Here is a 72,089-nt window from a genome sequence, read left to right as displayed (position 1 = left end):
TGGGTAAATAGATAATTCGTCCAACGCAGGAGGAAAATGTATCAGGCCGAATCTGGAACTCTGGGACTATACTGCGCACTGAGCACAATATAGCAGAATGTGCACCGGGCTGAACTGGATCTGGGCAATGGGGCAGCTCACCATGGGCTATTGACCCAGTCGGTGGAGGAGGTAGCAGGCCAGTGCTACTTCTTGAGCTTGCGTTGATTTTCCCTTGAAGAGGAAAGGGTGATGCAGCAAGTTAGAGACAAGTATTTCCCTCAGTTAAGAACCAAGGTATCAATCCAGTAGGAGGAACACACAAGTCTCCAATGATAGCACCTACACAAACAAACAAATACTTGCACCCAATGCGATAAAGGGGTTGTCAATCCCTTTGATTACTTGCAAGGATAAGATCTTATAGTGATAGGTATAAAAGATAAATAGAAGTGCAAAAGAAGGTAAAGGTAAATAAATGGCAACAAGGTATGTTTGGGTTTTTGGTTTTATAGATCTGAAAATAATATGATGATAATAGACCCGGGGGCCATTGTTTTCACTAAAGGCTTCTAGTGAAAGAACGCATACGGTGAGTAGACAAATTACTGTTGAGCAATTGATAGAAAAGTGAATAATTATGACGACATCTAAGGCCATGATCATGAATATAGGCATCACGTTCGTGACAAGTAAACCGACTCCTGCCTGCATCTACTACTATTACTCCACACATGGACCTCTAACCAGCATGCATCTAGTGTATTAAGTTAATAACAACAGAGTAATGCCTTAAGAAAGATGACATGATGTAGAGGGATAGATCCAATTAATATGAATAAACCCCACCTTTTTAACCTTAGTGGCAACAATACAAATATGTGTCATGTCCCTTTCTGTCACTAGGATTGAGCACCGCAAGATTGAACCCATTAGAAAGCACCTCTCCCACTGCAAGAAAATCAATCTAGTTGGCCAAACCAAATCAATAGATCGTAGAGAAATACAAAGCTATCTTAATCATGCATAAAAGAGTTCAGAGAAGACTCAAATAATATTCATAGATAATCTGATCATAAACCCACAATTCATCGGATCTCAACAAACGCACCGCAAAAGAAGATTACATTGAATAGATCTCCAAGAACACAAGGAGAACATTGTATTGAAGATCAAAGAGAGAGAAGAAGCCATCTAGCTACTAGCTATGAACCTGTAGGTCTATGGTAAACTACTCACACATCATTGGAATGACAGCAAGGTTCAATAGGTCCTCCGTAATTGAATCGTCCTCCAGCAGAGTACCGGAACGGGTCTCCGAATGGGATCTCACAAGGACAGAAACTTGTAGCGCTGAAAACGTATTTTGTCATGTGCCCTCTTTTCTACGGGATGAAAGAACATGTGGTGCCCCATGTTTCTTTTTGTTAATTTATGATATTTTCTAGGGACTAATTATTGCCTTGATTTATATTTTTAGGATTTTTCCATAGGCATTTCTTTAAGTACATTTGTTGGTTTCAAGGAGTTTATGTGATGACCAATGTGGTATTAAATGAATTATCCAAAGATCATCATGTATAAGACACGATACAAGGTTGATCAAGACTAAATTAAAGAGTGAATCAAGTTGATCAAAACACAACGCATAGAAGATGTACCAAAAGGGATCAAGTGATCCCATGGCCTGGTAAGCATTGTCCATTACGCTTTGCTTACTAGCCCATGGTCTACGTGCGAGTTCTTTGTGGGGTTAGGTATGTTTCCATGGGCTTGCGTCGATAGAAATATCTCATACAGCCCATGGAGGATGACATCAAGTAGTGATAGTCATCAAGATTGCGGTGTGCAACTTCAAGTGGAGCATCACGAAGAGGTCATGCTTGAAGCTTGTCGTCCATTGTGGTGACAATGGACTTTTGAAGATGGGTCAAAGAATGGCTCACCCATAGTGGAGTATGGGGGGCAATCTACTTGTCTTCATCAAGCCAACGCAATCAAGAAAGGTGGTCCAACTTGAGGAAGTCAAGATCATCATCATCTACCTCAAGTGTACTTTGTCCAAGGCAAAGGTTTACCCTTGATAGTTTTCCTATTTTTCTAGTCTCATGGTGGTAGTTGGGAGACCGGGTTATAGGATCGATTACCGTACTATCAAGTGTGGCTCTCAAGTCAGTAGTTCGATCGTATTGTTTATGGAGAGCTGAAACCATTTCATCCTTTCATCATATTTCTTGGTTCTTCTTTAGTGTTTCTCTTTGGGATTTTTAGAGCTGATGGCCATCTTCATGACAAGCTTGAGTTCATTGAAAACAGAGATCATATGCACCTTCTATGATGTTTTCAATGTTGGAGTTTATGTCGGTCCTTCACTCATGGAGGTTTCACATCTCTATATCATAGGCATAATCTTTGTTTCCACTTCTGAGGTTTTCTGGTCGTGATTTGGCAACTCTTGTCGTTAGCTTTCTATCAAGCTTGAGTTCGTAGAAATCGGAGTTCGTTTGCAAAAGTTATGGCAGTTTTGATCTTGTTGCACCCTTCTATTTTGCTTGAGCAGTTTTTCAACTTGAGCGGTAGTAGAGTAGTAGTACCTCTCCCCCGAGCAGTACTATCACTTAGGCGATACTTCCGCTGACTAGTACTGCTTCCACTTCCGCTTAATTTTATGCTTCTGTTATCCAATCTGTTTGAGCGGTAGTAGAACGGTAGTAGAGAGCGGCAGTACTGCTCCCCCGAGCGGTACTACCTCTCAAGCGGTACTACCAGTCCCCCGAGCATTACAACCTCTCTGGCAGATCTACTATTCATGTTTTTCTGTCTCGTTAGGCTGTTTTGGTCATGCTAAGTGGTAGTACCACTCCCCCAAGCGGTACGCGGCCAGTGGGCATAACGGTTGGATTTGGGGTGCCTATTTAAGGGGGCCTTCTTCCCCAATGGTCTATATCTCTTGAGCTCGTGTTTTACCCTCATTGTTGACCTTCTTCGAGCTTGCTATCTCACAATCCCTCCAATGATTCTTGCTAGTTCTTGAGGGAAAATAGATAGGAGATCTAGATCTACGTTTCCACCAATCACTTCATCCTCTATGTGAGGGGAACCCTTTGGATCTAGATCTCGGAGTTCTTTGTGTTCTCCTTCTTGTTCTTCCTCGCATGTTCCTCCATAGCTTTCATTGCTTTGGTGGGATTTGAGAGTGAAGGACTTGGGCACTCCATGTGTGCTTGCAATTGCATTTGTTGCATTAGTTTGAGGTCTCCAAAGTGATACATGGAATTGAAAATTTGAGAAGCTTATTACTCTTGGGTGCTTGGTGCCCTAGAGATTGTTCCTCTTGGGTGCTTGGGCGCCCTAGACGGTTGGTGGTGTCTCGGAGCTTAATCATTGTGGTGTAATACTCCGGGCTTGCATCAGGGTCTCCAATTAGGTTATGGAGATTGCCCCAAGAAATTGTACGGGTTTCGATGACCGCCTCTAAGCGTTTTCAAAGTGTACGGGTTCAGTGACCACCCCCAAGGGTTGCCATTTGTATGGGTTCGATGACCGCCCAAATAGGCATTACTACTACCATTGATGCACTCACCTTTACTTCTTTGGGAGAGAAGAACAATGGCAGAAGCCCATTGGGGTTTTCTTGAAGAAATGAGGAACAAGATGAGTGATACATCTCCAACGTATCTATAATTTTTTATTGTTCCATGCTGTTATATTATCATTCTTGGAGGTTTTACAATCATTTTACAGTCATTTTATATCATTTTTTGGTACTAACCTATTGACATAGTGCCCAGTGCCAGTTGCTATTTTCTGCATGTTTTTTACATCGCATGAAATCAATATCAAGCGGAGTCCGAATGCAGCGAAACTTTTTCGAAGATTTTTTTGGGCCAAAAGACATCCAGTGGGCCAAGGAAGCACCTGGGGATTGCCCCGAGAGGGAAGCACCCACCAGGGCGTGCCTGGGGCCCCAGGCGCGCCCAGGTTGGTTGTGCCCACCTCAGGTGCCCCATGAACCACCTCTTTTCTCTATAAATACCCCGATATTCCAAGAACTCTAGGGGAGTCGACGAAAATCAATTCCAGCCACCGCAGAGTCCAGAACCACCAGATCCAATCAAATCAGTAGCTAAGGAACGAGTCTCGTGTCTCTTGGTTGAAGAAGGGTAGAAAGGCTAGCATGACGGCAGGACGGAGGTCACCATGGAGCCCAAGACGACATCATCACCAGCACCTTTGGCAGGCGAAGACCACCTTTAGTCAGGATAGCTCATACTAGTTATCCCCTTTCGAAATGGCCATTGTTGGATCCCTTCCCGCTCAATATTTGGGAAGAGGACCAGGGCCACGATAGATAGGGCTAGCCACCACAGTAGAAAGACAAGCTAAGTTCATCTGCACACCACACTACCACGAGAACACCTCTCCTCGCGAGGCTGTTCTTCCCTTGTGTAGTTCATCATCAGCCGAGGCAATCCACCACACCACACACTAGATTAGGGTGTTACACCACAACGGTGGCCAGAACCAGTATAAATCTCGTGTCTCTTGTGTTGTTCATCGATCCGCCTTAGGGATCGTGGCGAGGCTGAGAGCGAGATTCGGTAGGAGGATATCTTCGTGCGCACCCCAGTGTTCGAACCTTAAGGGTTTTGCCGGAACCCGATATCCGACACGCACACCCCCTTTGCTTCACTGATGAAGTAATGGAACATGAATTCCTGAAAGGGTTCAAACCCGTGAACAACGAATCATATGATGGAACAACAGAACCCGCTATATGGATTGAGGATTTTCTTCTCCATATTCATATGGCCCGCGGTGATGATGTTCACGCCATGAAATACCTCCAGCTAAAACTCAAGGGACCTGCTCGGCACTGGTTGAACAGTTTGCCCGAAAACTTAATCGACAGCTGGGAAGACTTGGAAGACGCCTTCCTCAACAACTTCCAGGGTACATATGTCCAACCTCAAGATGCCGACGACTGAAGTCACATAGTTCAATAGCCCAGAGAGTTAGCTAGGAAATTTTGGACTAGGTTCTTAACTAAAAAGAACCAGATCGTCGCCTGCCCGGATGCTGAAGCCCTAGCGGCCTTTAAACATAGCATCCGTGACAAATGGTTCGCCCAACACCTCAGCCAAGAAAAGCCGTAGTCCATGGCAGCCCTCATGACGCTTATGGCCCGCTTCTGCGCGGGCGAGGATAGCTGGCAAGCCTGTAGCAATAACAATACAAATGAATCTGGCACTTCTGAAGCCAGAAATAGCAGCGGCAAGCCCTGATGCAATAGCCACAAGCGTCGAAGCAACGATGACAACACCGAGGACACGACGGTCAACGCCGGATTTAGTGGATCTAAGTCCGCTCAGCGAAAGAAGCCATATAAAAGGAACAATCGGGCTCGTCCAGCTTGGACCGCATACTCGATCGTCCATGTCAAATCCATGGCACTCCTGATAAACCAGCCAATCATACGAATAGAGACTGTTCGGTTTTTAAACAGGCCAGCAAGTTAAATGCCGAGAACAAGGAGAAGGGGGCGCAAAGCAAGGACGATGACAAGGAGCCCCGGCCACCGAACACAGGGGGACAGAAGAAGTTTCCCCCAAAGTCAAAATGGTGAACATGATATACGCTACCCATATCCCCAAGAGGGAGCGCAAGCGCATGATCAGGGACGTCTACACGATGGAGCCAGTCGCCCCAAAGTTCAACCCATGGTCGCCCTTCCCGATCACCTTCGATCGCAGGGACCATCCGACCAGTATTTGTCATAGCGGTTCAGCCGCACTGGTCCTCGACCCAATCATTGAGGGATTCCACCTTACGCGAGTCCTCATGGACGGTGGCAGCAACCTGAACCTGCTCTATCAGGATACAGTGTGCAAAATGGGTATTGATCCCTCAAGGATCAAGCCCACAAAAACAACCTTTAAAGGAGTCATACCAGGTGTAGAGGCCCGCTGTACGGGCTCAATCACACTGGAGGTGGTCTTCGGATCCCCGGATAACTTCCGAAGCGAAGAGTTGATGTTCGATATCGTCCCCTTCCGCAGTGGCTATCATACACTGCTCGGATGAACCGCATTCGCTCGATTCAATGCGGTGCCACACTATGCTTATCTCAAGATCAAGATGCTCGGACCACGCGGTGTCATAATAGTCAATGGAAACACAGAGCGCTCCCTCCGTACCGAGGAGCACACCGCTGCCCTCGCAGCAGAAGCACAAAGCGGACTTTTAAGGAAGAACCTTAATTCAGCAGCCAAGCTCCCGGATACTATCAAAGGAGTCCGAACTACTCTACAGCAGGACAGTCCAGCTCATCAAGAGCTTGACTAGCAATTTGGCCTCCGTCCCAGTCCCGACCAAACGGCGGCATTCGTACCACGCGTACATAACTATGCACTCAAAATACCATGGGCATAGACGTAGGCACAGCTAGATCGTGGTCCATAATACGGCTCAACCTCCCTGGACCCACATACTTTCACTTTTCCTTTTTTCTTTTCAGGTTTCTTTTTTTCCCCAGGAATTCCTGGTAGCCTGATTGTCGGACCTATAAAGGGACGGATACACCAAGACGGCAAGAAGCATTGGCGTATAAGGGAATTTCCAGGTGGTCTCTTTAAACGATCGTTATGCATGTTTTAATAAGGACCCGCACGCAACTCTCCCTTGGTCGTGGCATGTGAAACAACCTTGTTGCTTATTGCACTACTTGTACAAATACGCTTCGACGTATTAATCAAACTATAATGGAAATAGTTTGCGGCCCAATTTCTGGGCATTAGCCTATTACTTCATTTTTCTTGATATTCTTATCAATTGCACGTGTACACTTTGGTACGCTTTAAATTCGCCAGGGGCTTCATTATGCTCCATACTACGGAAACAAAGTCCAAACACTTTTTACAGTACAGTTCGGCACCCCAAATTATAGCATTATATGCATTGGCTCCGAATCATGTCTTTGGTCAATAGTTGGGTTGCCCGGCTCCTGTGCTTACTACCTTACGTTCCTCTCTATCGGCTAGGGTAGTAAAGGGAGAACTACTACAATTATGTCTTGGTTTATCCGGATGAGCACCTCAGTAGAGAAAGCCAAAAACTGAATGTCATGATGCTGTGTGAGCCGGACAGCTGTTCAAGAGGTTACACATCTTTTGCAATTTTTCCCGCATTATGCAATGAATCGGTTTTTATCCGATCAGGTGTCTACAGCACCCCAAGTTCGGACTTACGAATACTAGGGGTTGCGCCTACATTTCTATTTGTGAAATTCCTATGGCTAAGTGAGGGTGATAAAGCCACATAGTCCGATTGCCTGGTTCGTTGCGCTAAACACCTCCTTTAAGGACCAAACTCTGGGATAAAGAGTATTTAGATTCATCCCGAACACCCCCGTACTACCTACGTGGGGGCTGAAGCCGACGACTGGCCAACTCTCAGATTTAACAAAAGAGACGCACATGAGGTAAAATTTTAAATAACAGGCATTATATTACATAACGGCTCTGTTTCATAATACAGGAAGGGAAAATATGAATGATTTCATTCAAAGATAATGTCTTTTGAACACTGCCCCTCTATAATGCGGGATCCCTCAAGGACATCATCAAAATACCACTCGGGCGTGTGGTGCTCCTTGCCTGCAGGCGGTCCCTCGGTCACAAGCTTCACAACGTCCATCTTCATCCACTGCATCTTGACTCGGGCAAAGGCCATTCGTGCGCCTTCGTTACAGACTGACCGCTTGATGGCATCAAGCCGAGGGCAGGCATTGACCAACCGCTTCATGAGCCTGAAGTAGCTACTGGGTATGGCTTCGGCAGGCCATAGCCGGATTATTAAATCCTTCATGGCTAGTTCGGCCGCCCTATGCAGTTCGACCAGCTGTTTTAGCTGATTGCTAAAGGGCAACGGATGTTCTGGTGCAAGGTATTACGACCAAAACAGCTTCTCCGTGGAGCTCCCCTCTTTGGCTCGGAAGAACTCCGCAGCGTCTGAAATGTTGCATGGCAGCTCAGCAAACTCCCCTTGAGAACTCCAAATCCGGGTCAGTAAGAGGAACCTTTTCTTCACATATTTGCTCTGCATAATAAAGGCCTTACCCGCTGCGATTTTTCTGGCCTCCTGGACTTCCTGGAGGGCGCCCTGGGCTTCAACCCGGGCATCGTGTGCGCTCTGGTGAGCCTTGGCAAGTTCAGACTCTTGACCTACAATGTTGCGCTCTAAGGACTCACATTTCTTCACGGTGTCCTGGAGATCCTACTGGACCTCACCAACCCTGGCCTCATGCTTTTCACGGGCGGCTTGTTCCTTGGCCGCTCTCTCCTCGGCCTCGGCCAGCGCCTTCTTGAGGGTCTCCACCTCGGTCGCCGCTCCTAACAAATATCATGGAACGTTAGTCAGCACAAATCATTCACCCTTCCTGAATATAGACAAGGTTATCACATACCTTGATTGTATTCAAGCTGTTTTTTCACACGGCCGAGCTCTTCCTCGGCCCGCTCCAGACTCTGCTTCAGACCGAAAACCTTAGCAATATGAGAGGTTGCAACCAATAACAACACCTACTTGTTCACATTGACTCATCTGGTTAGTCTCCTGCGAAACTTGTTTGATTCTCTGTCCGGCTTTCCTTTCTGAACACCGGGCAGTGTCTCAGGGGCTACTTTCTCTACTGTGACATTCTTTTTACATAATGGCGTTGCTTACATCAAAGCCTGTTAGAAGGCTTGTGCAGGCTTTGGTCAGTCTGCTCTTCGTGGACTAAATCCTCTCAACCACCGTACCCATAAGGATACGATGTTCCTCAACAATGGAAGCGCCTCGCAACGCTTCCGAAAATTATTTGGTTCCTCTGGATGGACATAGGTCACCAGTGGAATAGGCGCACCTCCTTCTTTCGAAAGAGGTTGCTTGCCTGATTTCGGAGCCGTATAGGTCTCCGGAATTGTATTCGGCTGGGGGCCGAATTGGATATGGCCCCCATCGTCAGTATCCATGGGGATTTGCTCCCCCATGTGTCTGGCGGCCGAGGTTTCACCTTCTGGCGCCGCACTGACGGCCTCCTGCATCTCTCCCAGGCCTGGGGTCCTTCGGGACAACACCTCGGTGTCATCCCTATCCTTCGGAGAGGAGGCCGCCGAAAGGGTCCCGCTGTCCATCACCTTCGGATCCAGCGAATTCCCCGTTGATGAGGATCGCTGGAGGACGGAGTGGGCCGGGCTGCAGCACATGATTTGACATGTTAGAACCATTGAGTAAAAGGGCCGGATATACGAGTGCATCGTCAAGTACTTACAATGCGGCCAGGGGCTTATCCCTGGGGTGCCATTCTGAGCTACTGTCGATGTCCAATGTGGAGTTGTCCAGGAGGGAAGCCTTCCCCTTCTTGGACACTTCGGCCTCCAGACGCGTGGAGGCCGTCCTTTTCTTTCTCCCCCCTCAAGGGGGAAATGGCTTTCTTCTTCTTCCTGCTCTTCCTCGTTGTCCTCGGCGGCGGAGGAATAAGTCTCGGCGTCTCCGGATGTCATGTCCGAAGTGCCCTTATGACGGAAGCCACCTCTAGTCCCCTTGGCCTTCTACTCCGGTGCTTGATAAGGCGTAGGAACCAGCATCTTCGTCAGAAGTGGAATTGTTGGGTCTTTGGGCAGCGGAGCCGGACAGTGAATCCGCTCTGGCTTCTTTGTACAGCCCTAAGAGAATCAGTAGGGAGGCTTAGGCGTCTTCCTCGAGTATGTCAGTAAAGGATACACCGTGAAAACATGAAAAAACTTACCGGACTAGCGGGATGGGCCAAGTCATGCCCACGGTCCTCGGTCATTTCCGACCACGTCTCGCTGGACTTGAAAAGCACCTTCCAGATGTCTTCATGCGTAGTGCCGAAGAACTACAGCAAGGTCTGGTGCTTGGCCGGATTGTACTCCCACGAATGGCACGTCCGGCTTTGGCACGGAAGGATCCGGTGAACAAGCATCACCTGGATCACATTGAAAAGCTTGATATTCTTCTCTATCATGCTCCTGATGCGCGTCTGAAGCGTTGTCAGCTCATCCGGCGAACACTAGTCCAGGCCCTTCTCTGGCCAGGAGGTGAGCCACATCAGGGCTTTGGACCGGAATTCGGGAGCCGCGGCTCATGTGGTGCCACGTGGCTCTGTGATATAGAACCACGATTACTACCACCCTCTGACGGTCTCCATGAAGGATCCTTCGGGCCATGTGACATTGGGCATCTTTGTTGGGGAACATAGAAATAATTCAAAATTTTCTATGCATCACCAAGATCAATCTATGGAGATTTTAGCAACAAGAGAGGGAGAGGATGAGCATCTTCATACCTTTGAAGATCGCTAAGAGGAAGCCTCACTAGAACGCGGATGAGGGAGTCGTACTCGGAGCGATTCAAATCGCGGAATATCCGATCTAACGCCCAACGAACGGCGCCTCCGCGTTCAACACACGTATATCCCGGGGACGTCTCCTCCTTCTTGAACCAATAAGGGGAGAGGAGAAGTTGAGGCAGAGCTTCGGCAGCACGACGGCATGGTGGTGGAGCTTGTAGTTCTCCAGTAGGGCTTCGCCAAGCACTACTGAGGAAGAGGTGGAGTTGGAGAGGGGGAGGGCTGTGCCAGGGGCAAGGGGTGAAGCTCCCATGCGCCTCCCCAGTATATATAGGGGTGGAGGGGGCTGGTTTCTTGCCCTCCAAGTACATTGGGGCATTGGCAAAGGTGGGAGGAAAGAAATCCCATCATTTCCCTTCCCCGCCAGTTGTTATCCCCCCCTTTTTAGGGATCTTGATCTTATCCCTTCAGGATATGATCTTATTGGGATCTTGGTGCGCCTTAACCAGGGGTGTCGGGCCTTGCCCCCACTATCGACGTTCATGTGGGTCCCCCCATGCAGGTGGGCCCCACTCGGGAACCTTCTAGAACCTTCCCGGTACAATACCGAAAAATCCTGAATATTTTCTGGTGGCCAAAATAGGACTTCCCATATATAAATCTTCACCTCCGGACCATTTCGGAACTCCTCTTGACGTCCGTAATATCATCCGGGACTCTGAATAACATTTGGTAACTACACACTAATTCCCATAACAACTCTAACATCACCGAACCTTAAGTGTGTAGACCCTACGGGTTCGGGAATCATGCAGATATGACCGAGACAGCTCTCTGGCCAATAACCAACACCGGGATCTGGATAACCATGTTGGCTCCCACATGTTCCATGATGATCTCATTGGATGAGCCACGATGTCGGGGATTCAATCAATCCTGTATACAATTCCCTTTGTCCATCGGTATGTTACTTGCCCGAAATTCGATCGTCGATATACATATACCTTGTTCATCGTTACCGACAAGTTTCTTTACTCGCTCCGTGACGCATGATCTCGTGACTAAGTCATTAGCCACATTTAGCTCATTATGATGATGCATTACCGAGTGGGCCCAGAGATACCTTTCCGTCATACGGAGTGACAAATCCCAGTCTCAATTCATGCCAACCCAACAGACACTTTCAGAGATACCTGTAGTGCACCTTTATAGCCACCCAGTTACGTTGTGACGTTTGATACACCCACAGCATTCCTACGGTATCCGGGTGTTGCACAATCTCATGGTCTAAGGAAATGATACTTGACATTAGAAAAGCTCTTAGCAAACGAACTACACGATCTTGTGCCATGCTTAGGATTGGGTCTTGTCCATCACATCATTCTCCTAATGATGTGATCCAGTTATCAATGACATCCAATGTCCATGGTTAGGAAACCATAACCATCTATTGATCAACGAGCTAGTCAACTAGAGGCTCACTAGGGACATGTTGTGGTCTATGTATTCACACATGTATTACAGTTTCCAATTAATACAATTATAGCATGAACAATAGACAGTTATCATGAACAAGGAAATATAATAATAATCATTTTATTATTGCCTCTAGGGCATATTTCCAATAGTCTCCCACTTGCACTAGAGTCAACAATCTTGTTCACATCACTATGTGATTGTAATGAATCCAACACCCATGGGTTTTGATCATATCTTGCTTGTGAGAGAGGTTATTAGTCAACGGGTCTGAACCTTTCAGATCCGTGTGTGCTTTACAAATCTCTGTGTTATCTTGTAGATGCAACTACCACGCGCTATTTGGAGCTATTCCAAATAACTGCTCTACTACATGAATCCGGTTTACTACTTAGAGTCATCCAGATTAGTGTTAAAGTTTGCATTGGCGTAACCCTTTACGACGAACTCTTTTACCATCTCCATAATCCAGAAAAATTCCTTAGTCCACTAAGGATAACTTTGACCGTTGTCCGATGATCCCTTCATGGATCACTCTTGTACCCCTTGATTGACTCATGGCAAAGCACACTTCTGGTGTGGTACGCAGCATAGCTAAGAACTCCTTCTTTGCCGGTCTATTTTGAACTCTTTCAACATCTTGTCATGGTACGTATTCATTTGAAATACTATCAAGCGATTTTGATCTATCCTTACAGATCTTGATGCTCAATGTTCAAGTAGCTTAATCCATGTTTTCCATTGAAAAACACTTTTCAAACAATCCTATATGCTTTCCAGAAATTCTACATCATTTCTGATCAACAATATGTTAACAACATATACACATCAGAAATTCTATAGTGCTCCCACTCACTTCTTTGGAAATACAATTTTCTCATAAACTTTGTATAAACCCAAAATCTTTGATCATCTCATCAAAGCTTATATTCCAACTCCGAGATGCTTACTCCAGGCCTTAGAAGGATTTCTGGAGCTTTGCATACTTATTAGCATCTTTTAGGATTGACAAAACCTTCTGGTTGTATCACATACAACCTTTCCTCAAGCAACTCGTCGAGGAAACAATGTTTTGACATCCTATCTGCAAGATTTCAGAAATAATGCAGTAACTGCTAATACAATTCCAATAGACTCTTAGCATCGCCACGAGTGATAAAGTCTCATCGTAATCAACTCCTTGAACTTGTCGGAAAAAATCTTAGCGACAAGTCGAGCTTTCTTAATGGTGACAGTTACCATCATTGTCCATCTTACTTTTAAAATCCATCTATACCCAACAGCCTTACGACCATTAAGTAGTTCTTCCAAAGTCTTCACTTGTTTTCATACATGGATCCTCTCTCTGATTTTATGGCCTCGAGCCATTTGTCGGAATCTGGGCCCACCATCGCTTCTCCATAGCTCGTAGGTTCATTCTTGTCTAGCAACATGACCTCCAAGACAGGATTACCGCACCACTCTGAAGCAGTACGCGTCCTTGTCGACCTACGAGCTTTGGTCGTGACTTGATCCGAAGTTTCATGATCACTATCATCAGTTTCCACTTCAACTGGTGTAGGTGCTACAGGAACAACTTCCTGTGCCCTACTACACACTGGTTGAAGTGACGGTTCATTAACCTCATCAAGTCTCCACCATCCTCCCACTCAATTCTTTCGAGAGAAACTTTTCCTCTAGAAAGGACATGTTTCCAGAAACAATCACTTTTGCTTCCAGAACTGAATTAGGAGGTATACCCAACTGTTTTGGGTGTCCTATGAAGATGCATTTATCCACTTTGGGTTCGACCTTATCAGGCTAAAACTTTTTCACATAAGTGTCGCAGCCCCAAACTTTTAAGAAATGACAGCTTAGGTTTCTCTAAACCACAGTTCATATGTTATCATCTCAATGGAATTACGTGGTGCTTATTTAAAGTGAATGCGGCTGTCTCTAATGCCTAACCCATAAACGATAGTGCTAGTTCAATAAGAGACATCATGGTATGCACCACATCCGATAGGGTGCAGCTATGATTTTCGGACACACCATCACACTATGGTGTTCCAGGCGGCAATAGTTGTGAAACAATTTCCACAATGTCTTAATTGTGTACCAAACTCGTAACTCAGATATTCATCTTTATGGTTATATCATAGAAATTTTATCCTCTTGTCACGACGATCTTCAACTTCACACTGAAATTACTTGAACCTTTCAATAGTTCAGACTTGTGTTTCATCAAGTAAATATACTTAGCATCTACTCAAATCATCTATGAAGTAAGAACATAACGATATCCATTGCGTGCCTCAACACTCATTGGACTGCACACATCAAAATGTATTACTTCCAACAAGTTGCTTTCTTGTTCCATCTTACTGAAAACGAGGCTTTTCAGTCATCTTGCCCATGTGGTATGATTTGCATGTCTCAAGTGACTCAAAATCAAGTGAGTCCAAATGATCCATCTGCATGGAGTTTCTTCATGCGTACATACCAATAGACATGGTTCGCATGTCTCAAACTTTTCAAAAACGAGTGAGTCCAAAGAACCATCAACATGGAGCTTCATCATGCATTTTATACCAATATGACTAAAATGGAAGTGCCACAAGTAGGTTATACTATCCTTACTATCTTATATCTTTTGGCATCAACATGTGTATCACTACGATCAAGATTCAATAAACCATTCATTTTAGGTGCAAGACCATTGAAGGTATTATTCAAATAAATAGAGCAACCATTATTCTCCTTAAATGAATAACCATATTATGATGAACATAAGCCAATCATGTCTATGCTTAACGCAAACACCAAATAACAGTTATTTAGGTTTAACACCAATCCCGATGGTAGAGGGAGCGTGCGATGTTTGATAACATCAACCTTGGAAATACTTCCAACACATATCGTCACCTTGCCTTTAGCTAGTCTCCCTTTATTCTATAGCCTTTTATTTCGAGTTACTAACACTTAGCAACCGAACCGTTATCTATTACCCTGGTGCTACTAGGAGTACTAGTAAAGTACACATTAATATAATGTATATCCAATATACTTCTGTCGACCTTGCCAGCCTTCTCATCTACTAAGTACCTAGGGTAGTTCTGCTTCAGTGACCGTTCCCCTCATTACAGAAGCACTTAGTATCGGGTTTGGATTCAACCTTGGGTTCTTCACTAGAGTAGCAACTGATTTGCCGTTTCATGAAGTATCCCTTCTTTCCCTTGCCCTTCTTGAAACTAGTGGTTTTACTAACCATCAACAATTGATGCTCCTACTTGATTTCTACTTTCGCAGTGTCAAACATCGCGAATAGCTCAAGGATCATCATATCTATCCCTGATCTATTATAGTTCATCATGAAGCTCTAGTAGATTGGTGGTGGTGACTTTGGAGAACCATCACTATCTCATCTGGAAGATTAACTCCCACTCGATTCAAGTGATTGTAGTACTCAAACAATCTGAGCACATGCTCAACGATTGAGCTTTTCTCCCTTAGTTTGTAGGCTAAGAAACTTGTCGGAGGTCTCATACCTCTTGATGTGGGCACGAGCCTGAAATCCCAATTTCAGCCCTTGGAACATCTCATATGTTTCGCGACGTTTCAAAATCGTCTTCGGCGCCTCAGTTCTAAACCGTTTAACATTACTGAACTATCACGTAGTCATCAAAACGTGTATGTCAGATGTTCGCAACATCCACAGACGACGTTCGAGGTTCAGCACACCGAGCAGTGCATTAAGGACATAAGCCTTCTGCGCAGCAATGAGGACAATCCTCAGTTTACAGACCCGGTCCGCATAATTGCTACTATCAACTTTCAACTAAATTTTCTCTAGGAACATATCTAAAACAGTAGAACTAAAGCGCAAGCTATGACATAACTTGCAAAGACCTTTTGACTATGTTCATGATAATTAAGTTCATCTGATTATTTAATGAACTCCCACTTAGATAGACATCCCTCTAGTCATCTAAGTGATACATGATCCGAGTCAACTAGGCCGTGTCTGATCATCATGTGAGATGGACTAGTCATCATCGGTGAACATCTTCATGTTGATCGTATCTACTATACGACTCATGTTCGACCTTCGGTCTCTTATGTTCCGAGGCCATGTCTGTACATGCTAGGCTCATCAAGTCAAGCTAAGTGTTTCGCGTGTGTAAATCTGGCTTACACCCATTGTATGCGAATCTTAGAATCTATCACACCCGATCATCACGTGGTGCTTCGAAACAACGAACTTTCGCAACGGTGCACAGTTAGGGGGAACACTTTCTTGAAATTTTAGTGAGGGATCATCTTATTTATGCTACCGTCGTTCTAATCAAATAAGATGTAAACATGACAAACATCATATGCAAATCATAAAGTGACATGATATGGCCAATATCATCTTGCGCCTTTGATCTCCATCTTTGAGGCGTGGCATGACCACCTTCGTCACCGGCATGACACCATGATCTCCATCATCATGATCTCCATCATCGTGTCTTCAAGAAGTTGTCTCGCCAACTATTACTTCTACTACTATGGCGAACGGTTACTAATAAAGTAAAGTAATTACATGGTGTTTACATTGACATGCAGGTCATACAATAAATTAAGACAACTCCTATGGCCCCTGCCGATTGTCATACTCATGTACATGCAAGTCGTGATTCCTATTACAAGAACATGATCAATCTCATCCATCACATATATAATTCATCAGATCCTTTTGGCCATATCACATCACGTAGCATACCCTGCAAAAACAAATTAGACGTCCTCTAATTGTTGTTTCATGTTTTACGTGGCTGCTATGGGTTTCTAGCAAGAACATTCTTATCTACACAAAAGCCACAACGGTGATATGCCAATTGCCATTTACCCTTCATAAGGACCCTTTTCATCGAATCCGATCTGACTAAAGTGGGAGAGACTGGCACCCGCTAGCCACCTTTATGCAACAAGGGCATGTCAGTCGGTGGAACCTGTCTCATGTAAGCATACGTGTAAGGTCGGTCCGGGCCGCTTCATCCCACAATACCACAGAAACAAGATAGGACTAGTAACGGTAAGCAAATTGAACAAACCAATGCCCACAACTACTTGTGTTCTACTCGTGCATAGAATCTATGCAATAGACCTAGCTCATGATGCCACTGTTGGGGAACGTAGCAATAATTCAAAATTTTCTACGCATCACCAAGATCAATCTATGGAGATTTCAGCAACAAGAGAGGGGGAGGATGAGCATCTTCGTACCTTTGAAGATCGCTAAGCGGAAGCGTCACTGGAACACGGATGAGGGAGTTGTACTCGCGACGCTTCAAATCGCGGAAGATCCGATCTAACGCTGAACGGAAGGCGCCTCCACGTTCAACACACCTACAGCCCGGGGACATCTCCTCCTTCTTGATCCAGCAAGGGGAGAGGAGAAGTTGAGGGAGAGCTCCGGCAGCACGACGGCGTGGTTGTGGAGCTTGCAGTTCTCCGGCAGGGCTTCGCCAAGCACTACTGAGGAGGAGGTGGGGTTGGAGAGGGGAGGGTTGTGCCAGGGGCAAGGGGTGAAGCTCCCATGCGCCTCCCCACTATATATAGGGGTGGAGGGGGATGATTTCTTGCCCTCCAAGTCCATTGGGGCATTGGCAAAGGAGGGAGGAAAGCAATCCCATTATTTCCCTTCCCCACCGATTGTTATCCCCCCTTTTTAGGGATTTTGATCTTGTCCCTTCGGGATATGATCTTATTCCTTCTAAGGGGGGATCTTGGTGCGCCTTGACCAGGGATGTGGGGCTTTGCTCCCACTACCAACGTTCATGTGGGTCCCCCCCTGCAGGTGGGCCCCACTCCAGAACCTTCTACAACCTTCCTAGTACAATACCTAAAAATCCCGAACATTTTCCGGTGGCCAAAATAGGACTTCCCATATATAAATCTTTACCTCCGGACCATTCCGGAACTCCTCGTGATGTCCGGGATCTCATCCGGGACTCCGTACAACATTCGGTAACTGCACACTAATTCCCATAACAACTCTAGCGTCACCGAACCTTAAGTGTGTAGACCCTACGAGTTCGGGAATCATGCAGACATGAGCGACACAGCTCTCTGGCCAATAACCAACAGCGGGATCTGGATACACATGTTGGATCCCACTTGTTCCATGATGATCTCATCGCATGAACCATGATGTTGGGGATTCAATCAATCCCGTATACAATTTCCTTTGTCCATCGGTATGTTACTTGCCCAAGATTCGATCGTCGATATCCCTATACCTTGTTCAATCTTGTTACCGTCAAGTCTCTTTACTCGTTCTGTAATGCATGATCCCGTGACTAACTCATTAGCCACACTGAACTCATTATGATGATGCATTACTGAGTGGGCCCAGAGATACCTTTCTGTCATACGGAGTGACAAATCCCAGTCTCGATTCATGCCAACCCAACAGACACTTTTGGAGATACCTGTAGTGCACCTTTATAGCCACCGAGTTACATTGTGACGTTTGATACACCCAAAGCATTCCTACGATATCCGGGGGTTGCACAATCTCATGGTCTAAGGAAATGATACTTGACATTAGAAAAGCTCTTAGCAAACGAGCTACACGATCTTGTGCTATGCTTAGGATTGGGTCTTATCCATCACATCATTCTCCTAATGATGTGATGCCATTATCAATGACATCCAATGTCCATGGTCAGGAAACCATAACCATCTATTGATCAACGAGCTAGTCAACTAGAGGCTCACTAGGGACATGTTGTGGTCTATGTATTCACATATGTATTACGGTTTCAGTTATTACAATTATAGCATGAACAATAGATAGTTATCATGAACAAGGAAATATAATAATAATGATATTATTATTGCCTCCAGGGCATATTTCCAACAATATTGCTCACAATGGCGCCTCCGCACTCTGCGCGTTGGCCACTCATCACCTTCGGCTTCACATTGAAGATCTTTAGCCACAATCCGAAGTGGGGTGGGATGCGGAGGAAAGCCTCACACACGAAAATGAATGCCGAGATGTTGAGGAAAGAATTTTGGGCTAGATCATTGAAATCTAGCCTATAGTAGAACATGAGTCCGCGGACGAATGGGTGGAGAGGAAACCCCAGCCCGCGGACGAAGTGGGGGATGAACACCACCCTCTCATGGAGCTCTGGGGTAGGGATGATCTGTCCCTTGGCCGGGAGCCGGTGGGCGATTTCCTTGGCCAAATACCCGGCCTCCTGGAGCTTTGTAATGTCCTTCTCCTTGATGGAGGAGACCATCCACTTGACCTGCGCTCCGGACCTAGACATGGTTGGAGTGCTTTCTTGGGGCGGAAAAGATGAGAACTTGGGTGCTGGAGCTCGAGAATGGGGGAGGCAAAGAGAGAGAAGGCATGGGTGAAAGGGGTAAATCCTTATCTTTTTATAAAGGCTGTGAATATCAAGCGCCTCCCCACTCGCCTTAAAACTCACCTATTGCCCGAGGGCCGTGCAGATGGCACAGTTGGGTTACCCACGCCCGTATTGATGAGAATCCCGCAATAAGGGGACATGATCTCTGTTTTGACAAGACGTGACAATGAAACCACATCTCGAAATATGGAGCGGCAGGCTAAAAAGGTTCGAATAATGGTCGGGCGGTGATGTGATGTCACGCTACAAAAAGTTGGCAGCGGATTGGACTCGTCAAATACTATACTCTCTGCGGTTGTGTGTGGTACTTGTTTTGACGAGCCGGACACATTTTCTGTGTTCGAAGGAAGCTTTGGAGTATTCGGAGGACGAACCCACCTTGCAATGCCGAAGACAATCTACGCGCCGGACACCTCATCATTGAAGCCCGGTTCAGGGGTTACTGAGGGAGTCCTGGATTAAGGGGTCCTCGGACGGCCAGACTATGTAGTGTGGGCTGGAATGATGGGCTATGAAGATAGAAGACAGAAGACTTCTTCCCGTGTTCGGATGGGACTCTCCTTTGCATGGATGGCAAGCTTGGCGTTCGGATATGTAGATTCCTTTCTCTGTAACCGACTTTGTACAACCCTAGTCCCCTCTGGAGGACCGTGGGCACGACTTGGCCCATCCCGCTAGTTCGGTAAGTTGTTTCATGTTTTCAAGGTGTATCCTTTACTTGCATACTAGAGGAAGATGCCTAAGCCTCCCTACTGATTCTCTCAGGGCTGGACAAAGAAGGCAGAGCGGATTCACTATCCAACTCCGCTGCCCGAAGACCCATCAATTCCAATTCTGATGAAGATGCTGGTTTCGGCGCCCTATCAAGCGCCGGAGAAGAAGGCCTAGAAGAAGGCCAAGGGGACCAGAGGTGGCCTTCGTCATAAGGGTACTTCGGACGTGACGTCCGGAGATGCCGAGACTCACTCCTCCGCCACTAAGGACGACGAGGAAAAGGGGGAAGAAGAAGAAAGCCATTCCCCCCTTGGGGGGCGGAGAAAGAAAAGGACGACCTCCATACGTCTGGAGGCCGAAGCATCCAAGAAGGGGACGGCTTCCCTCCGGGATAACTCCACAGCGGACTCCGACATCAGCTCAGAATGGCGCCCCAGGAATAAGCCCCTGGCCGAATCATAAGTACTCGAAGATGCACTCATATATCTGGCCCTTTTCCTTCATGGTTCTAACACGTCAAATCATGTGCTGTAGCCCGGCCCGTTCCGTCCTCTAGCGATCCTCAGCAACGGGGAATTTGCTGGACCCAAAGGTGATGGATAGCGGGTCCCTTCCAGCGATCTCCTCTCCCAAGGCCATGGATGACACCCAGGTGTTGCCCTGAAGGAACCTAGGCCAGGGAGAGAAGCAGGAGGCCGTCAAGGCGGCGCCAGAGGGTGAAACCTCGGCCGCCGGACACATGGGGGAGCAAATCCCCATGGATATTGGCGATGGGGGCCATATCCAATTCGGCCCCTAGTCGAATACAATCTGGAGACCTATACGGCTTCGGAATCAAGCAAGCTGCCTCCTTCAAAGGGAGGAGGTGCGCCAATTCCGCCGGTGACCTCTGTCCAGCCACAGGCACCGGACACTCTAATGGAAGCACTGCGAAGTGCTTCCATTGTTGAGGAACACCGTACCCTTAAGGGTACGGTGGTTGAGAGGATTCAGTCCACGAAGAGCGGACTGACCAAAGCCTGCACAAGCCTTCTAACAGGCTTTGAGGTAAGCAAGGAAATTATGTAAAAAAAGAATGTCACAGTATAGACAGTAGCCCCTGAGACTCTATCCGGCGTTCAGAAAGAAAAGCTGAACAGAGGATCAAATAATTTTCACAGGAGACTAACCTGACATGTCTATGTGAATAAGCAGGCGTTGTTGCTGGCTGCAACCTCTCATGCTGCTGAGGTCTCTGGACTGAAACAGAGTCTGGAGCAGACCGAGGAAGAGCTTAGCCGTGTGAAGTAACTGCTAGAAGACAATCAAGGTATGCAATAACCTTGTCTATATTCAGGAAGGATGAATGATATGTGCTGACTAAAGTGCCATGATATTTATTAGGAGCGACGACCGAGGTGGAGACCCTCAAGAAGGCGCTGGCCGAGGCTGAGGAGAGAGCGGCCAAGGAACAAGCCGCCCGTGAAAAGCATGAGGCCAGGGTCGGCGAGGTCCAGCAGGATGTCCAGGACGCCGTGAAGAAATTCGAGTCCTTGGAGCGCACACTTGTGGATCAAGAGTCCGAACTTGCCAAGGCCTACCAAAGTGCACACGATGCCCGGGTTGAAGCCCAGGGCGCCCTCTAGGAAGTCCAGGAGGCCAGAAAATCATGGCGGGTAAGGCCTTTATTATGCAAAGCAAATATGCGAAGAAAAGGTTCCTCTTACTGACCCGGATTTGGAGTTCTCCAGGGGCGTTTGCGGATCTACCGCGCAGCATTTCAAACGCTTCAGAGTTCTTCCAAGCCGAAGAGGGGAGCTCTATGGAGAAGTTGTTTTGGTCACAATACCTTGCGCCAGAACATCTGGTGCCCTTTAGCGATCAGCTAAAACAGCTGATTGAACTACATAGGGTGGCCGAACTAGCGATGAAGGATTTAATAATACAGCTATGGCCTGTCGAAGCCATACCCAGTAGCTAATTTGGGCTCGTGAAGCGGCTGGTCAATGCCTGCCCTCGGCTTGATGCCATCAAGCGGTCGGTCTGCATCGAAGGCGCGCAAATGGCCTTCGCCCGAGTCAAGATGAAGTGGGTGAAGATGGACGCCGTGAAGCTTGCGACTGAGGGACCGCCTACAGGCAAGGAGCACCGCATGCCCAAGCGGTATTTTGACGATGTCCTCGAGGGATCCCACATTGTGGCGGAGCAATGTGCTAAGGATATTATCTTTGAATGAATACATTCATGTTATCCTGTCCTGTACTATGAAACAAGGTCGTTATGTAATATAATGCTTGTTATTCGAAATTTTACCTCCTGTGCGGCCATTTTGTTAAATCTGAGAGTTGGCTAGTCGTCGACTTCAACCCCCAGATAGGTAGTATGGGGGTGTTCGGGATAAATCTAAACACTCTTTGTCCTAGAGTTTGGTCCTTAAAGGAGGTGTTTAGCACAACGAACCAGGCAATCGGACTACGTGACTTTATCACCCTCACTTAGCCATATGAGTTTGACAAATAGAAATGTAGGTGCAGCCCCTAGTATTCATAAGTCCGAACTTGGGGTGCTATAAACACCTGATCGGATAAAAACTGATTCATCGCATAATGCGGAAACAATCACAAAAGATTTGTAACCTCTCGAACAGCTCACCGGCTCACGCCGCATCATGACAGTCAGTTTTTGGCTTTCTCTACTGAGGTGCTCATCCGGATAAACCGTGACACAATCGCAGTAGTTCTCCCTTTACTACCCTAGACGATATAGCGGAACGTAGGGTAGCAAGCATAGGAGCCGGGCAACCCAACTATTGACCAAAGACATGATTCGAAGCAGATGCATATAATGCTAAAGTTCGTGGTGCCGAACTATACTGTGAAAAAGTGTTCGGACTTTGTTGCCGTATAATGGGGCGTAATGAAGCCCCTAATGAATTAAGGCGTACCATAGTGTATGGGTGCAGTTGATAAGAATATGAAGAAAAATAAAAATGAAGTAATAGGCTAATGCCGCAGAAATTGGGCCGCAAGCTATTTTCCATTATAGTTTGATTAATACTTCAAAGCGTATTTGTACAAGTAGTGTGATAAGCAACAAGGCTATTTAACATGCGACGACCAAGGGAGAGCTGCGTGAGGGACCTTAAAACAAGCATAACGATCATTTAAAGAGACCACCTGGAAATTCCCTTATACGTCAATGCTTCTTCCAATCTTGGTGTATCCGTCCCTTGATAGGTCCGACAATCAGGCCACCAGGAATGGCTTGGGAAAAAAAAGAAACCTGAAAATAAAAAGAATAGTGAAAGTATGTGGGTCCTTTGGAGGTTGAGCCGTATTATGGACCACGATCTAGCTGTGCCTCCGTCTATGCCCATGATATTTTGAGTGCGTAGTTATGTACGCGCGGTACGAATGTCGCCGTTTGGTTGGGACTGGGCAGAGGCCGAATTGCTAGTCAAGCTCTTGACGAGCTGGGTTGTCTTGCTACAGAGTAGTTCGGACTCATTTGATGGTGTCTGGGAGCTTGGCCGCCGAATTAAGGTTCTGCCTAAAGAGGCCGCTCTGTGCTTCTGCTGCGAGGGCAGCGGTGTGCTCTTCGGTACGGAGGGAGCGTTCCATGTTTCCCTTGACTGTTACGACACCGCGTGGTCCGGGCATCCTAAGCTTGAGATAAGCGTAGTGTAGCACCGCATTGAATCGAGCAAATGCGGTTTGTCCAAGTAGTGCGTGATAGCCACTGCGGAAGGGGAAGATATCGAAGATCAAGTCTTCACTTCGAAAGTTCGGAAGTTGTCCGGGGATCCGAAGACCACCTCCAGTGTGATTGAGCCCATACAGTAGGCCTCTACACCTGGTATGACTCCTTTAAAGGTGGTTTTTGTGGGCTTGATCCTTGAAGGATCAATACCCATTTGGCACACTGTATCCTGATATGCAGGTTCAGGCTGCTGCCACCGTCCATGAGGACTTGTGTAAGATGGAATCCATCAATGATTGGGCCGAGGACCAGTGCGGCTGAGCCGCCATGACGGATACATGTCGGATGGTTCCTGCGAACGAAGGTGATCGGGCAGGACGACCATGGGTTGAACTTTTGGGCTACTGGCTCCATTGTATAGACGTCCCTGAGCGCGTGCTTGCGCTCCCTCTTGGGGATACGGGTAGCGTATATCATGTTCGCCATTTTAAGTTGGGGGGGACTTCTTTTGTCCCCTTGTGTTCGGCGGCCGGGGCTCTTCATCATCGTCCTTGCTTTGCGACCCTTTCTCCTTGTTCTTGGCATTTAATTTGCTGGCCTATTTAAAAACCCAACAGTCTTTGTTGGTATGATTCGCTCGTTTATGAGGAGTGCCATGGATTTGAATGGACGATCGCATATACGGTCCAAGCTGGATGAGCCCGGATTTTTTCTTTTATATGGCTTCTTCCACTGACCGGACTTAGAGCCACTGAATCCGGAGTTGATCGTCGTGTCCTCGGTGTTTTCACCGTTGTTTGACGCTTGTATCTGTTGCGTCGGGGCTTGCCGTTGCTATTTATGGGTTCAGAAGTACCAGGTTCGCTTGTATTGTTATTGTTATGGGCTAGCCAGCTATCCTCGCTCGCGCAGAAGCGGGTCATAAGCGTCATGAGGGCTGCCATGGACTTTGGCTTTTCTTAGGCGAGGTGTCAGGCGAGCCATTCGTCACGGATGCTATGTTTAAAGGCCACTACGGCTTCGGCATCCAGACAGTCGACGATCTGGGTCTTTTTAGTTAAGAACCTAGTCCAGAATTTCTTGGCTGACTCTCCAGGCTGTTTAACTATGTGACTTAAGTCGTCGGCATCCGGAGTCCGGACATATGTACCCTGGAAGTTCTTGAGAAAGGCGTCTTCCAAGTCTTCCCAGCTACCAATCAAGCTTTCAGTCAAACTGTTCAACCATTGCCGAGCAGGTCCCTTTAGTTTTAGCGGGAGGTATTTGATGGCGTGAAGATCATCACCGCGGGACATATGAATATGGAGGAGAAAATCCTCGATTCGTACTGTGGGGTCTGTTGTCCCATCATATGATTCGATCTTTACGGGTTTAAACCCTTCTGGGAATTCATGTCCCATTACTTCATCAGTGAAGCAAAGGGGGTGTGCGGCGCCTCTATATCGGGCCAAGTCGCGATGAAGCTCGGATGGAGTTCATCTGTGGTTTTCGGCCCGAGCATGGTTACGTATGCCACATCCGGCCGGATGACCATCTTCGTGCATTTGGGCACGCCCCCGCGATCCATAGATCGAGCTGGTCTGACCTGGTCTATTTTCTAGGTCATGCCCTAGGTCATATGTGTATCCCCGAGCTGTTGTGTCTCTGTTTTTACAGCGAGGTAGTGCAGGCTGGTGTTCGGCTTGAGTTGCTGCTTTGTCCTGGCCACGTGGTGGTCGGTCAGCCGCGTTACGCACTGATAAGACGGGCTCCAGCGCCTTGTCATCGAATTGTGGTAACAATTTGTGTTTTGGGTAACTTTTGGTTGGGCGCTCGAGGCCGTATTCCTCGGCTGCCCGGACATTAGTCCATATGTCATTGAGTAGATCTTGATCAGCTTGAAGCTGCTGCTGCTTCTTTTTCAGGCTCCTTGCAGTGGCTATTAGCCCGCGCTTAAAGCGCTCCTGATCGATGGGCTCCTCAGGCATGATAAAGTCTTCGTCGCCGAGGCTCGCCTCATCCTCGGAGGGTGGAAGATAATTATTGTCCTCCATTTCTTTGTTAATGGCCAGTTCAATAGGGCTGACTCGCCTATCCTCCCCTTCATCCTGTTCGGAAGTTGGTTCAATGGGGTATTCGTTGTCTTCGGCATCGTCCGGAGTATTATTTTCTCCTGTGCCGGTATTACTGTTGTTTCCATGGCGGGGTTTAGAGCGGCGCCGCTGATGTCAGTGGTTTGGCTGTATCTTAGGAGGCTTATCCTTGACTAGATCCTTTTCATTGTCGCCGTTGATCTACGAGGACCCCTCTCCGTATGACCGAGGGCTATGGGTTCACTTGTCCGGGAAGACGACATGACCTGGGTGCTTTCATTAGGAGTTCCGCTGTGATGTCTGAGACAGGATTGATGGCTCGCCTTGTTGTCAAGGACAGTATCACCTCCAGAGGAGCCCTTGCCCCAGGTCAAACCCTCCGGCTGGGCGGCTTTACCATGACCGCCCATTCGGCCGACAAGCCGATGATGACTTCTCGGGTCATCGAAAATCGCCTCCATGTTGACTCTGAACACTCCAAACGGATGGATCCGACGGAGTTGTCGTCTTTAAACGAACTCCTTAATCGCATCGCCGCCCTGGGGGTCGCTACAGACTACAATCGGATTGGGCTTAAACCTGATCAGTGAGAAATCAAATCTTCACCGATCACCCATCAGGTAGCGGTAATCGAGGAGCAAGACAACAACTCTCCCTCTGTACTGAGGACGAACTATGTTTGGATTTCCGGGCTTGAAGAGCCGGATACCCGTCTACGGAACAACACGCCCTGCCCTCGAACCTAGAATCGGATAACAGACCTAAAAAACCAGTTGATATCCTGGAGCCCGAACTATTAAGTTCGGAAGTTTCTCAAACTCCGGATCCCAAATTGGGTCAGGGTTCGGACTTAAAACCACCCACCCACCTAGATACATGCAATGTTATGTACATACGACAGCAGTCTCAAGAAATGGTCCATCAGTTTTGGGCTAGATTCCTCCTTGTCAAGGACAAGATCAAAGATTGCCGCGACAAAGACGCGATCTCACTATTCTACAACAATTGCACAGACGAGGGAATCCTCAAATCCATTAACCGCTTTCACGTATTACACTTCGCTGATTTGGCAACCATAGTGCAGAAGTACTGCGCAATGGAATGCGCCTGGAAAACTCAGGCAGCTCCCTAGAAGCCACCAGTTTCCACTCAACCCCTTGCCCAGGCAAAAAGGACGCACCCTCGTGGGTCGCCCGATCCAATAGTAAAGAAATCGAAGCCCATTACGGGGCGCGGAACCATTCTAGAGGGAAGGCTCGATAGGCCATGCAAAATACACACAACACCGGATACCATACCGACCCACAGACTTAGAGCATGTTGGATACTCCGGCAAGTGGCCAAGAGCGGTGAGGATCTCCTCACTAAAAATATCGCAGAGCAACATCCCACAGAAGACGACAACCTCGGAGTATTGATGGTCTTCGAGACATTCGCCTCAAACAATAGGTGCAAAAGGGCACTCCGTGGCCTCGCTGAAGTCTGCCAAGTCGCAACAATAAACCCCTGGGACGACATGGCCATAACTTACAATGCCGGTGATGAACCAAAATTCAAGATAGTCCGGGCACTAGCCGCCTTGGTCCTTAGTACAATCATGGACGGCTTTTGGCTTACCAAAGTGCTGATGGACGGTGGCAGCGGACTAAATCTCATTTACAAGGAAACTCTCAACAAAATGGAAATAGACAGGAGCCGCATTGAGCAAAGTAGCACGACCTTCCGAGGAATCATTCCTGGTCGGGATGTGCGATGCACGGGAAAAATCACACTCGACGTGGTATTCGGCACGCGGGAGAATTATCGGTCCGAAGAGATAACCTTCCAAGTGCCCCCCTTCAACAGTGGATATCACGCCTTATTAGGGCGAGATGCATTTACACGCTTCCTAGCTATACCTCATTACGGGTACAAGACGCTCAAGATGCCCGGGCCCAGTGGTATTATCACTCTTGCCAGTGATCCGGACATAGCACTCTGCCGAAAACAATACCGCAGCCCTGGCCCTCGAGCCATTGTCTGAAGCCCTCGCGGCCGAAAGAGTTAACCGCACTACACTCCACGGTGGATACGGATGACGTGATCTTGGACAAGCGACCCAAATCAACCTCCTTTGAACCAGCAGATGAAATAAATCAAATTTCAAGTCCACCCGGCGGACCCCAAGAAGACAACATCCATCGGGGCACAGCTGGACCCAATGGTTGATGCCGCGCTATGAGAGTTCCTGCACGAGAACTGGGACATATTTGCCTGGCACCCTTCTGATATGCCGAGAATCCCACACAGGTTGTCTGAACACAGCCTAAACATACTGAAGTGATATAAACTGGTCAAGCAAACACTGCGGCGCTTTTCCGAACCCAAACGACAAGCTATGGGGGAGGAGATAGCCAAGTTAATCAAGGCTGGATTCATCAGAGAAATAAAACACCCGGACTTGCTGGCAAACCTGGTGATGGTGCCAAAGAAGGATAAATCCTGGCGCTTATGCGTCGATTTCAAAGACCTCAACAAGGCCTGCCCTAAGGATCCATTTCCCATCCCTCGCATCGATCAGATTATTGATGCTACAACTGGACACGACTCACTGTGTTTCCTCGATGCATACTCGGGATACCATCAAATCAAAATGAAGGAGTCCGGCCAAGCCACAACATCATTCATTACCCCATATGGGCCGTTCTGCTTCAACACTATGTCCTTCGGACTTAAAAACGTTGGTGCCACCTACCAACGCATGATTCAAACATGCCTGGAGAAATAGATCAACAAGACAGTTGAAGCGTATGTAGATGACGTCGTCATCAAAACTAGGCACGTCGAGTCATTAATAGACAATCTGCATCTCACATTCGACAACCTCCGTACATATGACATCAAGCTCAATCCGGAAAAGTGTGTTTTCGGTGTTCTCGCTGGAAAACTGCTGGGTTTCATCATTTCCAATAGAGGAATTGAGGCGAACCCAACTAAAATCCGAGATTTGTCACAGTTGGCTACACCAACAGACCTTAAACAAGTCAAAAAACTAGCCGGATGTGTGGCAGCTTTAAGCCGCTTTATCTCCAGACTAGGAGAAAAAGCATTGCCACTTTATCGCCTTCTCTAACACACCGATCACTCTGAGTGGACGGACGCAACAACGCCCAGACTAGAAGAAATAAAGGCTCTTTTAGCGACCAACCCAATCCTGGCCGCACCGAACGTCGGCGAACCCATGTTATTATACATATCGGCAACACACCAGGTCGTTAATGCGGTGCTCGTCGTCGAACGAAAGGAGGACGGACACAAATTCCCGCTTCAGAAGCCGGTATACTACGTGTCCACTATCCTCACACCATGCAAATCGTGGTACCCTCATTACGAAAAAATAGCATATGCGGTCTTCATGGCATCCCGGAAGCTACGACACTACTTTCAAGAGTGCTCAATCACGGTGGCCTTCGAAGTACCACTCAATGACATCATAAATAACCGCGATGCCACGGGCCGGATTGCCAAGTGGGCCATTGAGCTCCTCCCATTTGACATAACATACAGACTGCGTCGGGCCATTAAATCCCAAGTACTGGCCGATTTCATCATCGAATGGACAGAGGCCGAACTCCCTAAAGAGTACGACACATATTCCCACTGGGTCATGCACTTCGATGGCTCCAAAATGCTGGCGGGCTTAGGAGCGGGCGTTGTCCTAACATCCCCCACTAGAGATATAGTTCAGTACGTACTCCAAATATTATACACAGACTCCAACAATGCAGCCGAATACGAGGCCTTATTGCATGGTCTTCGACTGGCTGTCTCCATGGGCATACAACTTGGAAGTGCACGGGGATTCAAACCTTGCAATATCTCAAATAAATTGATATTTTGATGCCAAAGATCCGAAAATGGCGGCTTACCGTAACGCCGTTCTCAAAATGTCAGCTCGGTTCGAGGGGCTCGAGTTTCATCATGTGGCTCGAGAAAGTAATCAAGCGGTGGATGTCCTCGGTCACATCAGCGCCAAGCGCGACCCCGTCCCACCTAACATCTTTCTGGAAAGGCTCTTCGAGCCATCCATGGTGTGTCAAGGGGATAGCAGCAACACTAGGCCGGATCTGACTATAACCCCAGATTCTGAACACACCGATATCATCAGGGGCTCAGCCACCGAAATAACACCATCGGCCCATCTTATCATGACAGTCATTGCCCCATGGACCGAACCCTTCTTGTCCTACCTTAATAGGTGACAACTCCCTATAAGGTTCACGATGGAGAACTTTACAAGAAAAGCGCTACCGGAGTACTTCAAAGATGTATCTCCAAGGAAGAGGGGCGGCAGGTCTTGGCTAAAATTCATGCCAGTCTTGGAGGTCACCACGCCATGGCCCAGGCCCTTGTAAGCAAGGCCTTCCGTACAGGTTTCTATTGTCCAACGGCCCGAGCAGACACACATGGCATTGTCCAACGTTGCGTCAGATGCCAGCTTTTCTCCAACCAAAGCCATATGCCTCCCACCGCTCTATAAACAATCCTCATCACTTGGCCTTTCATGGTTTGGGGGCTTGATATGGTCGGACCCCTTAAAGGAGGAAGCCATAAGAAAAAATATTTGTTGGTCATGGTGGATAAATTCACTAAGTGGATAGAGGCCAAACCAGTTAAAACGGACGAAGCCGGACTAGTGATAGACTTCATATCCAGTGTTGTGCACCGTTATGGTGTTCCACACAGCATCATCACCGATAACGACTCTAATTTCACAGCCGATGAGGTGAAAACCTAGTGTGTTAGTCTGGGCATTAAGCTCGATTACGCCTCTGTCTATCACCCGCAAACAAACGGTCAAGTAGAACGAGCCAATCGTCTTATTATGAGTGGCATTAAGCCCAGACTAGTGCAGCCTTTGAAAGAATCAGACAAGCACTGGATCGAGGAGCTCGACTCCGTACTCTGGGAGCTGCGGACCACGCCCAATCGCACTACTGGATGTACACCTTTCTTCATGGTGTACGGCGTAGAGGCTGCGTTACCCTGCGACATTATTCATGACTCACCTCGAGTGCGCATGTATGAAGAGAGAGAGGCCGAGCTTGATCGGCAGGACAGCTTAGATGCCCTGGAGGAGGAGCACGACAACGCAAAAGCCCGTTTTGCATTTTATCAACAACAGGCCCGCAGATATCAAAGTAGAGAAGTGCAGGCCAAGACTTATAATGTTGGCGAACTCGTTCTACGCTTGCCGGAGAAGAAAAAGGTGAAACTCAAGCCCAAGTGGGAGGGTCCCTTCATCATTGATGAAGTTCTCACTGGAGGAGCGTACCACCTGCGTGATGCATCAGACACTCGCCTAGAGCCGAACCCATGGAACGCGGCCAGACTCCGAAGGTTCTATGCCTAGCGTCGAACTCTTTGTTCGTCTCCTTCTCCCTTTCATTTCCATTATTTTTTCCCTCTCTTTTCCTTTTTCCTTTTTTAGCCTTAAAGCTTTCGTGCGGCTAAGCCATGCACCTACGACATACACATCCTCAAATATGTACGTCCATTATACCTGGGGGCTTCTTTTACAGAAGCTTATTATTATTTTCCGAGCATTAAGCTCACCACATATGTGTCTTTTCCTCGTGTGTACCTTTTCTTCGCCATTATATGCATCGATATGACTTATGTTTTGGCCAAGCTGGGTTGCCTGGCTCCTGTGCTTATGCCCTACATTCTCGTTAGTTCGACTAGGGCATAAAGGGAGCACCTCTATGATTGTTACTGTCGGGTCATCCGGATGTGTACCTCGGACTGGGTGAAGCCAAAAGCTAGCGTTCTTAAGGGAATATTCGGTCGGCGGACTAAAGATATTTTTTACTCATTACACTATGAACCCCAAATGTTACGTATACTACAATTTTTCAGTTACAGTTCGGGCATGCATGTTAACGCATGCTCACCCAGGGAAAGGAACCATTAATGGAACTATTCTCTCTAGAAGATGTTTCTTACAATTACAATCTAATATAACATAGCTAGCCAGATACAACTTGTGTGTTCAAGCAACGATGACCCCTACACCTGGTTTCCACGCGTACCCCAGTCTATATTACCGAGCGGGTATTCAAAAACACTTCGCACCTTCGGGTCCAGAGGTCGAAGTGAAAAGGTCCGCCATGACAATCGTTTTACAATCCGGCTAGGGACAAATTTGTCAATTGAAGTACATAGTCAGTTGGACTCAAAAACTTCTTCCTCTATGCCATCTAACAGGCTATCTAGCTTACAATCCTGTTGGGAATACTTGGCGGGTTTACTGTCATATAACAAACTAACTGGAATTTCTTTTCCATCTGACCCTTTAGGCCCGACATGGGCCATATGATTCGGATCAAGCTTGGTGTACCATGTTTTCACCATGGCCCGGGCCTCTCGCGCACCTTCATGGCAGGCGATATCTTCCACAATCAGAAACGCCGCCACGCTCCCTTGAATAGCTATACAAGCTCCTCCATCCTTCCTGGAGGGGAGGCGGATGGCCATAAGGCCTTGGCAACACTTTACATCGTCTGTCGAGCTCGCTTGTGCATTTGCGACAGCTCTTGTAGCAGATCGCCCGAAGATCCGGACATCTCCTCTTTGGGATGGCCAGTCAGCATACCTACAGACATAACTCTTTCAGTTCCTTTCCTCGCCGAATTACACGGAGGTAAGATCTAACACATACTAAATATGCCGCCTCACAGCCTCTTATTTTCCTTCATGGAGTCAGCCAGCTGGGCCCGCACATCTTTCAGTTCTTCATCCAGCTGGGTGTTGGAATCCTGGAGTTTGTTTTTCTCCTCCCGGACCCGTGTCCGTATACGTTCGCCCACGGCCTGTTGCCTTTTGGCTCCTTGTTCACCCGCTTGTGCAACTTCTAGTGCCTCCCCTGGATGATCTTATGATTCTACCATAGGATATGCAACTGAGTTAGAATTGCTGGTATATAATTCTATTTTTTCTTGATGGAGGAACATATTACCAGGCGATCCTTCTTCGATTTCTCCAGTTCGGCGGTAGCAGCAGCTAGCTGGGTTCGACACTTTTGCAGCTCTTGAGACAACATGTTGTTCTTCTCTGTGAGAACCTAGTTATACAACGATCCTTAAATCAGTTGTACCAACTGGTTCAAGTCTCGGGGGCTACTTGTATATAATTATCAGATTTGTACAATTGTGTACTTACCCGCATATCTTTCAAATGTTGGTCTATGGCTCTGGTAAGCCCATCTCGAGCAGCTCAAATGTATACATCAGCCAAGCTGAAGGCGTTAAATGCCTCTTTTGTAAAGTCGGGGTCGCGAAGAGCGGCCCGCCAGTGCCGATGATTCATGGAGCTTTCACTTTAGAGTTTGTAACAGATACATCATCCGAATCATCTGTAGAAGGACAATCCGGTGTCACTCCCGCATCAGCCTCTATCCTTAAGGCAGGGTTTGGAATCTGGCTAGTGGAGGCATGACCGGCAGGATCCCCAGACATAGTCCGGAGAACATTCTTACTAATAAGACACAACGGACAATGTCACACTTCGATGTGACAGCCGAGGAGTGTATTTAAAAAGCCATACCTCTTTGATGAAGGCTTGGTCGTATTTTCATTTGCCTTCCTCTTCAAAGGCCTGCCCGACGTAGGTGCAGCTCTCTTTTGAGTCGCCTCAGGTGCAGTATGGCGCACCGAGCGCCTCCCCTTTGGAGCACGTGGCAGTGCGATGGGTGAGGCGTAATGAGGAATCTCTTTTAGAAGAGATGTCTCGTGGTTACTTACGTGTGAGGCAGGGAGAAGACCAGGATAGTCGGCGGTGATGGCCACTTCCGTGCCGTCATAGCTCGCCTGGTAGAACACCCCATCCTCGAGCGTCACAAATATGTATATATCATCTTCGAATCTGGGTTCAAGGTCCTCGTTGTGGTCCTTTAGCTGTGGAGTGGGGCTGTGGAGCCCATTGGCGAACTTTCGCCATTCCTGTTACAAATGGACAGATTAATGTCCATGGAAAGTGACTCAAGGAGTAGATTGAGCAGAGTAGTGGGATTGGAACTCACCCACCTAGGAGGATTGTGCATGGAAAATCCTTCTCAGCTCTTAATACGAGTGAATTCCTCTTTATCCCCTCTGTATAGTTCGACCAGTATTTTGGCCAAAGCGGCAGGTGTGTCCAGACCCTTCCGACCGCAGCGGGAGGCGTCATCTTCCCCATTGTAGTGCCACATGGGAAGCCTTATGTATTGGAGTGGCTGAACCCCTCGCACTATGGAATTCACCATTACCTTGACTATTGATAATCCGGACTGGGCGAGCATCTTTATCTTGCTCATCAATTGACGGGGTTCTGCACTATCTTCCTCCTCGAAGCTCTGAGGGCGCCAGCTGGGGCGTTTCTTTAATGTAACGCTTGAAAATTCAGGAAGACCCATACGGGCAGGGTCGGGAAGGGCGATGTCCTTGATATAGAACCATTCAAAAGGCCACTCTTTGGATGCCTTCTTCGGTGTGCCGGACAGGTTAACGGTCCTGGCGATGCACCATACCTTGGCTCCGACCAATTCAAATATTGATCCCTCTTGGCTACGAGGGACGAGGCAAAATAGTTTCCTCCATAATTCAAAATGGGCCTCACAACCCAGGAATATCTCACAAAGAGCAATGTAACCCGTGATGTGCAGGATGGAGGCAGGAGTGAAATGGTGCAGTTGGAGGCCATAATACTCCAGAAGCCCTCGGAGGAACAGGTGGATTGGAAATCCAAAGCCTCTCAACAAGTAGGGAACGAAGCACATTCGTCCCCCCCAGGATGGATTGGGGAAATTCTCTGCCTAAGCCCCACTGTCGAAGGAAGTCAATCCTGCTCGAACGGGGACTAGATCTGCAGGGGGGAAGAAATCCTTGTGTCTGCAGCTTCACTAGCTGACTGTGGGATACGCAACATTTCTTACAATCGCCTTTTTTGGGGTCGTGGGAACAGGAAGAAGAGCTGAGAGCGCTAGCCATGTTGGAATGGTTTCTCCTAGAAAGCTATGAGGATTCCTTGCTCGGTGTGGAATGGATCTGAAAATCCAAATCTCTTTAAATAGACGCCTTTCTTACATGGTCAGGGTGATATGTGCAAAAATACCCCGACCTCTCGTATTCGCTCGACACATGGAAGCTGAAGTCATGAAGGTGTGGAAGCCAATGGGCGTGACATTTAATGGAAAGCGGAATACTGCTCTTTAAGTCAGGTACTTTCAAGAAATCGGAGGAGGAACCTGCCTTGCAATGCCGAAGACAATCTATGTGTCGAACTCATCGTCATTGAAAGACTGGTTTGGGGGCTACTGAGGGAGTCCTGGATTAAGGGGTCCTCGGGCGTCCGGCCTATTGACATGGGCCGGACTGATGGGTTGTGAAGATACAAGACCGAAGACTCTTACCTATGTCCGGATAGGGACTCTCCTTGGCGTGGAAGGCAAGATTGACGCCCGGATATGAAGATTCTTTTCTCTGTAACCATCTTTTAGTACCCTAATCCCCTCTGATGTCTATATAAACCGGAGGGCTTAGTCCGTAGAGGCAATCATAATCATATATGATAGACTTCTAGGATTTTAGCCATTACGATCTCGTGGTAGATCAACTCTTGTAATACTCATATTCATCAAGATCAATCAAGCAGGAAGTAGGGTATTACCTCCATAGAGAGGGCCCAAACCTGGGTAAACATCGTGTCCTCCGCCTCATGTTACCATCAACCTTAGACGCACAGTTCGGGACCCCCTAATTGAGATCTACCGGTTTTGACATCGACCAGATCTAGTCGGTCGGCATCAGACCCGGCCGGTGGTGGAGCTCCATGGATGGCGAGATAGGTCGACGGGTGTTCCCTACGGGAGAGAGAGAGAGAGAGCATAGAACAAGAGAGAGGGAGACTGAGAGCAGAGGAGAAAGGGAAGAGAGGGGAGGTACGATCCTGCTGGTGGTGGTCGCCGGCGATGAGGTTCGCTGGGGGCAGGGGGTCATGAGGTTGGAGGAGCTCGGGCCTCGGGGGCGCTCTAGGAGGTGATCGAGCATGGCTACGCTGGGAGGCTGGATCGGGGCTGCTCGGTCGGACGAACTAGGGGCAAGAGAGCCATTGGATGTTGATCTGACGGCTCCAGATGGGTGGATAGCTAGTGGGTCTGGGGAGGTGGTTGTATGTGTGTGGGTTGATGGGGAGGGCATCTAGGAGGATCCCGAGGGTGAGGGTGGGGCCGACAGGTCAGAGGATGGATGGGACAGGCGGCATAGGTTTTAGGGCCTCGTCTGAAATTGGACTAGGTGCAATATATATAGATAGATAAGGTTTAGGGTCTCTCCGATTTAGATTGGACGGTCGGGAAAAATAGGCTATGGGAGTCAAATGAAGAAACTGAAAATATATGAGGATGTTCGGGGTTGATCCGGATGCACCGGTCACGACTGCTGATTGCAAGGTGGTTGGTCTCGGAACAGCCAATGAAGAGAACGGAGAAGCAACAACTACGAACAGATGCAAAATTTAAAAAAATGACGTCAACTAAGTGCCGATGCAATGCGAATGATGCGCTGATGAATGCAACAAACAAACGAAACACATGGCAACAATGAAAATAAATGGAAGGCGTCTGGAGCATCAGTCTTGGGTCGTTACAACTCTCCGCCACTTACAAGAGATCTCGCCCCGAGATTGAGAAATGAGAAGAGAAAGAGAAAGAGGTAATACAAAGTTGCTTCTCCGGCAAACGAGTGAAACCACGAACCTTGAGAGGCGGAACGTCTTGAAATAAATAATACAATGGAGATGAACCAGATTGCGAATAGTCAGTTGGACAAGAGGAACAAGAACTCCGACGAGAACCAATAGCTTAAGGAGAAGATAGACTTAGAAACCACTCTGGTTAAAATGAGATAGAGAAGGAATAAGAATGAAAGAATTTTTACAACACTCAGGTTGAAAAGCGAAGGAATCTAACATGAGGATGATAAGACGGGATGATACTTGATGAGAGCAACAACGCAATGCCTCCGGAACAAAAGAAAGAATGGAATGAAAAGAATGGATAAGACAACAATATCTTCTACCACAAGCGATCTTGAAAGAGCATCATTAGGAGAAAGGTTGAACGGAGTTGTTGATGAACAACAATCAAATGATATACTCCTCGTGGGCTTATGGAAACATCTCAAAACTAGAGGTGAAATTCTAACACTAACAGAAACAATTGCTAGCTTGAGAGGAATGAAAAGATGCAAAACTCCACTTCAAACGATTAAAGAGAATGAATGTCACTTTGAAATGCAAGAAGAATACTTGAGTTCCTCCAACAAGAGTCTTGACGAACACTTCATGAATGGAAGAAATTTGTGACACACCACCACGATGAACCTACGAAGAGCTTCGGAAAGAGAAGGATGATGGAAAAAAATTGCAAGTTGAAATGAACAAGATGAAGCCATGCACTGATTTCCTTTGACATCTTTGAGAATAAGCTTTGTGGCGAGATCACCAAGGAAAGTTGCAACTCCGGAAAAAAAATGAAACACTTGGGATTTATAATTTACTCATCATGGTCAAACTCTTCAAGATGTAATTAACTCACTTTGAGGAACAACAATAAGATTTATGTTCTGCTTATCCTTCATGAAATTAAATTGATGACAAGTAATGGATCTATCATCCACTTATTCTACTTGAAAATATTAAAGAGAGATATAGCACAAACTCGACGGACCACTGGTAGGATTTGGTAAGAACTAATGAATGAAATGATACAATAATAAAGGAGGAGGAATGTTGAATGAACCACCATAAGAATTGAAAATGAACGAAGAAAAGAATGCCTCGCCAGAAAGAATTAGAAAACGAATGAAGACACTTGAGGGAATTTAGATATAAGAGAACAAATAAATCACGAGCTCATTTAATGAGTACTTGAACGATGCACCGGAAGAGATGGAGAAAGAGAGGTGAAAATTGAGAATGAATAAATTCTTCTGAAATGATGGCCTTGGATCGAACTGAAAACAACTCATGAAAAGGATTTTGGATGGTCATGAAAAGAATTTCTCATGACACGAAACAATTGAGAGGATAGCATGAAGCTTCCACCATGAATCTTCATGAGAACGGACCAAGATTTGGAGGAAAACTCTTCTTCTGTCTTCAATGTTGAGAACAACGACAAGGGCCACCATGAAGAAATTTGTGAGTGTAGAATAGAATGGTTGAGCCAAAGATGAAAAGTATTTGACAGCGATCTTGGAGAAGGCATATGAATGGTGATAATTCATTCTTATGTCAAACTTTGAAAATAATTTGAGAATAACTCTGTAAAGTTAGGAAAGTCGGGTAAGATCTTGGGAAAATACATGTGTGTTAGGGCCCGCTCAAAATAAACATCGTTGAAATGTTTGCTTAGAAAGATAATGCACCGGTTCATTTAAATGGCTTGAATGCGGTAACAACCCCGGAATAGCTTGAACGGATCTTGAATGGAAACACGAATCTTCTGAGATGTCTTCTACACTCTGGATATGAACAAAGAGAGGTGAAAAAAAGAGTCTTGGATAAGAAATTCCACCAAGGGAAAACATGTGAAACAATAGGAAGAGATATGATCAACATCAAAGCTTGAATTTAGAGCAGCAGAGAAGAAAACAGAACAAAGAATGATAAACTTATAGCTCTTGAGTATCTTCACGAGGAATCGCCGGCTAAGAACATAGAAGGAAAGAATGAAGATACTTCACATGAAGAAAATGGATACATGATTTGAGATTTCAGACTCCTTGAAGAAAAACGGTGGGAGGGTGGAAAAAACAAAGATAACTTGGGACAGATGGAATGGACACCGTTGAGAAACAGAGAATTGATATTGCAAATGTTGAAGATATCGGATTAATTTGAAGAGAAGCACTCTAGTTGGAAAAGAATTGGCATGACAATCTCCATAAATAATAAGGATTAGGACTCCCTTAGAAATATGAGAACACTGCTTAGGAAAAAGGTATCGAATCAACACTTGACATCGAAGCAACTCGAATACCACAACCAAAACTATCGTGGAATTGTCATGTCAGATGTCTAGTGAAAGGGCTTAGTCGTGGAGCCATCGCAACTAGGAAGCTCGAAGGGGTTAATTGGGACAAGAGACACGAGAGGTTTATACTAGTTGGGCCCCTTACGATGAAGGTAAAAGCCTACATCTAGTTGTGATTGGGATTATATATGTCTCAATAACCAGGAAGCAGAATTGCTTGACCTAGCTCTTGAGTTGTTGTTTCGTACCCCGAACCGCCGCCGGGTCATCCCTTTATATACTGAGGTTGACGCCCAGCGGCTCTAGAGTCCCGGCCGGCTTATAGATTGTATCCGGCTCGGTCTCTTAATCTTTCTTGCCTTATAGTACAAGTTACATGATTAAGGCGGTTTAATACTACGGGCCTAGGCATCTCTGGGCCGTTGGGCCTTTACTAAGCCGCCGTCTTCAAGCTTGAGCTTCTGTCTTCAAGAATGCTTGTAAGTATAACTTGGCTGCTTTTGGCGGGTCATACTAGTAGTTATATCCCGAACATTAGGCCCCAAGCTGATTTGAACTAGTTCATGTCAGTCTTCAATACTTAAGAAAAGTCCTTCATTTCTTAAATAAGAAGATCCATGTAACTTGCCATGACGTCATCCTTCAAATTTGTGGTAACCCGCCATGACGTCACCCGTCATAAATGCACGCTTTGTCCAACACATCTCAACGGATTTTTGTCTTAATGACCATCCAAAAATCGAGGCGCCTTTGTAGTTGGATAACTATGTTTTTTCGGCCTCCTCATTTTCGTGCCCACTTCACAATTTTTCCCTAGAAATAGACCCGACTAGGTCTCCTCTCATTCTCCGTTTCCCATCTTCTTCCTCTCACCCCTGCTGTTGCTCGAGCTCCGCCGCCACCGCAGCGCACCTTCGTCTCCGTCGACTTTGGCCGCTGCATCAACCTGAATTCGTCCAGAGAATGGCGGCCCCCCTCCGCAATAGATCTATCGTTGTAAGTTTTCCCCTTTCAGCATCTTAGATCCATGCTAGGGTTAGTGTGTTCCTCTGTACAGTTCGTAGTTCATCTCAGTTCTTCATGTTTCTTCTGCCGTGGCTTCTTTTGATCCAATAGTAGCATAGATCTCATGCAGTAGTTGTTCTACATCCATTTTAGGCACTCGCAAATCCTTTTTCTTTCTAACGAATCCTCATTAGAACGCATGAACTGCTCTATACCATGTTTCTAGGTCTAGAAATATTTCTTTTTTGAACCTTTGTTTGATCCAAAATAATTACTGCAAAATGTGAAACTTGTTTGTTCTACACTTAGGAAAAATCCACGCTTTGTTAAACTTGCTAGTCATGGCGGCTCTGACTACCGGCTTAAGAAAATAATAATATGAATCTTCCCCTGTTAGTTGAAACAACATTGATGGCTTTAAAACACTTATGGCGGCTTACGTAACCCGGATAGAAATATCCTTATACCATTAGGCCCCTTCATAAGTCGCCATAGTTTATTCCAGCAATATTTTTCCTGCCCGGCTTAAATTTGAACCGGCCTTATTTACCTTGCATTTAGGCTTTCAAACATAATGGCGCCCAAGGCACCTACCACTTGCAATTGGGTGAAATCCATTGTCACTGACAGCACTTTAGATGACTTCATCAAAACCGGCTATCTGCCCAAGAAAGAAGTTATGCCTTATCGTGCTCCTCACACGAATGAAGAAATCCCTCAACCCAAAGACGGAGAGGTGGTCGTCTTCACCGCTCATATGAACCAGGGTTTCACGAGTCGTGCTGAAGTTTTTTGACCTTCACCCACAAGACATCGGACCCAATTCCGTGTCTAATATCTGCAACTTTCAAGTGTTTAGCGAGGTTTATCTTGGTTAAGAACCCAATTTACTACTTTTCAGAGAGTTGTTCTACTTGAACCGCCAGACAGAGTGTGCCAGCGGTCAGAGCTTGGAACTTAGTGGGATTTCCATTCAACGCCGCAGGGATGCACTTTTCGCCTATGCCAACCCGCCAAGCCATCCAAAGTATTGGAACATGACGTGGTTCTACTGCAAAGATACCTCCCCAGCTGACGAGAATCCTCTGCCCGACTTTCGTGCCCTCCGTCTTGACACCAATCATCCTTTGCCAGACAAGATTTCTTCCGCAGAACGCAGATCCCTCTCTCCTACCATAGCCAAGATCAAAGCTCTGTTGGGGAACGGGTTGACGGGCATTGACCTGGTCCGAGTCTGGCTCGCCTAGCGGGTTATCCCTTTAAGCCACCGCACCGTCTTAATATGCGAATACACTGGCAACGAGAATGACCCCCTGCACCATAGCTCTGTCGACTTACCTGCTCATGTTGTTGATGATATGACCAAATCTCTTCTCAATGAGACTCTGGCAGATTGTGGCAGAGTGGGTCTCGCCCCGTTCTACAAAGAAAACCCGGCTCCAAAGGTAAAAAACACCCCTATATAGAAAAATGTTTACCTTATTTTCTTAATGTTTCACCTATATTCACAATACACTTAATCCTTGCAGGCGGGTGATAAATTTTGGAAGGTTAAATATGATCATGAAGCGGCTAAGAAAGATAGGAAGGAAAAAAAAGCCGCTAGGAGAGAAGCTGCCCAAAGGAAGGGCAAGAAAGCTACTGCTTCCAAGTTGCTTCGGTTGTCAGACTCTTTTGAGTCAGAGGTAGCCCTTGATTCCCTTGGCTTATTCTTTAATCATCTTATTGGCACTCATCATCAGTAGGAGGACACTGGGACAAGCCGTAGCAAGGCTGACGAGGTAACTATCCTTTCCTCCGGCTCCGAGGCTTTGCCAAGACAGAAAATCTGCCGAGGGACCCGGAAAGTAAGATTTTCTCATCCTCTAGCTCATCATGATCCTCAATTTCTTTTGAAGCGGCAAATTCATGAGAGCCGGAGGCAGACCCAGACCAGCAAGGACGTGGAGCTCTCCTCCGGCTTACCAAATACTCCAAAGAAACGTCGAAATGAGGTTACCTCTGTTTTAACTAAATTTTACCCCTTGGCGAGTCTCTTTTGTCAACCACTCAATTCCTCTGATTCGGATTATCAGGATACTCCCCCTCCCTCCGGCGAGTCATTGCAATCCAATCTGCCGACTTTCAAGACTGTACCAGGGTATAATAAACCACTCATTTTTTGTAGTTATTGTAATCTTCTTACTTCTATACTAATCTTTTGATTTGAATGCAGTGTTCAAGTTAAACTCAGCAAGAAGGGTAGAAAGAATAAACTGGCCGATGAGAGAGTCACCACTGATGAGCCGGTTCTTGAAGCAACCGTGCCGGAGTCAAGCACTCATGAACCGCCACTTGAACGAACACATGATGTGTCACCTCCTACTAACCTGCCTACTGACCAATGTGCTTCCGAGTCAGAAGATCCTCAACTTCCAAGCCCAACCTGGACGGCTGATCCTTCCAATACAGATGTTGAAATTACGGGAACTGGTCATGTTGACCCGGGGAGGCCAACCGTACTAGCCAAATGCTCCGCCAAGGAAGAACTTCTGGACCAGCGCCGATTCAAGATGGACGTCACCAATTATGCTCATATGACTATTGGCGATATCTTCTCTGGTTATATGAGCCAAGTGCACAACAGCCGGACCCTCGAGATTGACATGGGGAAGCAGATGCATCATAAATTCAAGGTATAACTTGTTTTTTCTTGTTCCTTATCCTTCAATATATTATCCCCCAAGTCTACTGCTTAAGATACTTATGATGTAGACTTAGAAACAAATTTGACAATGTAACAAAGGAATAAACTTCCGGCTTACCATGTAGTCCCCAAGGGCGGCTTAACCAATATGGTTGAGCGGGCTCTTTGTAGAGAAATTCTTATGGGTCTTTTAAACAGCAATATGCATTAGCCCCCAAGTGCCAAGTGTTATTGTTTACAAAATGCTTGAGACTTACTCATATGAGTCATCATATAATGAAACATCGTAGCTCAGAAAAAACTCTGCAAGACATTAGCCCCCAAGTGCCAAGTATGTTGCTGGCCAAATGCTTGGGACTTAAATATTGCATAAATAACTTACTTGATTTTATACTTGCACATGCTACCACGAGTCAACTTGAATCAAAGGCGACCAATTTGAAAATCCGCCTTGTATTCCAAGAGTCAGAACTTGAGAAGGCTAATAGTAAGTTCGAGTTCAGTGTTTCTGAACAGGAGAAACTAAAGAAAGATTTTGAGGCCGAAAAGAAAGCCTGGGCGGATGAGAAGACCGCATTGGTAAGCTGGGCTGAGAAAGCAGAAGCGGCTCTTGCAGAAGTCACTGGTGAATTGTCCGGGTTAAAGCGCCATATTTCACAAATGGTCGCAGCCATCTTCGGTAAGTCGTCGTGCCGTTGTGTTCATATCTTAAGCCGAGCAATAAAGTATGTGCCAGAAATTAACCTTTGTGAGTATGCTTTGTACAGGCCCCAGAAGCGCAAATTTAAACCACAATAAGCTAACGAAGTTAAAGGCTGTGTATACCTTGGTGGAACAGTTTTACACCGGGACACAACGTACCCTTGCTTTAGTGGCCTTATCCAATGAAGTGTCAACCCTCCTACCACGGGTCTTGATTAAGCTGTCAGTTCTTCTGCAACGGATCAATGAATTGAGATGGTCATCTGCAAGAGCCGGAGCGGTTAATGCTCTAAGTTGGGCTAAGGCCTGGCTACCTGAACTAGACCTGGAAGATATAGCCATTGGTTATCCAAATCTCAAGGAAGATGGCATGTCATTTGAAGAGGCGGATTTCCTTGCCTGTGTCAAAGAGGTACACCCCATGGCGACTCTGATAGCCGCTGAAGTGGATTATACCAAGTACCAGGCGGGTTATGATGAAAAAAATCGAAGGATTCTAACACCTGAATATGACGTGACTAGTCTGATTCCCCCAATTCGTAAGCATACCTTCGCTCCTGAAGTTGACCCGGCCGGTCTTGTTGATGATGAAGCAGAATTTGAAGCCTTAAAGAACATTGACTGGTCATCATCAACCTTCCAGGAAAAGGAGCAGAGCGGAAGCGTGGAGAGGTCTAACCCGGACGCTTCCACCCAATCTTGAAGGGGAAGCTGTCAGCGCGTCAATACCTGGTGTAAAAATCAATGCAAACTATTTGGACTTTAATGAGTCCTGTAATAGGATAGAGATAACTCTGTTGTGGCCATGCCATCGTGCATGTTTTGATGCTTAACATTTTTAAGCCGCCTTGTTATATTTGTGCCCACAGTTGAACGTTTCTGAAAAAACTGTCCCTCAAATAAACGGCTTAGGCAGATCAAAAATGTGAGCAAAAATAAGCATAAATTAGCTAGTTTGAAAAACGCAACTATAAAAAAATTCCACTGGCCCCACCGGTTCATATGACCCGGTCGGTAATGATGAAGATCCAATATTTGGATACCCGGAAAGTACCTCGATGCTTATGAGTCAGCGACTCATCAGTCAATATGGAACCGGGCTACAGACATCATATTTACAATTGTAAGCCTCAGGAAAGAATCTTAAGTCAAATAATGGGGCTTCCAAAGAAAAACTTAAACCATAAAGAGAAATAACAATGGCAAGGCTGCTGATTCGAATACGATCAGTGAATCGTCCCAGCGGGGTTTAAGCTAGGATTTGAATACGATCATGTAGCCCCCAATGGCTTTGGCATTGCGCCGATCACGAGGGTACCGACAGCTGTGTTCTCTTTGGTTCGAATATGACCTATGTTTGAACAGGAAACCCCTAATGATCTTGAGAGTTTTTTAACGACTCTGATTCGAATACGATCAAAGTCGATTCCCAAATGAGGTTAAGCTATGATTCGAATAAGATCAAGAAGCCCTCAAGTGAGCTCGGCAGTGTGCCAATCAAAAGGGTATCGACAGCTATGTTCTCTTTGGTTCGAATACGACCTATGTTTGAACAGGAAGCCCCCTAGTGATCATAATTTTGAACAGCTAGATTCGAATACGATCGTAAGCCGGATCAGAACGGGCTGATCCGGGTCAAATATGACCCGCCCTCGAGTAATCATGTGAGAAAATGATGACAATTATAATGAAAAAGTTACCTTATGAGAAGGGAAAAAAGGACAGAGGTCATGTTTATTATTCATCATAATATATACATTGGCAAAATATATACATCCAGGGAGCCAATGGCTCAAGTGTAGTAGGGCAGGAGATGAGCAATATTCCACGGCCTCCGGGTCTCCTCCTCTGACGTACGTGAGTCTTTGTGCTCTCGAACGTCAATAAGGTAATATGACCCGTTGTTCAAGTTCTTGCTGACCACAAATGGCCCTTACCAAGGTGGGGATAACTTGTGAGCATCTGTTTGATCCTGGATGAGCCGGAGCACTCAATCACCTTCCTGAAAAGATCTGGACTTAACTAGGCGGCTTTGGTAATGGCGCAAGTGCTGTTGATAAATCGGCGAGCGAGCTGCTGCCAAGTCCCGATGTTCATCTACCAGATCAAGAGCATCCTGGCATGCTTGTTCATTGTCCTCCTCCACATAAGATGCCACACGAGGTGAATCATGACGGATGTCACTAGGGAGAACCGCCTCAGCTCCGTAGACCATGAAGAAAGGCATATAACCCGTAGATCTTTTAGGAGTAGTATTGATGCTCCATAACACTGAAGGTAACTCCTCAACCCAACAACCCAGCGTCTGTTGAAAAGGGACAAAGAGCCAGGGCTTAATGCCTTTTAGGATCTCTTGATTGGCTCTCTCGGCTTGACCATTGGACTGAGGGTGAGCCACTGATGAAACATCAAGCCGGATATGCTCACGTTGACAGAACTCCTCCATGGTGTCTTTAGACAGACTAGTGCCATTGTCAGTTATAATGTTGTGTGGAAAACCAAAGCGAAATATCACCTTCTTCATGAATTCAACCGCGGTAGCTACATCACACTTACTGACCGGCTCTTCCTCGACCCACTTTGTGAGCTTATCAACCGCCACCAAGAGGTGAGTCTTTTTGTCTTTGGATCGCTTGAAAGGCCCAACCATGTCAAGCCCCCAGACTGCAAACGGTCAAGTGATTGGAATCATCCTCAACTCTTGAGCCGGCACATGAGCCCGTCTTGAGAACTTCTGACAACCATCACATTTACTGACTAGATCCTCTACGCCTGCATGAGCCGTCAGCCAATAAAACCCATGACAAAAAGCCTTAGCCACAAGAGATTTTGACCCGGCGTGATGACCGCAATCCCCTTCATGAATCTCACATAGAATTTCTTGGCCTTCTTGAGGAGAGACGCAACGCAGAAAAGCCCCTGTAACACTGCAATGATGTAACTCGCCATTGATAATAGTCATGGACTTAGACCACTAGGTTATCTGCCTGCCCAAGGTTTCATCTTCAGGCAACTCGTCCCGTGTCATATAAGCTAGATACGGCACCGTCCAATCTGGGATGATATGGAGAGCCGCCACCAACTATGCCTCAGGGTCAGGAATAGCCAAATCTTCCTCCGTAGGTAGCTTGACAGAAGGGTTGTACAAAACATCCAAGAAAGTATTAGGCGGCACCGGCTTACGCTGAGATCCCACCCGGCTTAAGGCGTCAGCCGCCTCATTCTTACTATGGTCAATGCACTCCACCTGATAACCCTTGAAGTGCCCCGCAATTGCATCAACCTCCTCGCGATAAGCCGCCATGAGAGGGTCCTTTGAGTCCCACTTGCTTGACATTTGCTGAGCCACTAAATCTGAGTCGCCAAAGCACCTTACCATGGAGCAACACTACTAGGGAAAAGCCTAGCAGCAGCGCGGGTTTTGGGCCTCTCAGTAGAGCGGGTGCCGGTGCTACTAATAAGGCGCTACAGCTAACATATAGCAGTAGCGCCTGTTGTCCCACGCTACTGCTATACATGAATAGCTGTAGCGCGCTTTAGGAAAGGGCGCTACTGATATTATCTGCAACGCTATTTATAGGAAAGCGCTACTGGTAAGGCGGCGCTACTGCTAAATTTCCCCCCCTTGCTACTACTAGTTTTATTAGTTTTTTTCCTGCATATTTGTTTTGTATTTGAATAGGCTTTATACAATAATCTTTAGCATATCATACACATACAAATGTAATCATAGCATATACATACAATTAGTCTCATCAAATCATGTCATCATCATAATCATCATTCAACACAAAGTGGTCTCTCGTCATCAATCTCGAAAATAGCAATACAAGTCTTGATTACTTGCTAATACATCGCCATCCATCTAAACAATGATATACGCGAGAAGAGCTATCACTTTGAGTACATGATTTTGTATCCCTCTCTCGCATTAGCGTGAACCTAAACTAACTAATGCCTGTCGCTCGGAAACCGGAAACCGGTACACCTGGGCCTGACACTCCGGCCACTTGTCGTATATATACTCCTGGCGTACCACTTCTTCGCCATCTATGATCTATGCACCTGCATCGTCATATGAGTCGATGATATGCAACATATATAGTTGAGCAACAGAAAGAGACAGACTTGGCAAAAATAGAAACAACATATCGTAAGCATAAATAACAAAGTTCATCGTACCCAAAATGCCTTAACTAGAGTGATTTTCTCTAGTCGAGGAGTAGGACGGTTTAATTACATCACAAATAACGTTTCACCATGCATAACTCAAGGTTTTGTCATACAGAAAGTATGGACTAAACGGACACATTGTCATATATCGACAATCACTCCAACATGTCGTGCTATCCATCAATGTTAGGGAGATAGTCCCCGAGCCTAGTGAAAGGCTTCAGGTCGAGCCGCTGAGTGGCTACCCATGTTCGGATGTCTTCCCGCGACATTTGTCCTTCTTCATAGAACATCCCTGTTTTTCTGACGACCTCCTTCATGATGATTTCGGCAAGTTCACGCTGGATGTTATAGAACTCAGCTCGAAGTCGATGATCCTCGATATCTCCTATGTCCTTTTCCCATTGCAGAATATGGGCATCGCCAGATCTAGGTGACATGTGAAGGTTCTGGTGATCCCGTATGTACTCCAACATGTGGTGTAGGACATAGAATCCATCATTAAGAGAATCGTTCGGTTGTTGGATGCAGTAGATGTCGGTCTTATGGCTGAAGGCGACCCTGCCGCCCCTTCTCTTCTTGTCCCTAACCTCCACCCCTTGCTTGGTAGTAAAACATAGCACTATCGAGAACATCTTTGATGTGGGTGTAATCCTTTTTGTGAATGTTCTTCGACGAGTCCAACTAAAGAGCGTGGGAGAATCGGCGGTAGAGGATGATGAGGATGGCGCGCCCGCCGCTGCGCAAAATAAGTACACCTCAAATTAATAAGCCTCCATCGTGCAAATGAATTATTGAAATCGAAGGAAGGATAGCAGCGCGGATGACTTACAAGGGATGATAAGGCACGAGAATCGCCTCCTTGTCCTTATTGGCGAGCATGAAACTAACGATGTAATCCCTCGCGTATTCACACTGCTGCGCAGACTCCCAAGAAGCCCTCGTGCATGTAGTACGGGTCAGTGCCACATATATGACGTATCTTCTCAAACCGAATGATGTAGTTCATGTGCAAGGCATAAAGGTGGACAAACGTAAAATCTAGCTTCTTCACGTGAAAGATGTCGAATATGTAATCGAATTGGAGGAAGAACTTATCCGTGGGGAAGCTGTAGACGTACGACATTTTCCGTGGAACGTTAACCACGTAGAGTGGGTATCCTGGATCTTTCGAGGCGATGAGGCCTTTCTCTACCCGCAACACATCGTCATTAAGTCTCCTTAGATCGCCGAATCTGGCCCGTAGCGCTGTTGCAGGTAGGATTGGTTGACCGGGGATATGCCATTTATCCGCATCGGGGATATCTATATGGTCCTGAAGCCGAGGCTGCTGAGGCGGCTGGATCATAGAATCAGCCTTTTTTGCCTTTCCACGCTCTCTTCCTAGACTTCTTTACTATCGGAAGGTCATCCATAATATGTTGAGAAGGTAATTCATGCACTGACTCATGACGCTCAAACCCTGAGGAGGCGCAAGTATAGACATACTATTCAGCGCCATCGTCATCCTCATCCTCATCCATGGCGACGTCATCAGCGACTAATGGAGCCTCCTCCTTACCCCGTCTTCTATCACCCAACCCAACACCCGACGCTAATTGGGTAGGTGGGGTGTTGATGTTCATACCTTGCTGAGGCTGCATGCTCGTGGGTGTGCTCCCGGCCGCCTCCAGACGAAGCAGACTCTTTGGCCACAACAGGACCCACCCATTGCAACAATCACCAAGCTGTCGCGGGGTCTCGTCGTCATCCCCCACTAGTCTTAGAGGAGCCAAATTCTCGTGGCCCGGTTTGACACTGGCCACGGAAACCTTGAAGACGTTTGGGGGGATCAGCCGGCTATGGAACAATGTTTCCTTCGGCTCCATTATCGTCGCCTTCCCCACGTCCACCTTCTGTTCGCCGATGGTGTACAATATTGTGCACGGAGTTTCGTCGGCCTGCAAAGAAAAGTCTCCGATGTGAGACATCCGAAAGGCAACGAAAACGGGAGATTATACATTTATATTAAAGGGTACCGGTGTGACAGATACTGTGAGGGCGTCGAGCTCAGCCAAAGATGAGGCACCACCGAGCAGGTCCGGTGCGGGAGTCGGTGCGGGAGCAGGTGCGGGAGCCAGTGCGGGAGCCGGTGCGGGAGCAGGTGCGGGAGCCGGTGCTCCCAAGAAGTCAGCAAGGGGAAAGTCCTCTGCATTTTTTCTGGATTTTGCCTTGTCCAAGTGAAAACGCCCGTCACCAAGGAAGTAGACATATCTGCAACCACCTGTTTTGCGGCAGCTACCGCTGTTGCGACTGTCTGAGATGATTTCTTCTCAACCGCCATCTCAACCTTCTTGTCGATGTTTTCTTCAGTTAACCTCCATCTTTCCTTTCTCTCCTCCGTGGTCTCACGGTAGTACTTCTTCCACGTGGCGCCATCTCCGACACCGTGCACGCGTCCATACGATGGTCGAGTATCCACCGGTTGTCATTTCAATATGTTCAACGCCCGGTTGAATGGAGTGTCCCACTTAGGCCTCGCCAATGCCTCTGACGGCGAGTCGCTTTCGGTCGCAATCCGGTGCTGCTCTCTCTGCAAAAGGCACAAGGATCGTTTACAAATATGACTAACGTGTGCAGTCGAATTGATCAGAAACTAAAATTACCAGCAGTCTCATGAACTCCGTAATGACTAGCGTTGTCTCATAAACCTTCTTCACTGGGTCCCAAGGGTGCCGGGCCCTCAGGACGTCACGCTCCTGCGGGACGGTGAAATCCACCAAGGGGTCTGGGATGCCTAGACTCGCGGCTTCCGCGTCCTCCTTGGCCCATTTGGACCTCTTTCCGCCGTAACCACGACTTCCGAGGTGGTGGCTCCCAATGTTCCTCTTTTGAAGCCCCTTCATGTACTTAGACTTTTTTTGGCAGCTTTGGCCTCGCAAGCCTCCTTGAATATTTGAAACTGCTCTTCCGTGATTGTCGGATTATCCTTTACAATCTTGGAGTAGGGTTCCTTGTCGATGATCTTTGCTTTCACTCGATTTTTCCAGGTGGCTAACGCGTCGCTAAACTTGGTCATGGCGTGTTTGTTTATCTTCTTCATTGTCGGGTCCTCGTCTGGATCTTCATAATCCTTCTCATTCCGTCCCGGGAACAAGAATATCTGGTGAAACTTCTTTAGGAGGGAGCTCCTCATATTTTCTATCTTCTGAAGTTTCTCATCGTTGATGGTGGCGGTTGTCCGTACGATGCAGCCTATTTGATTGTCGTAGCACGCGCGCGCTTCCTCGGTCGCCTTTGGCTCAAAATTGCCGTCGTCCACCTCCGTGACCACCAGTCTAGTAGTCCTGAGTTTGTTAGGAACCCGTTGCTTCTTTGCTTTCGGTTCTACACTGGCTCCGCTCCCCGAGGCAGCACCGGTCTCAGCGCCGGTCTTGACGCCGGTCTGAACCTCAGCACCGGTCTCAGTCTCAGCACCGGTCTGCGTGTCGGTCTCAGACCCCGATGCCACCGGTGGGCCCAGCAACAACATCGGTTGATCATCGGTAAGGCTAAAAAATTCGTCTGCCGCCCGGTAGACGTCGTCGCAATCACCAGAACCCTGTCCTTCATTGCTGCTAGCCATGTTTCCTATGATTAAATCTAGTCAATTAATTCTAGACCTAATAAAATGAATAATGACATAAAAAAGGCCTATTGTTTTGCAGGAATGTTGACTCCTTCCTGGTGCGGCAAATCCCGGGCACTCGATTTGTCCTAGTTTTTAGCACAAGTCATGCCGAAATTCACAGAAAATTTCGGCATGACCTTTGCTAAAAAGTGGAAAAATCGAGAACCTGAAATTTGCCAGAACAGAAATGAATCAACATTCCGGCAAAACATAGGCCACTCAGCATCATTCCCTGGAAACAGTGTTCAAATATCCCTCTTCGACACCGCAACACATGTCCAAATATACACGAGCAACCACATGTCCAAATTTCACAAGCTAATTCAAAAACAATGTGTAGAAGAAAATTCATTTAACTACTAATAGAATAAAATTCAGTTAACTTTAGTGCTCTATAATGATGAAAGGAAAAAAATTCAGTTAACTACTAATTTCATTCATTTAGGTTATTCATTTAACATCACCTAATTAACCTACTGTACCACTACTACTAGCAACACTACTAACCTAATTAACCTAGCAAAACTCTAGTGCCCTAACTGAAAAACATCTAATTAACATGTACTAGTAGCACTATTGCCCTAACCTAATTAACATCTACTAGTATCACTATATACTATACAAGCAGCATCTACCCTAATTAAACCCTACTGCCCTAACTAACTTTTGTTTTAAACCAAATTTTTTGCTCTAAACTAAGTTTTGCTCTAACATCTACTACTTAACATCCTTTCCTCAAACTAATTTTTTTGCTATAAACAAACTGTTGCTCTACTAATTTTTTCTCTAAAATGCAGAGAGAGAGGAGTGGGGGGGAGGGGTGGGGGACTTACAGAGAGGGGAGAGATGGTGGCGGGGAGGTGCTCGGTGACGGAGGCAGGGGCGGAGAGGGCGGGCTCGGGCACGGGCAACGGCGGTCCTGGACGGGCTCGGGCGGCGGTGAGGTGGAGGGCGCCGACGGTGACGTCGAGGGCGGCCTCGGGCAGCAGCGGTGAGGCGGAGGGCGGCCTCGGGCGGCGGCGGTGAGGATGATGGCGGCCTCGTGGGGAGACGGTGAGGTTGCGGGCTTCCACGCTGGCAGGAGACGATGGCGAAGTGGGGCGACGACGAATTGGGGAGACGGCGGCGAGGGCGGGGGATTTGGGGAAGAAGTGTGTGGTGGCCGGGGGGCGGGGGGAAACCGCTGTTTGAGTGAAACGTAACGGTAGCGCGTTTCCGAAAATGCGCTATAGCTAAGTTAGCTATAGCGCGTTTCCTGAAACCTGCTACTGCTATTCCTTTTTCCCCTTTTTTCTTTTATTTTTCTTTACATTTTATTTTTTTCCTTTCTCCTTTTTCTATTTCTTTCATTTTCATTTACTTTTCTACTTGTTTTCACTTTATTTTATTTCCGTTAGCAGTAGCGCCTTACACGTAAGCGCGCTACAGCTAAGGAGAGTAGCAGTAGCGCTGGGCCAGTATACACGCTACTGCTAGGTTGGGCTAGCCATGTGCGCCCAGGTCAAACAAAGTAGCAGCACTTTTTGCTAGTACGCGCTACTGCTAAAGTCATAGCAGTAGTGCGGTTTATTTACACGCGCTGCTAGTAAGTAGCAGTAGCGTATGATTTTGTACAGCACTACTGGTAACATTCTGTGTACAAGGTTTTCCCTAATAGTGCAAGGCTTCATACTCAGTTGCATTGTTAGTACAAGGAAACATCAACCGGAGTACATAACAAAACTTATCACCTCGCGGGGAAGCCAGAATAACTCCAGCCCCCGAGCCTTCCAATTTCCTACACCCATCAAAATGAATTGTCCAATAGGTATTGTCCGGCTTTTCCTCAGGGATCTGCAATTCTGTCTAGTCATTGATAAAATCCACCACTACTTGAGATTTAATAGTTGTGCATGGCACATATTTTAAACCATGAGGCCCAAGCTCAATGGCCCATTTGGCGACTCGCCCTGTGGCCTCTCTGTTCTGGATAATATCCCCCAAAGGGGCAGAACTAACCACAGTGATGGGATGGCCCAAGAAGTATTGCTTAAGCTTCCGGCTGGCCATAAACACCCCATAGACAAGTTTCTGCCAATGCGGATATCGCTGCTTGGACTCAATCAGTTCTTCACTGATGTAGTAAACTGGCCGCTGAACCGGGTGCTCCTTGCCAGCCTCCTTGCGTTTCACCACAATAGCCACACTAATAGCACGTGTATTAGCAGCCACATATAGGAGCAAAGGTTGCTTATCAATGGGAGCAGCAAGAACCGGTGGCTCAGCCAACTGTCTCTTCAGATCTTCAAAGGCAGTATTGGCAGCGTCATTCCAAGTAAAGCTATCTGTCTTCTTCTTCATCTGATACAACAGCATAGCCTTCTCCCCTAACCGGCTTATGAACCAGCTTAAGGCGGCGGTACGACCCGCCAAACGCTGGACATCATTAATACACGCCGGCTTGGCCAAGGAGGTGATAGCTTTTATCTTCTCCGGGTTAGCTTCGATGCCTCTGTTAGAAACCAGAAAACCCAAAAGCTTGCCTGTAGGCACACAAAAAACACACTTGGCCGGGTTAAGCATCATCTTGTAGACCCGTAGATTATCAAATGTTTCCTTGAGATCATCGATCAAGGTCTCTTTCTCTCTGGACTTAACCACTATGTCATCCACATAGGCATGAACATTGCGTCCAATCTGATCATGGAGACAATTCTGTACGCATCGTTGGTAAGTCGCCTAGGCACTCTTGAGCCCGAAAGGCATTGAAACATAGCAGAAGGCTCCAAACGGAGTGATGAACGCCGTCTTCTCCTGGTCCTTAATAGCCATCTTGATCTGATGATAACCAGAGTAAGCATCCAAAAAGCTCAAACGCTCACAACCCACCATAGCATCGATGATCTGATCAATACGAGGGAGAGCAAAAGGATCAGCAGGACAGACCTTGTTTAAGTCCGTGTAATCCACACACATACGCCAAGTGTCGTTTTTCTTAAGAACAAGCACCGGGTTAGCCAGCCACTCTGGATGAAACACCTCAATGATAAACCCGGCCGCCAAGAGCCGGGCCACTTCCTCACCTATAGCTTTCCTTATCTCCTCATTAAACCGCCGAATAAATTACTTGAGTGTGTTCAGCGAGTTCTCTCGGTACACCCGGCATGTCAGATGGCTTCCATGCAAAAATGTCCCGATTCTCACGGATGAACTCGATGAGCGCGCCTTCCTATTTGGGATCCAAATTAGCACTGATACTGAACTGCTTGGATGAGTCGCCTGGGACAAAATCGACAAGCTTAGTTTCCTCCGCCGACTGAAATTTCATAACCGGCTCATGCTCGGTAGTTGGCTTCTTCAAAGATGTCATATCCGTCGGGTCAACATTGTCCTTGAAGAACATTAACTCTTTCGTTGCACAGGCCAACTTAGCATAAGCCGCGTCACCTTCTTCACATTCCAGAGCCACCTCGCGACTCCCATGCACCGTAATGGTTCCCTTGTAACCCGGCATTTTGAGCTGCAAGTACACATAACATGGCCATGCCATGAACTTGGCATAAGCCGGCCGCCCAAACAAAGCATGATATGGGCTCTTTATCTGAACCACTTCAAAAGTTAATTTCCTGGCTCTGGAATCGTATTCATCCCCAAATGCCACTTCCAACTCTATGTTGCTGACCGGATACGCCGACTTACCAGGTACAACTCCATGGAAAACAGTGTTGGACTTCTTAAGGCTCTTATCAGTCAGCCCCATGCAACGGAAGGTCTCATAATAAAGTATATTGATGCTGCTGCCTCCATCCATCAGCACCTTGGCGAACTTGTATCCACCCACTTGAGGGGCTACGACCAGAGCCAAGTGACCCGGATTGTCAACCCGGGGACGGTGATCCTCTCTACTCCATATGATAGGCTATTCAGACCACCTCAAATAACGATGGATTGCCGTCTCAACCGCGTTCACGGATCTCTTATGAAGCTTCTGGTCCCGTTTACACAAACTGGTGGTAAACACATGATATTACCCACTGTTTAGTTGCTTCGGATTGCTCTGGTATCCACCTTGCTGCTGCTGCTAACTGCCCTGACCAGCCTATTGGTTATATCCACCATGGTTTCCATGGGAATTTTGAAAATTGGGATTTGACCCGCCGCCGGGGCCATGAAAACCGCCACCACCTGAGCCGCCCGGGCCATTGTTACCATCAAACATGTTGGAATTCTTGAACGCCTTCATAATCGTGCAATCCTTCCACAAATGTGTAGCCGGTTTCTCCTTAGAGCCATGTCTCGGGCAAGGTTCATTCAACAACTGCTCAAGTGTGGGTCCTGACCCGCCGAATCGAGGAGGTGGCCTTCCCTTGCGCCGCTGGTTATGACCCTGCGCATTGGTGTTAGCCACAAAATCCAAACTACCATCATCCTTACGTTTGTTACCTCCTTGATTTGCGGGGTTGTGCCGAGAGCCCTTGCCGTTGTCGTTCCTCTTTCCCTTCCTTGCCTTCTCATCATCAGACTCGGGATCCTTGGTACTATCAGAATCGGCATACTTGACCAGAGCCGCCATCAGCGTGCCCATATAATTGCAATCACGTTTGAGCCGCCCCAGCTTTTGTTTCAAAGGTAAGAAACGACAATTCTTCTCCAACATTAAGACTGCAGAGCCAGCATCCATCTTATCAGATGAATGTATTATGGACTTAACCCGGCATACCCAATGGGTTGTTGACTCACCCTCTTCCTACTTACAATTCGTCAGATCCACGATCGACATGGGCTGTTTGCACGTGTCTTTGAAGTTCTGGATGAACCGGGACTTTAACTCCGCCCATGAGCTGATTGAATTAGGTGGCAGGCCTTTCAACCAGGTGCGGGCGGTTCCATCCAACATCATGGTGAAGTACTTAGCCATTGCTGCATCAGAAACCTCCAACAGCTCCATAGCCATCTCGTAGCTCTCAATCCATGCCCCGGGCTGTAAGTCGGCTGTGTAATCCGGCACCTTCCTTGTTCCTTTAAAATCTTTGGGCAACCACTCGTTACGTAGAGCCGGTACTAGACAAGGGACTCCTCCAGTCCGGGTGGCTATACCTGCCTCAATAGAAACCACCGGGTAAACCGGATATGGCTGATAAGTCGTCAACTGAGCCGCTTGTTCAGCCACCCATTCAGCCTCTTCCCGTAGTCTCTCTTTCTCTACCAAGTTAATGGCCTCATGACGTAGCGGGTTACCGCCACCTAGCTGGTCATGGCGTCTAACATTGCTTGATACGGCCGCTGAATCCACTTGCCTGCTGTAACTCGGGCTTCGGCTCGGACGAGGGGTCGAGTGGATCCTGTCCCAGTTGTATGAGTACCCCTCTTGTTGTACTAAACCCGTCTGAAGAAGCTCCCTGACCCGGCGGGTTTCAACCGCAGTCGGAGAGTCGCCATCGATTGGGAGAGCCGCCAATCGAGTTGCTGCTGCTATCATGTTTTCCAATGGGTTGGAGTAATGACCCGGAGGGGTTGGCACGTACTGAGGTGGCGCCATGTTTACACGGGGAGGTCCCATCACTGGAGACTGAAATGGTGCTCCGTCCCCGGGCGTCGCAACATGGTCTGGCCCTGTGCACGGAGGGAGCCATGGTCGGTTGCCTGTCTGCGGGATGAGCCACGGTGGGTTACTGGGCCCTGCTCCTGGCGTGTTAAAAAGGTTCCGAGGGCCATAAACCTAGGTAAGTCAAGACTGGGTCTTCTGATGCCTTCTCCTCATGACTTCATTAGCGGCGTTCTGGTCTTGCGTAAGCCGGAAAGAGTGCGCCTGAATATGTTGAGCCTGAACATCCAGAGCCGCCCGCTCTGCAGTTATCCTAACATCTTCTGCTGCCAGGTCCTCCTTAGCTTGCACCATATCCAACTTTAACTATGCCACCTCCGCATCATGACTGGCTTGATTCTTCGGGCTGACTACGACGGTTAACAGGGTGGTGAATTTGTCGGTGAGATCCATTAACACCTGGGCCGGTGAGCGCACAGGACCTCCTGCCCTGGCTGCCGCTGAACCAGAGGTTACCGCTGCTGCAGTTGCGGAGTCCTAGATGGGTTGGGTTCCAGCCATCTAGATCCCGACCCTACACGACGGCTCAAGACAATCCGGAATACTGCTGCCATCGGAATAGCCGCCGAGCCTGCCATCCTGCAGTTGGTATAATGAATCTGTCTCACCTGTGGACGACTCACCGTCAGAGTAGATGGCTGCCTCACCATCAGAGGCAGACCCTTCAGGGAGTCCTCCGTGGATGCATCCCACGAAGGCACGCTTCACAGCCGGCGGGGCCCGGGCGGGTCTCGCACGCTGAGCCGTCTCGACGAGGTCGGTGCAGATGTCCGGCTCAGGGCCCGGCTCGCCAATCTTGCCTATGAAGACGTGGATTCAGCCGAAGGGGGCCCGATACGCATACTCAATTGAGCTGGCCTCGGGGCCCTAGCCTGCATCGTCGATGTAGAGCTTGCCGCGACGACTCTTGGTCATTCGGACCACAGCGTATCCCTTGAGCCCTTCGAAGCTGCCCTTCAAGAACTCAAATCCACCGTGCGCTGGCCCAAAGTGGGCGCCATCTGTCGTGGAATTCTCACGTCAGATGTACTAGTGAAAGGACTTAGTCGTGGAGCCATCGCAACAAGGAAGCTTGAAGGGGTTAATCGGGACAAGAGACATGAGAGGTTTATACTAGTTCGGCCCCTTACGATGAAGGTAAAAGCCTACGTCTAGTTGTGATTGGGATTATATATGTCTCAATAACCAGGAAGAAGAATCGCTTGACCTAGCTCTCGAGTTGTTGTTTCGTACCCTAAACTGCCGCCGGGTCGTCCCATTATATACTGAGGTTGACGCCCAGTGGCTCTAGAGTCCCGGTCGGCTTATAGATTGTATCCGGGTCGGTCTCTTAATCTTTCTTGCCTTACAGTACAAGTTACATGATTAAGGCAGTTTAATACTACGGGCCTTATGTCATCTCTGGGCCATTGGGCCTTTACTAAGCCGCCGTCTTCAAGCTTGAGCTTCTGTCTTCAAGAATGCTTGTAAGTATAACCCGGCTCCTTTCGGCGGGTCATACTAGTAGTTATATCCCCAACAAAAACAAAACAAAAGATTTGACTTACAAAAAGCCGTAAACAAATACATAACACAGTCATGCATTTGTTGGAAGGATAAGTCTAGGTAACTACTTGAATTCCCACCAAAGAACTCCCGCAATTTTCTAGTTATGCAATCTGGTCCAACTGATACAAGGAGCAAAAATCAACACACAACTCCTCGCAGAATTCTACGCTCCAAACCAAGAAAACCTAGGAAACTCGTGTACCTCAGACCTTCGAAAAATAACAACTATACTAGTCATGGCGGTACTCCCAAACAGACTCGCTAGTACTGGGTGGCGTCATGGTTATCTCACCACTAAGAGTATAGAAGCCTTTTTATGTGGGTGTCCTCTGGTATTGCGGAACTAAAACGATAGCGCATGTGACAAGAACCCCTTGTATCTCAACTCCACGGAAGAAATCCAGCCAGACAGGAGGCACCAATACAGAATTCCGTCACACTAACATCGCAACGATTCCAACAGTACCTGATTGATCCTTGGAAAATTGGAATGAGAAGAGTAATGGAATCAACACACCTACGTCACAAATCATCACTAGAGCGACAAAGGGGATAAGGAGTAAAAATAATTCCTACTCTACGATATATGACTACACTCAAAGTAGTTTTTTGCTAGAGCCGACAACGGCAACAATTCGATCAGCCAAGGGGGATCCTGTGGTCGGTAAGGCTCTGATACCAACTTGTAATGCCCAAGATGCCATTCTATCATGATCACGTGATGACTTCATGATTAGGGCAGAATCTCATTTTGAGCGCATAGCAAGCTGGATATCATTACAACATACCATGTACTGAATAGATGAGAATAGCAGATAAAGGCCTACACTCGCCACAAGCTACAACATGAATACATGAATAAATCAATACATAGCAATCATCATACAAAAGTGTGGGATCCATATACAGATGAAATCAAATGAGAAACAAGAACGACATGCACCATGCTAATCCCAGGTTCCCGACCAGGAACCCATCCTATGACGGACGAAGAGGAAGAAGCAAAAGAAGAACTTCAAAACTAAGCATTCATCACTCTCACGTCAAAGCATCGCTTTACCAGAACCTGCACCTATTGTTGTAGTAAACTATGAGCCACGAGGACTCGGCAATCCCATTACCATGGGTATCAAAACTAGCAAAGCCTAATTGGTATGGAATGGTTAAGTGGTGAGGTTGCATCAAGCACTAAGCATTTGTATGGTGGCTAACTTACGAGTACAAGAGTAACAAGAGTGAACTACGCATAACGGTCGCAACTAGCAGTGATCAAGAAGTGAAGCTACACTTCTTACGAGTCAAACATAACCCCACCGTGTTCTCTTCTCAAACTCCCACGAAAAGAAACGGTCACGGTTACACACGCGGTTGGTGTATTTTATTTGAAGTTTAGTGTCAAGTTCTCCACAATGGGGTATTATAAATTTCCAAGTGACCACATAACCGTGGGCACGGCTTCTGAAAAGATTTAACCCTCCAAGGGTGCTCCAAGTGGCCCATTATAAATTACCATGTGTATCCGGTGGAACATCCTCACACCATGATAACACGATGCTAACGATAAGGAATCCCGATGGACAAGCCACTCAAGCAAAGGTAAAACTAAACCAGCAAGACATCCCGGTGTACCAACAATCCCGAGGAGCCACGCGTATCTCGTTCTTAGGGCACACCGGATGGGCCAGACTTCAGATCGGCTGAGACCCTGGTTGCCCAGGGAGGGCCGGACATCGCCCAGTTTAGACCAACACTCATGAGGAGCACTGGCCGGGGTTGTTGATTAATTATCCCCGGGTGCTCGCCAGTCCCTATGCAAATTTTAAGTAGTTATTAGGAAAATGGTAAAACAAAAGTTGGGCCTTGCTGGAGGAGTTTTAAACTAAGCGAATGGTCAGGGGGTCCCCATAATACCTACACATGTTAGGAGCACTCATCAAGGAACATAACACTCGTATGACAGAAACTAGGCGGCGTGAGTGGAACCAAACACCACGCAAAATGCCGAGCATTCCACCCATTACCAAGTATATAGGTGCATTAATTAAATAAGAGATATTGTGATATCCCATGGTATCAATGTCCCAACATGAAACAACCTGGAACTGCACCTGCAAGTAGCAACACTATAAGAGGGGCTGAGCAAAGCGGTAACATAGCCAAAGAATGGTTTGCTAAGATGGAGGAGGTTAGAGGGTTATCATGGAATTTTGGGAGGCTGACAAACAAGTGGTAGGTAGCGAGACATAGCGATAGCATCGAGAAACTAGCAAAGCAAATATTGTAGTGATATCCAAGGTAATGGTCATCTTTCCTGAAATCCCGGTAGGAAGAAGATCGAGTTCATGAAGTAGACGAACCAACATAGTCAAGAGAATCCTCATAACTGCAACATTACCAGGAACTATCGAGAAGAAGCACAACCGTAAAGAAGAAAACAACATGGTAAACAACCAAGCATAGTCATGGCACGATGCACAATCAAGGATGATGCATGCCCAGTTTGTGATGCCCCCAATTCAATCGTACACTAATCATACACGCAAATGTGTACGATCAAGATCAGGGACTCAAGGGAAGATACCACAACATAACTCTAGAAACAAATTAAAATAATACAAGATTTATATTACAAACCAGGGGCCTCGAGGGCTCGAATACATAAGCTCGAATACAAACGAGTCAGCCGAAGCAACAATATCTGTGTACAGACATAAGTTAAACAAGTTTGTCTTAAGAAGGCTAGCACAAAAGCAACATGATCGAAAAGGCAAGGCCTCCTGCTTGGGAGCCTCCTAACTACTCATGGTCAATGATGTCCGTCACATGCTAGTAGGCACCCTCGGGGTAGTAGCAGTCGTCAAAGGTGGCATCTGGCTCCACGAGTCCACCATCTTGTTGCAACAACTAGAAAGAAGAAAGAAGGGGGAAAAGGTGTAGCGAAGCAACCGTGAGTACTCATCCAAAGTACTCACAAGCAAGGATCTACATGTCACGCCCAATATGCGACCCTATCCAAGAGGAACTTGAAGGTCCCACCAAGGATAGACCTGCATATTGAAACGCTTTTGCAAGGTGGACATCATTACATCAACATTACATAATACATGGGGACACATACAAGGCATACAAATGCCGCAAGAATACATCAATACATCATACATAAGATCAACATACGACTACGGATGAAACACAAATAAAACTCAAACGACATCCACCCTGCTAGCCCAGGCTGTCGACCTGGAATCTATCCCCTGATCAAAGAAGAAGTAGAAGAAGAACTCCAAAACAAGCAAACATCACTCTCGGGTCATGATCATCGCGTAACCTGTACCTGCAACTGTTGTTGTAGTAATCTGTGAGCCACGTGGACTCATCAATCCCATTACCATGGGTATCAATACTAGCAAAGCTTAATGGGTATGGAAAGGATAAGTGGTGAGGTTGCAGCAGCGACTAAGCATATATGGTGGCTAACATACGCAAATGAGAGCGAGAAGAGAAGAAAACGGAACGGTCGTGAAGCTAGCAATGATCAAGAGGTGATCCTGAACTCCTACTTATGTCAAACATAACCCAAAACCGTGTTCACTTCCCGAACTCCGCCGAAAAGAGACCATCACGGCTACACACACAGTTGATGTGTTTTAATTCGTATCTGGTGTCAAGTTATCTACAACCGGACATTAACAAATTCCCATCTGCCACATAACAGCAGGCATGGCTCTTGAAAGTTTATACCCTGTAGGGGTGTCCCAACTTAGCCCATCACAAGCTCTCACGGTCAATGAATGATATACCTTATCCCAGGAAGACCCGATCAGTCTCGGAATCCCGGTTTACAAGACATTTCAACAATGGTAAAACAAGACCAGCAAAGCCGCCTGATGTGCCGACAATCCCGATAGGAGCTGCACATATCTCGTTCTCAGGGCAACACCGGATGAGACAGGCTACGAGTAAAACCAGACCTCGAGTTTCCCCGAGGGGGCCCCGCAGGCGGCTCGGTTCGGACCAACACTTAGAGAAGCAGAGGCCCGGGGGGGGGGGGGGCTAAAATAAAGATGACCATCGGGTTGGCCGACCAAGGGAAGGGTATAGGTGGTGGTGAGGCAAATGGTAAAACCAAGGTTGGGCCTTGCTGGAGGAGTTTTATTCAAAGAGAACTGTCAAGGGGGTCCCATAAATCACCCAACCGCATAAGGAACGCAAAATCAAGGAACATAACACCGGTATGATGGAAAACTAGGGCGGCAAGAGTGGAACAAAACACCAGGCATAAGGCCGAGTCTTCCACCCTTTGCCAAGTATATAGATGCATTAATTAGATAAGAGATATTGTGATATCCCAACCATATATATGTCCATCATGGAGCAATCTTCAACTTCACCTGCAACTAACAATGCTATAAGAGGGGCTGAGCAAAAGCGGTAACATAGCCAAGCAATGGTTTGCTAGGAAGGGTGAAAAAGGTTAGAGGCTGACATGATAAATTGGGAGGCTCGAAGAACAAGTGATAGGTAGCGCAACATAGCGATAGAACGAAGCAACTAGCATAGCAATGCTAGTAGTGAGATCCAAGGTGATGGTCATCTTGCCTAAAATCCCGCAAGGAAGAAGAACGAGTCCATGAAGAAGGTGAAGACACGGAGACGAACCAAGCGTAGACGAACGAATCCTCACGATCGCAACGAAACAGGAACTAATGAGAAGAAGCACAACCGGAAAGAAGCAAACAACATGGTAAACACACAACACATAAACATGACATGATGCTCAACCAAGCATGATGCATGACAAAGGCTACATGAAGCTACTCATGGCAAGAGATGATGCAAACAAGAACAATAGATCAAAGCAAGTTTAAATGAGGCCGGAATCAACATATAACAATTCTGTTAAGTCCTCATATGCAAATTTAGAAATTGGTCCAGAACTGAATAAGCCTTAGGTTCAAGTTGTTAAACAGAAAGTTAAGATGCACCAAGATAATCTACACGAAATTCTAGTCAAGTTACATATAAAGTTCGTTTAATTCGGAGCTACAGCCTAGAAGATATGAGCAAAACAAGTTAAACATGGCATTGATGCAAAATGCATTCAAACATCAAGCAAACACACTCAAAACATGGATGCAACAAGGTAATATGAAACTACATGCAATTCTAAGCAAGTTTCATATAGAGCACACTCAAAACGGAGCAACGGTTCAACACACTCTATACAAGTTTAAAGGACAAGCTGTCCAAAACAGCAACTAGGCATCTTGCAAGCATCAAAACAATATGCTACAACACCTCACCACGAAAACAAAAGGCATGTACATGATGTACATGTAAAGAATTACAAAATATGAACACTGAGATATCTCCAGAAAACACTATAGCATGCTCAAAAGGACATGGCAAATTGGAAATTATAACAGTTTCAGACCTAGCAGAAAGAACATCAGGTTGCAATGTTTAGAGCTCTCAAACAACATGTTACAGGAACTTAACATGGAAAACAAAGGCATGGCATGCTAACAATAAAGACAAAGAACAAAACTCCCTTACTGAAGTAATTCCAAAGATCAACAGAAAAGATGGTAGGATACATGCAAACATGGCAAATGATATCACAGATTCAGACATGGCAGGAACAATGATAAGTAGGCATGTTGGTGAGCTTGTACCACTCACCACAAAGCAACAAATGGAATGACAAGGGGACCAACAGTAAGATGACATGTTTATGAAGCTAAGAATGGCAAGAGAAAGTCCATAGGGTACACGAATGACTCGCAAAACTCATGGCAAAACTGAACTTAATGTTAACAGGCTGACCGCAACATTATTTAGCAAATTGAGAGCAAGATAAAAACAAGCTAAAGCAGGCCATTAATGCAACTAGGGGAATGTATGGATAGAGAATGACATTCAAAACAAAACATCCTTAGTGAGAATCTCCAGATTATGCATAGAATGACTTGTAGCAGTAGGTTTACAAAGCATCATGGTTTAACAGTTTCAGCCTACCAAAACAGTAACAACAAGTACCCTACTTCACGACCTTGATGCACTCACTACAAGGCTCAAAAAATTACATGGGGTGCACCACTGTGAATATGACATGATGTAGCTCAAAACTCATGTAGACATCAAGTTGAAAGGATGCACACACAATATGCAATGAAAAAGACAAATCACCAAGTTCTGTTAATAGACAGCAGTTAACATCATATAGAACTCTTGCAATGATTATAATGCCATCAAGATGGACTCAAACAAGCATATCACAATGGAATAAAATGAAGAGCATCCCACAAGGAACATTTTGATATATCGTGCACGCAAAACAGAGCAGTATGCAAGAAGATATGATGTGATGAACAGGACAACATAATGTGACAGAAAAAAGGACCTGGGAGGAAATTTTGGGTCAACCTCTAGATCTAAGGGTTTGCACTTGCATCGAGGCAGGGCCAGAGCTTGCCGGAGACGGCACCGGAGAGGACGAGGGAGGGGTCGCCGGAGTCGGGGCCGGCTGGATCTGGGGCCGAGGCGACGGGCCCGCTGGCGAAGGCGGCGGCCGGCGAGGAGGCGCGGGCGACGGAGCGGCGTGGCTCCATGGCGGCGGGTGACAAGGATACAGACCTAGGGTAGGGTCATAGGCCTCACCTATATGTCCGACCCAAGGTCACTACCCAAGAAGGTAAGAAGGTCAAGAGACTCCGTGAGACCCCCGGTCGAAGGTGTCGAGTTCAATCCACTCGACACCTTGTCACTCAGGAGTTTCCCTAGCTACCGTCCCTCGACTACAAGAGAATCAATCAACCTCCCAAAGACCAGGAGTCACTCAGCGTACAACGGTCGCGCATTCACTCGGTAGTCTTTAAGGCCATTAATAGCACTTAAGGCTGGCGTTACCAATAACGCCAGCACTTTATGTACATTTAGTCCCTTGTAATGGAGGATGGCTGGGGTCCTGGCGCACTCTATATAAGCTACCCCCCTCCTCTGGGAAAAGGGTTTGCACCCCCTGTAATATCACACACATAATCCAATCGACCGCCTATGGGCACCGAGACGTAGGGCTGTTACTTCCACCGTGAAGGGCCTGAACTCATAAACTTTGTGTGTACACCTTCGCCATAGCTGAGATCTTCCCTCTCCATACCTACCCTGTCAGGACCCCGACTCGATGTCACATCGATCTAGCTGGTAACACCTCATATCACTTTGCGGCCTCACGCACGGTATTCCACGGGTGTCGCCTTACCTTTGCCCGGGACCGTTTGCGCCTTTTGGCTCACGTATATGATAGTGTCGCTAGCATCCATATGATAAAGAGCCCGGGCTGACATGACTAGTCGTAAACCCAAAGTGGCACAGACTTACAGGGACAGGCATCCATGACCCAGCTCCGAACGTGTCGGTCATCAGCAAATGGGTCCGGGCTGTAGCACTGGGCTAGCAGGACTCCGGTAAACCGGGCTGTAGCGGGCTAACAGGACTCCGGTACTCAAAGCGTGACATTTCCCCGAAGAGACAGACACAGGAACGAAGAAGGACACATGCCGGCCAGCCTAAGTGTTCCAGAGCAGTAGCAAGCTACCATGGCTCAGCGGTAACACTAGGAGACATTTCCCGGTAAGAGAGGCTACTAAAGATAAACAACTAGATAGTCAGATCCCACACATACCAAGCATTTCAATCATATACACAATATGCTCGATATGTGCAAATACAACGAAGCATCACAACATGACTCTACGACACAAGTACTTTATTTAAGGCTCAGGGAGCCATACATAACATACACAAAGGTACGGGTCTCACGACCCAACATACAAGTCATACAGTCATACAAACCAGCAGCGGAAGTACATTGTCTGAGTACAGACAACTAGTAAAATAAAAGAGGCTTGGAAAGCCTAGCTATACTACGTGGTCCATCACAAGCTCAGGGTCACCACCTGGGTCTTTAGCCTACTCGTTGATGTCAACGTCTACATAGAACCCATCAGAAGGGGTTGCAGCGTCTTCTGTAAAAATGTAGATTATAGCAACATGAGTACAAAGGTACTCAGCAAGACTTACATCAGATCCTACATACATGCATAGTATCAAGAAGGGTTGGTGGAGTTATTGCAGCAAGCCAGCTTTGACTCTTGGCTAGGCTATCCTACGATACTCCAACTTGAAATGGTTTTGCGCACACGAGTCCACTACTCACCACTTCAATACACTACCGAGGATCCACCTCCGTCTTCCTACGGAAGAGCCATCCTCGGTACTCACACTTATCTTGAGGCTTTTAGTAGTTTCCATTTACTTGTCTATGAACTGTATAGGCAACCAAGTAGTCCTTTACCGCGGACGCGGCTATTCGAATAGATCATGTTAACCCTGCAGGGGTGTACTTCTTCATACATGTTTCCACCACTTAGCGTCTGCACACGACATGTGCTCGGCAGACTTCAAGCGAAAGCCGACGTGGGTGTAGACCACGACCTACCTAAACACTTAAGCCTCTAGTCCAGGTTTATCGCCTATTCAGGTTCCATCCGCAGGGAGTCCGGCCGAGGCTTCCCATACGGCCCCGAACGATGTGAACAGGGTTCCCGAGATACCTAACGGGTATTCGGTACACCGTGCCACGTACCTACCGCATCACAGCCCACCCCTACGGTCAGCGCTGTCCACGGCCTCCAGTAGGCTACAAACACCAGAAACTACTTGCAACTCCTGGACAGAGAGCTAGGGTGAATAAGAAGTCGAGCGGGGTCATATTTCAGGGCCCAATGCATGGTAGTAGCTGTATCTTAAATCACACATACAGAACTCAGTGCTTAAGGTCGGCTTCAATGAAACAACCCACCATGTACTCCTACATGGCCTCTCATCGATACCTTTACCAAATCGTGTTCACCACACCACTCTCATTACCGACATAATCATTTCACTCTAGCCCATCACCCAGATGAACCAGACCTGACACAACTCTAAGCATAGCAGGCATAGCAAGGTAGGAACAACACATACATATGGCTCAATCAACTCCTACACATGCTAGTGGGTTTCATCTAGTTACTGTGGCAATGACAGGTCATGCAGAGGAAATGGGTTCAACTACCGCAGCACACAACAGTTTGAATCGTGTTGTCTTAATGCAGTAAAAGAGAGCAGGAGCGAGAACATGGGATTGTATCGATATGATCAAATGGTTGGTTGCTTGCCTGATGGTTCGTTGCACGGATACGGTTCTTCGTTAGGGTAATCCCGGTACTCCTCGGGGACAGATCCTGTCGCAAAGGATAACGATACACAGGCATCACCAAACAATGTGCAACAATATGATGCATGCATGAAACATGGCAATATGAGTGTGTTGGGCTAATGCAACTAAAGCCAGGAGGGTTTGAACAAATTTGAATCAAAGATTCAAATTTCAAATTCAAATATGGCCTTTTAAAGTGCCTTTTCTTGTTCTGATTAAAACATCAATTTAACTTGTTTGATCATGCATGAAAATAGTACAGATGGATAGATTGGATTTTTCTGATCATTTTTCATATATAATTTGTCCAATTTGGAGTTACAGAATAAAAGTTATGAATTTTTGAAGTTTAAATAATATTCTGGAATTTCCTGATTTAATTTAAATCCAGAAATATCATTTACTGCGTCAGCCTGACATCACAGTGACATCAGCAGGTCAACAGGGCTGGCTCGGGTCAAACCTGACGTGTGGGGTCCACACGTCAGTGTCACAGGGCTAATCCCGCGTTGACCCCGGGCTGGTTAGCTTTGACTAAGCCCTGGGGCCCACTTGTCAGCGTCAGTAGGTGGTGGGTTAGTGGCTAATTAACTGGGCCACGTCAGCTCGCCGGAGTTCTGGCCGGCGGCGACCAACAGTGCGGCGGCGATAGTGGTTTTGGTCGTTTCGGCCACCAAATGGAACGCGGCGACCACCGGAGTGAAGCTGAGGACGACCCGCGGCTCTTGGCGGAGTCCGTTGGGGTCGGGGTGGCCGGAGTTGACGGCGGTGAGCTCGGCTGCGGCCGCCGGGTTTCGGTCGTGCGCGGGATTGGTGCTGGAGCTCGAAGTCGAGCAAAGTGAAGCGCTAGGGATGCTCTACTGGGTTCTGTGAACGCGTTGGACTCGCCGGGGTGACCAAATGGTCACCGGAGCTGCGTCGACGGCGAGCTCGGCGACGGCGGAGGTTCGGCCGTGGTGGAGATGCAGCTATGGTGAGGGAACGAGGGGAAGGAGAGGGGGAAACGGCTCGGGGGCTCACCGCGGTTGCAGTGGGCGTCGAAGCGGGCTCGGGGACGCGCTGGAGACGGCGAATTCGTCGGCGACAGTGATCGGAGCCCGAAGAGGGGAACGGCGACGTGGCGGCGATGCAGGGCTTCCGGGGACTCGTGGAGCGGTGGGGAGGAAGAGGGAGTTGTGGCGGAGCTTCTGAGCTACTCGGGGGAGCGAGGGGTGGCCGGAGACAGTGGCTACGGCGAACGGCAGCGACGGTGTGCTTCGGCCGAGAGCGAGAGAGAGCGAGGGAGAAACGGGGGAGAGTGAGCGAGAGCAGGGGGGATCGGGACGGGCTGCGGACGTCGTCCACGCGGCCAGGAGGGCATCGGCAAGCAGGAGGTGGCCGCGCGGCCGCGCGCGCGCGAGCACGCAGCAGCTTCGGGGCGTGGGGAGGAAGACGACGGGGAGCTACAGTGCTGGGCTGGCTAGCTGGGCCGGCCAGCTGGCTGGGCCGCACAGGTAAGTCTTCCCTCTCTTTTCTGTTTTCTGTTTTATTTAATATTTCTGCAACTTTGTTGAATTAAATAAAATACCTAGTCAATTCCAAAAATCACCAAACTACTCCTGGTCCATAGTTGGAATATTTCCAACATGAAACATTTCAGTTTGGAGATATTTGAGCATTTAAATATTTTATATTATTTTAAATGCCCAAATTCAAATATCTATGATTTAATTCAAAGACCCTATGATGGCCTAGAAAAATGTGCACCACTTTTGTCAGAGGTTCTGAACCAAGGCTAAAATGATGGACATTTTAGAAGGGCATTTCAGGTTCATTGAAAAATTATTTTAGTAACCCTAGTTGGTTTCAGAGGGGACTGGGGGTTCTGTCATCCCCATTTCAAGTTTCTGATGAAAAGTAAACATGATGCAACACTCTAATGCATGACTAGCTAGGGTGTGACATCGATCTAGCTGGTAACACCTCATATCACTTTGCGGCCTCACGCACGGTATCCCCACGGGTGTCGTCTTACCTTTTCCCGGGACCGTTTGCGCCTTTTGGCTCACGTATATGATAGTGTCGCTAGCATCCATATGATAAAGAGCCCGGGCTGACATGACTAGTCGTAAACCCAAAGTGGCACAGACTTACAGGGACAGGCATCCATGACCCAGCTTCGAACGTGTCGGTCATCAGCAAGTGGGTCCGGGCTGTAGCACTGGGCTAGCAGGACTCCGGTACTCAAAGCGTGACATTTCCTCGAAGGGACAGACACAGGAACGAAGAAGGACACATGCCGGCCAGCCTAAGTGTTCCAGAGTAGTAGCAAGCTACCATGGCTCAGCGGTAACACTAGGAGACATTTCCCGGTAAGAGAGGCTACTAAAGATAAACAACTAGATAGTCAGATCCCACACATACCAAGCATTTCAATCATACACACAATATGCTCGATATGTGCAAATACAACGAAGCATCACAACATGACTCTACGACACAAGTACTTTATTTAAGGCTCAGTGAGCCATACATAATATACACACAAAGGTACAGGTCTCACGACCCAACATACAAGTCATACAATCATACAAGCCAACAGCGGAAGTAACTTGTCTGAGTACAGACAACTAGTAAAATAAAAGAGGCTTGGAAAGCCTGGCTATACTATGTGGTCCTTCACAAGCTCAGGGTCACCACCTGGGTCTTTAGCCTACTCGTTGATGTCAACGTCTACATAGAACCCATCAGAAGGGGTTGCAGCATCTTCTGTAAAATGTAGATTATAGCAACATGAGTACAAAGGTACTCAGCAAGACTTACATCAGATCCTACATACATGCATAGTATCAAGAAGGGTTGGTGGAGTTATTGCAGCAAGCCAGCTTTGACTCTTGGCTAGACTATCCTACGATACTCAAGTTTGAAATAGTTTTGCGCACACGAGTCCACTATTCACCACTTCAATACACTACCGAGGATCCACCTCCGTCTTCCTACGGAAGAGCCATCCTCGGCACTCACACTTATCTTGAGGCTTTTAGTAGTTTCCATTTACTTGTCTATGAACTGTATAGGCAACCAAGTAGTCCTTTACCGCGGACGCGGCTATTCGAATAGATCATGTTAACCCTGCAGGGGTGTACTTCTTCATACATGTTTCCACCACTTAGCGTCTGCACACGACATGTGCTCGGCAGACTTCAAGCGAAAGCCGACGTGGGTGTAGACCACGACCTACCTAAACACTTAAGCCTCTAGTCCAGGTTTATCGCCTATTCAGGTTCCATCCGCAGGGAGTCCAGCCGAGGTTTCCCATACGGCCCCGAACGATGTGAACAGGGTTCCCGAGATACCTAACGGGTATTCGGTACACCCGGCCACGTACCAACCGCATCACAGCCCACCCCTACGGTCAGCGCTGTCCACGGCCTCCAGTAGGCTACAAACACCAGAAACTACTTGCAACTCCTGGACAGAGAGCTAGGGTGAATAAGAAGTCGAGTGGGGTCATATTTCAGGGCCCAATGCATGGTAGTAGCTGTATCTTAAATCACACATACAGATCTCAGTGATTAAGGTCGGCTTCAATGAAACAACCCACCATGTACTCCTACATGGCCTCTCATCGATACCTTTACCAAATCGTGTTCACCACACCACTCTCATTACCGACATAATCATTTCACTCTAGCCATCACCTAGATGAACCAGACCTGACACGACTCTAAGCATAGCAGGCATAGCAGGGTAGGAACAACACATACATATGGCTCAATCAACTCCTACACATGCTAGTGGGTTTCATCTAGTTACTGTGGCAATGACAGGTCATGCAGAGGAAATGGGTTCAGCTACCGTAGCACACAGCAGTTTGAAACGTGTTGTCTTAATGCAGTAAAAGAGAGCAGGAGCGAGAACATGGGATTGTATCGATATGATCAAATGGTTGGTTGCTTGCCTGATGGTTCGATGCACCGATAGGGTTCTTCGTTAGGGTAATCACGGTACTCCTCGGGGGCAGAACCTGTCGCAAGGACACCGATACACAACCATCACCAAACAATGTGCAACAATATGATGCATGCATGAAACATAGCAATATGAGTGTGTTGGACTAATGCAACTAAAACCAGAAGGGTTTGAACAAATTTGAATCAAAGATTCAAATTTCAAACTCAAACATGGCCTCTTAAAGTGCTTTTCCTTGTTCTGCTTGAAACATCAATTTAACTTGTTTGATCATGCATGAAAATAGTACAGATGGATAGATTGGATTTTTCTGATCATTTTTCATATATAATTTGTCCAATTTGGAGTTACAGAATAAAAGTTATGAATTTTTGAAGTTTAAATAATATTCTGGAATTTCCTGATTAAATTTAAATCCAGAAATTATAATTATTGCGCCAGCATGACGTCAGCATGACGTCAGTGGTCAACTGCGGCTGTCTGGGGTCAAACCTGACGTGTGGGGTCCACACGTCAGTGACAGGGGGGTTAAACAGGGTTAGTTTAATCCTAATTAGGGGTTAGTAGCGCTGGGGGCCCACTTTCAGTGTCAGGTGGTTAACCAATAGTGGTTAGCACTAATCCTAATTAGCTACAGGGCTGGGCCCACCTGTCAGGGACTCAGGGGGGTTCCTGCCGTGGTCAAAGTGGGTCAAACCCAACGGCGACGTGACGCCGGCGAGGCCCGAGACGGCGGCGCGACGCGGGATCGCGCTACAGGGCACGGGCGAGGCCGTGCTTGGGCTCGTTGGAGAGCCCTTGC

The sequence above is a fragment of the Triticum aestivum genome, chromosome 4B, assembly GCF_018294505.1.
Source record: "Triticum aestivum cultivar Chinese Spring chromosome 4B, IWGSC CS RefSeq v2.1, whole genome shotgun sequence".
In the NCBI taxonomy this organism is placed as follows: Eukaryota; Viridiplantae; Streptophyta; class Magnoliopsida; order Poales; family Poaceae; genus Triticum; species Triticum aestivum.
This window is presented reverse-complemented; position numbering follows the sequence as displayed.